Source organism: Lonchura striata, chromosome Z, assembly GCF_050655825.1.
Source record: "Lonchura striata isolate lonStrDom1 chromosome Z, ASM5065582v1, whole genome shotgun sequence".
Lineage (NCBI taxonomy): Eukaryota > Metazoa > Chordata > Aves > Passeriformes > Estrildidae > Lonchura > Lonchura striata.
Window position 1 is genome coordinate 6,911,673 of NC_140740.1, and position 51,483 is coordinate 6,963,155.

Consider the following 51,483-nt stretch of genomic DNA (forward strand, 5'->3'; position numbering starts at 1 on the left):
AGAAGCAAAGGAAGTTTCTGCAGAAATCAAAACTTGCAGAAAGTCAGACCTTGTTGAAACTTGGATCTGTGAATTATAATTTGGGGTGGAAATACAGACCACCAGATTTACAGAGTGGAGAAAGCCAGAAGTTCTCTCCAGGCAAGAGGTTAACTGCTGTGGTAAACAGTGTCTGAAGCCTTCAGTTATTTTCAAAACCAAATAAATGGCAAAACAGATTGGAGTTCAAATATCCAGGGCTGCAGAAGTGCACCAAGGTGACCATTTCTGGATAAGACACTCACTTGGCTCATAAATACTGTAAATACATAGTATATATAAAATGTGTATAAAATAAATGCATAAGTACTGAGAGCCACCATGGTTACCTTCACATTCAAGGTATAATTACTCTTCCAGTAAAATCCTTCAAACCACTCTGAGATAAGAATAATGAGACATTCATTAGCTGGACACAGAGATACCACTCCACTTTTCAGGTAGCAGGACTTCCATTGTACATAGTGTGAATAGTGTGAATTTTATCGTAGCAAATGTGTGAGCAGTGTGAATTTGCAGCGGAGCACCTGCCATTCTCAGGCAGCTGGAGGGGCAGGCACCTCGAGTTATTTTTTTGCTGGAGGCCTTTTTGCTAAAGGCTTCATTAGAAGCCTCAGCTTTTAATTCAGCTAATGCTGAATCAAGTTGCATCATGGGTGTCACTATAATGAAAAGTAGTGTAGGTTGAAAAACCCAGTACTTTTCTCACTGCCATATATTTAAATCCAGATTAAATGAGGAATGTGAGGGATGCATCTGTGATAAATCAGTCTGTATTTGGTCAGTATGAGCTTTTATCTGTTTTGGTAAAAATATGCTCTTATGATGTGTTATCTTACATGGCTACAACCTGTAAGGAGAAAAATTAGATGGAAAAGCTGAGTTAATTTGTTTCAAAATAAAAATATTAAGATATTCTTTACTTTTTCTTTTTTCAGATGTGAAATTCCACAAATAAAAATGGACATTTGGGAGTTTGTTTATTTAGTGTTTTTAAGTACAATTTTACACCTTTTAGAAATATTACCCAGAACTTCTGATAAATCCTAAAAAGAGCACATCTCTTATAAAAATGTAATTATACTGTTAATACTTTCAAGCTGAACTTAGAAAATGCACAGATTGCATCTCACTTTTAACTTGGGATCTAAAGTAAATAACCTGTAATTTTTGTATTGGATTAGGTTTGAAGTTTTAGTGTTCCTTATAAATATGTGACTTAGCATGCTATTTCTCTTGGTCACCCTGAAGATGTTTAACATGGTTGCTAAACACACAAAATGAGATTTTAATTCATACAATCTATCTTTAAATCGATGTTGTGTGGGAGTACATATTCTCAACTTCACCATTAGCAATTTACAGGGCAACAGACTATGATATGCAAATCCAGAGTTATGACTTTACTAAAGGATCAAGCAGCAGAATCTGAACAGCTATGGAAGGCATTTATTTAAAAGGAAAATATTAGCCTCAAAGTGAGAACATACAGCAGTATGTATTCTCTGTTTAATTTAAAGTTTGAAACCAATTCCCTTATTGTGATAATACAATATTTCATGATATATAGTGGAGTAACAGAAAAGGACAGCAGGACAGTCAGGATACATGTTGAAAGATGATGCAAAAGCAAAAGGGTGACATGTCCCTACATACAGCTGACAATGTCACAGCACTGACCTGAAGGGACTTTCTCAATTTATCAGCAATGACTTTTAGTCCACCACCTTGTTACTATGTCGAGAAATGAGACTGCCTGTTATCCCTGAGTACAAGCATTGGGTGAAATAATACCAATTATGAACTAAACTGATCAACCAAGTCTTTCACACACAGTGGTTAACCTTGTGTCAGATGATAGTCTGGGTGGATTCAAGAAGAGCAATCTACTGAAGACCCCCATAACCTATAATTAAATATTACACTTTGCTGCTTGGTTGATTTTTTTCTTTCCTTCCTTCCTTGTCTCTTTCTTTAACTTCCTTGTCTTTCACATGCCCTTTTTTTTTTTTTTTTTTTTTTTTTTTTTTTTTCTTTTTTTTCTTTTTTTTCCCAGGAGCAAGGAATTTCCTTTAAAATATGTCTTTTTTTGCCTTAGCTAAAGTATAACCAAATGCAGATTAGCAGTGAATTTCTTCTGGCCAAGCAAGAAAAAGGACACATGTATGCTCTTATGCATCTGTACTGAATTGCTCAGGAGTAACCTCCTGTGTTTCCTTCTGTCTGTGCCCATTCTCTATGGGATGGACAGACAGAAACTGGGCACCACTGGAAAGATCCTTTTTCTGCCTCCTGCACCCTCCCTTGCAGGTGTTTGTATACATTGGTGAGATGCCAAACTGAGGTCCCTTCCACAGGAAACTGTTCTCTGTGAATTTCTCCAGCAGGAGTCCATGCCACGGACAGCAGCTCTCTGTCTGCAGCGTGGGTCACCCTTCTGAAAGGCTCAGTCCTTTAGGCACAGCCTGCTCCTGATCAGATCCCTCATGGGATTGCAACTCTTACCAGGAAACCTGCTCCAGCCTGGAATCCCCTCCCCACAGGTCTGCAGCTCCACACCAGGAGTTTTCCCACAGGTTGACAGCCTGATGTCCTGATGTCCTCCCCTTGCTCTGGCATCCCTGGGCTGCTCCAGGGGCTGCAGGAGCTTCACCATGGGCTGAGGGGAAATCCTGGCCCTGCTCCTCCTGCTCCACTGCCCTGGCTGTCTGCAGAGCAGCTCCTCTCACATGCTCTCACCCCTCTCTCCTCTGGCTGCAACTACCTCTGCACAATAACTTCTGTTTTTCTTACCCTTAAATATGTTATCACAGAAGTATAACCACCACGTCTAATGGGTTTGGCCTTCTGAACCAGAGTCAGATCCATCCTGGAGCCAGCTGGCACTGGCTCTGCCAGACATGGAGGGAACTTCCACCATCTTCTCACAGAACCCACCCCTGTAGTACGCCCACTAGCAAAACCAGGCCGTGCAAACCGGTCGGAATCTGAGGTATTGATGATTCTGAGATTGTAGAAAGTCTCTTTTTTCTACCCCTCAGCCAAAGCAGAAGCCATAATTGGTCTGTGCTGGTTCCAAGGTTGTTTATTCTGTTTATCTCTAACATGTTCTGCTGCCCTGCCCAGCTCTGTCCTGCAGGGCAGCGTGTGGGGCTCTGCCCTCAGTGGGATGTTACAAACATTCAATACCAGAAACTCCCTGGGCTGGATTTACAATAACGTGCCAATATCTGTCACCTACATTGGACAGTGTGTTCCCAGCCTGAACCAACAGAAAAATGCCAACACCACAGTGAAACATGGAGGGCATGAAGAAGGAGAAAAAGGACAAGGCACACCCAATTTCCTCCATCTTGTCCCCTTTGGACCCCTTATCTAGAATCCTAAAATTTTACTTTTGCACCCGTGCCACACTAAATTATTACTCATATCAAACACTCAGAGCTTGTAATTCATCCTGTAAGATTGAAAACTTTTCCATGGACAGAGATCACAGCCAGTGTCTCTGGGGGCTCTGTCCAGGGGGGTTCCTGACCCCTGCCAGGGTCCCAGACCTGCCAGTCAGAGGGAAGCCCTGGATTCCCACACAAACCCTCTTAGCAGAAGAGCTTGTCCTGCTCTGCACAATCCTTGAAGGAGAGCCTGGTGACAGCCATGCCCATTGCCTCTGGCAGCTCTGTGTTGCTACAGGTCCCTGAGTGCTGCCTCTGTACTTCAGTGGCAGCACAGGAATCAGGAAAAAGCCTTTAGACAACCCAGGAAAATCCTCAACAAAGAACTTCCATTCTTAATTGCCAGCTTGCATCTCTATGATTCTGCCTTTATTTTTAAAATATCAATTATTATTAAAGCCAGACATTTACAAAACCAGAAGGAAAGCACAGCTCCATGGAGTCCAAAGCTGCAATGAAAATTCTACAGTCAACATCTTGGAGATTAGTAATTATTTTTCATGACAAGCCTGATCTTGACTACACTCCCCTTGTTCTTGAGTCTCATGTGCAGTCTCTTACCCAAGATGCATTTCCACAAGAAAGGTTGGAAATAAACTTCAAAATATGTTTTTGAGAATTAGTAGTTTGAAGGGAAATATGTTTTCCATTTGGGAGAAAGTTTTTGCAACTGGGTTGCATTGATTTGCAACCGGGTTCCTTTTGTCCAGGGAGGGTGCAGCTGCTGGCACTGGGCATGGGAACAAACGAGACAGATTTTCATTTCAGAAAGCTCGAGAATCAGTTTATTGCCCCTGGGGAGGAGGGATGGGATGGAGAGGAAAGACTGGGCAAAGGCAGGATTGTGGGGTTTTTATAGGGTATCATAGGGGTGGGGTCAGGGCTTGGGTCAAGGGACATGTTATTAGCCACATAAGAGAGGTAAGATCTGTCTCTTAGGAACAGGGGCATTCTACAAAAATTGAATATTTTTAAAGGTTTTTTTAAAATGGCTTCATTTTCAAATCTGTTTCACATTAGTTGTCCATAAAAATAACACTCAGAATAACTTTAAGTTTCTGGAACTCTTCACTATTTCTGCTGGAGAGAGTTCTCTGAGTACACATTTTTGCAAATGATGCAAACTCTGTAATGTGATCATAGAGTGTTCACAAGGACAGAACATTAGTCAGACATGCTTTGTAGGAATGAGTGAGTGGGGCCAAAGGAGGAAATTTAACATCACTAACATAGATCATTCCACTTGAATCGTTCCTACTGCTTGTCAAACTTTATTCTACAGTTCTGCATCTGTTCCTTTGCATTTCTGCCCCAAACTTTCTTATAAACGTGTTTTGGGGTTTTCTTAAGGTGGAATTTCCCCTCAAAGGTATTTTGGGGTTTTGTTAAGGTGGAATATCCCCTCAGCTGTGTAAGTTTTTTAAGGTAGTAATCAATAAAATGTGAGCACTCATCAGAGCTCTAGATCTGCTTCTAGAACAGCCCTACAAAATGGTGAAGCACACTTGTGGGTTAAAAAGGCAACACCAAGAGGACTATCGTGAACAAAGTCCTTTTTTAATAGTGGCAGATACAAACCAAGAAAGCTTCCACTAAAAGCCACTTAAAATGCATTACTGACTTCCTAACAGCAAGCAACCATTGTCATCTGCAGAGGTGAGTACTCTCTGGATTGTAACACACAGCTGCCCACTCCTCCATCTGCCCATGGTCTGAATACTCCAGTTGCAGCTGTTTAAGAGAGGGAAGTTCTAGCTTTAAGAGCTAACCACTATTTCCCTGGATTAAAAAAAAAAAAAAAAAAAAGTAAAAGAAAAAGGAGAAAAACCAAGTGTCATTAAAAACAAAGCAGTAGACTGAAGGAAGCAGACACTGTGTGTTTATGGCTGTGTTATAATGTAGGAATGAAAGACTGATTGTGACCTTTTGGTCCCAGAACAAAACTCCATTGAACCCAAACGAGGTTGGGATGAAAATGACCATGCAAGAAAAGCATGTCTGACATTTTACATGGAATATCTGGCAGGTATGAGCTAGGATAACTCCCTCTCCAGCCAAGAACTGGATTTTCATTAATCGGTGTAAAATACAGCATAAGTGAACTACTCTGCTAAATCTAAGAAGGAGTCTGTAATCTGGAATTCTTTTCAATTTTTTTTTTTTTTTTTTTTTTTTTATAATGCACAATTTCTTTTTCATGACATGCTGACATGCTGGAATTGCTGGATCACAGGCTTCAGCAGAAGTGGTAAAATACAAAGTATTCTGTGAACACACACAGACACAGACACACAGACACACAGACACACATGTATCTATAAGAAGCCCTGTTCACCAACTTAAAAGGGATCTTTTCACTTTTCTTCTAACTTTAATCTTTTACTGCCTGTTCTTTGGCCACTGTTATGTTAAATACCAGGAAAAAGTGAGCGTTATTGGATGAAGGATAATGGACTGAAGTTTAGTTGTCGTAACTACACTTAGTCTCTTTCAAATGAATGGGAGATGTGTTGGTGAACAGTCATGACCTTTATCAGATATACCCTGCAGGCAGAAAGAGGAAAAGTAAATGATGTACAATTTGTAAGAGACACCATAGTGCAGTGCTTTGAAAACAACTGAAAAAAGGAGAATTTTGAAGGAAGAAGATTCTGACCATGTCTTTCTGTAGTGAGGCACTTACAAGTAATTTTGGTCAAAGGGAAAGTTTGGTGGGGTATTTTTTTGTAATGAAGCTAGCAAAAAAATTGCAATTAATTTCATTCCCATCACTTCCACAACTTCACATTTCTTGGCACTTGTCCTGAAACACTCTAAAGGAAATGCTATAACGTATTATACAGGATTAAGGGGTCCCTGAGCTGTGATAATTTAACTTTTTCCCTAGATATAGTTGAGTAAATTAACTGATTCTTTTCCCCTTTATATGTGCCCCAAACACAAATATTTATGTCCCTGTCTGACCCAAACTCTGTCCCTTTTATGATTACTTTCAAAAATCCTGCAGGGTCCAGGTCTGGATGCAGAAATTTAAGGGATATTTATTTTCTAATACACAGTTTTTGTAATGTATTGTGCCCAGATCATCAACACTTTCAGTATCATTGGCAGTGTGAACCTGAGTGGCTTTGTACCCAATCTAGAATGAATTTTCCTTGATTTAATTTATATACTTACATTGAAAAAAATTTTGGTGAAAAAAAAAAATCATCAAAATCTAGGCATTTGAAAATTAGCTGACTAAATTGATTTAAATTAAACTGATATCTTCTATTCCTGCTTTTCTAGATGTGGTGAGCTAGCAGCAATTCATCCTCCCGTCTTGCATCCTAGAGAAATTAAATTTAACCTTAAACTCTGCTTTATAGCCAAACTCAAGTTTGACTTAAATTCATGAAGTGTTACTAAGGTAATGTTGCAGCTTCTCACTTAATTGCAGAGAATAATTGAATGCATGGCCCATAATAGCCAAACTGTAGTATGCAGTTTTAATTAAACAAATTCTCATGAATTTAAATTAAGCATACTGCATTTAATTAATTGACTTGAATTGAAAAACTCATCTCTTGAACTATTGCTTGGAACAGCAATTAACACATTTGTGCAGCCACTAGTGTGTAAGTGCTACTTTAGAAGTGAAGGTTTAAGAGTTGCCCTTACACTCATGTCTCTTAAACTCTCAAGCATGGCAGAATTTCAAGTATATATAAATATATATGTGTGTGTGTGTGTGTGCGTGCTTGTACATACACATGCTTATATATATATATATATATATATATATATATATATATATATATATATATATATAAATCAGTATGACATTCACATAATCTGTCAGTGTAATGAGGAGAGGTCTCATGTTGCTTTGAGCAAAGTGTACACATGGGCTACCTGCTTTGGGTGTAATTTTGATTGGTAATTATCAACAACAAATATTTTGATCTCTATTTTAACTTTTCTTCTGAAATATTATAATGCCTAAGGCTTTCTCCCCTGTCTGTTCTTCATCTCTCTCTCTCTCCAGGGAACACCTGCCAATTCTTTATCCCACTTGGCAGAACTAGACTCTCTTAATCAGAATGAAATGTTTTCCCACTGTTTTCCACACCAAGGACCTGGGTTTTCAAGAAGTCTAGCCCATACTGTACTTCCTCCCCAAGTTTCTGAATTTTTCTGTCTTCAAGTAATTTATCATAATTTCCTTACAAGAAAATTAGGCATTGCTCCATTCTCCAACAAACTTCAGTTAATGGAGCCTTTGTAATTCTCAGGCACCAGAGTGGCAATGTCATACAACAAAGCAAGCCCTGTTCTTGAGACACACCACCTTTTAGAGTCTTCAGGGAACTCAGGAGATTCCCTGTTCTCTGTATGCAGATACTGCTTTAAATATTCTGGTAATCAGGCAGCACAACTTGAAGGGCTTAATTAGTTTATAGAATAATACAATGTCAACCCAAGTCCTAAACATTTAGTAATGCAATTGTGGGTTAATACGCAAGGTTTCTTCAAAATATAAAGCCATAATGGACCTTTTGATCTACTAGTGCTTAGTATTTTGGTATAAATATTTGTATTATTGGAACTGATACCAACTGCATCAGTGTTCTGGAAGTAACATGCACATGCTCTGAAAGGCTACATTAAAGAGACCAACAGATTCTAGGTTTAGTTACATGATTCACTAATTCAGATAATTATCCATTCTGCTTTCTGGGTATGACTCTACAAAAGAAGCCCTAACCTCCTGTAAAACCCATGGGAACCCATTGGAGAAACATTGTTCTGTTTTACTCCAACATAAGAATTAGGAGTTAATCAACTAATCTGCCAGGGAGGTGATATAAAATGAGACAAAGCATTTTTTTCCATATAGTAAAGACTGACAAAATTTTTAAGAGCCAATGATCAGTGGACCACAATTGAATTAAGATCCAGGAAGAGCACGTGGAAGGTAGGAGTATCCAGCAAGCAAAAACAATATTGTCACTCCTGCATTTTGTTTTGCAAGTGCAAAGAAGTACTTCACCTCAACTCTTAGGCACTTAGTGTTACTGTGGCTGCTGTTTTCCAGTGCACAACTGCAAAGGTGGGCATCATGAATGAGTATGGACTGGAAAAAATAAAGATATTCAGCACCAGTGTCTTTTCCTTCCCTTCAATAGCAGCTCTTTGAGCCATTTACTGTCACTTATGGAGTTCTACTGACTTCACTTTGTCTCAGGACAGAAATTTGCTCAATTTTTTTCCCTCCAAAGACTCTGAATCATACAACTTTTTCTCCTATAATACTCTTAAATTATTTTTCTGTCTGGTCTAAGGGAAGAACTCACTTCATTTCAGTCCATAACAAAGTTTCCTTGAATTTTAGTAGATATAGAATTTCACTTTAATTTGTATATGCTTAACCTTTTCAGAGTACTTAACTCTATACATGTAGGTAGCTTCAATGCACTCAGGGAGGCAAATCTAACTGTCCAGGCCTTGCCATGATTTCCCTCCCTCTGCTATATTTAAATATTTTTCATATTTCAGATCACATCTTGCTGTCAAGTGTCCAGTGTCAGCCATCATTGCAGAGGAGCTACAAGAGGTTAAACTAAGAATTCACACTGGAAATGTGAAGAACTTCAGGTTGTTAAACATGAGCCTGTTTGTATGGCAGCTGGTGTGTGGTCCTTTCATTCCAAGCTGTCCTTATTTGGAAATTTTCAAGAAAACCTGGTTTCTTCTATTATTTATGCATAGCTGATTTTGTTTAGTAATAAAAATAAATGAAAACAACTCTCATAAATTTGGAGGTTATGCATTAAAAACTAACTCATTGAATCCAGCTCCCAGAAAACTAAGCTGAAAATGCAACCCACAGTTTGTGTCTTCTTAAAGCATCAGCTAATGGACAATCTTCCACTCTAACTTCCATTTTGTTGCCACAAAAACATCACACATCATTTGTCATACCTAGTTTATAATCCACATTGCCCCCTTTATGGTTTTTTAAATATTTCCAAGTTTTTTATGCACTTTCCTTCTCAGATTTATATGTTGATAAATAGAACTTAAGAATAGGAATAGCACAAGTGATTGAAGAATTTGAAAAAAAGGAAAACTGTCAATATATGTTTTATCTTTTCATCCATGTGGTGAGTTTCTTTGTGATGCTTTTAGGACTTATCCATTAAAGTAATGGAGCGAACCATTAATGTTAACTGCATATTCACAAAAGCCACAAGCAAATATAGCTGAATTCTGGGATTTTGCTGGGTTTACAATGAGCTGTGTGCATGATCTAGTTCTAGTTGCCAAGATATCACCTGCACCTAGAATCTTGTGCACCTTCTAAGCACCTTCCTTCTTCAGGTGCTCCCAGGAATTCCAAATCAATACATCACAGCACCAGGCAACTCTCAGCCACCTCTAGCAGGCTTGAGTCTGATGGATTTCCAGACCAGAGTCTTGCCAGTATTCTGTGTTGTGCACAGTGTTGGAATTGGATGGCTGAAGGACAGAGGTGAGAAAACTGGGAATTGCAGCACAGTTTCTCTGGTTCCTGTCAGAATTGGAAAGGACAACTTCAGAGTGATTTTCTGCTGACTTTTTTAGGTCTATTCATTACAAGCTTGAAGCTTCTCAGCTGCTTTGTAACAGTGAATTTTTGTTCTGCTGCTTTTACCTTTTCCTCAGGCACAACGGCCTGTTCTGCTCTGTCCACTTTGCAGGCCCATTTTAGGTTATTTGTATAACAGTAATACTTTGTAGGTCAGGACTCAATTTTAGGGATTATAAATCAGAACAAAGGGAGAAATAAAGAGAAAAGGAATCAAACAGAATTGTCAGAGATGAGAAGCAGTAAAAGGAGCAAACTTTTTCTCCATATCTATAACTGACTGCAGAACAAAGTCAGACTGGTTTTGGTAACCATAGGGTGCAACAATCAGGCTTGAGGTTAAACCTATTTTCTTGAGGACAAAGGGACAATCTAACTGAGTGTCACATTTGAAATAATGAAGTTTTAGAGGAGTGATTAAAGACTAAAAGAGCATTGGAATGTTGTCAGTATATTCCCAGCCCAGCTGAAGGCCAGAGCTGCAGTTGCAAAAAGATTTCCACTACAAGAGAGCATTTTAGAAAGGGCAGCACTTTCCCCTATCAGGCTGTTCACCCATTGGGTGTTTCTCAGCATCCTCATGCTCTTTTCACTTTGACAAGGATCTAATATAAAAAATTTACTTCTTGACTAATAATTTCAGTAAAGTTTTTTTTTTTTCCAAAGATATTTTAGTTCAATATTAGCAGTTTGCTTGAATTGGTTCCTAACCTCTCTCGGTTTCTACCTCATTGTCCAGGGGTCCATGTTAGGCTTCTGTGTTCCTAAATTTAGATGTGTAATCACATTTCCAAAACTCTTCCTTCTTCACAATGAGGCCAAACAGCCTCCTTCTGTTCTTCCGTGCAGGCTCTTGCCCTCTGACTCCTCTTAATAGCTAAACCTTTGCTTCCAGTTTCCATCAGAGCTGCTGAAAGAAGCTGGCTAAGAAAACTACAGACACTACAGCCAAACTAGAGAGTGCTGACTTGGAGCAGATCCTAGCAGCATAGCTGGTGACAGGCAGCAAACAGGTATAACTTTTCACATTTGTGCAGTCACATACACACAACACAGCCAAGCAGGTTGCTTATCCATGCTACAAAAACAGGTCATTAGAAAGAAGATTAAGGCTAAAAGGGCTCAGAAGGATGTTTACACCTACCTACAGCCATTCTTGCTGGTTCCAGATTCCAAAAGGAATTTTAGGATGTGAATTTTAGGTTCTCAAATGGGTTGCAGAGGATGGACTACAGATAGATCGTGGAAACTGGGCACATGTTGTTTTGAGGTAGTAGGGAATGGAGAAAGACACGACAGCTCCAGCTGGGAGTTTACATCTCTCTTCTCCACAGCTTTTCAGGAAATTCTCTGCAGAGAGTCCAAGTGAATATAAATTACAAGTTAAATTAGGATCTAGGTGATGAAAAATTTTAAGTTAAGCTGTATTAGAAATTTTATATCACACGATTTATTGATTGTAATAAATTTTCAGCTATGAGAGTCATAATATAGAACGTTACCTTTAATCTTCTGAGAATAAAACCCTTCAGTTGCAACTATGACTTAGTGCAACCATTATTCTGCATTGGATGCCTAAAAGTATCTGTTCATCCCTTTCTCTGTGTTGGAGAACAGCATTGTCCACTTCAGCCTCTTGGGGGCTTCACTGGCACAAGCTTCCCACCTTCTGTAGTCAGGTTTTTGGTGTCTAGCTTCATTCCATGGTGCCAAATCTCTACAAGTGGTGAATCCCTGACATTTCACGAGCTAGGACATATATTCTACAGGTTAGAAGATGCACCAAAAGCAAAGGGAACCCCTTGCTCATACCTGGGCATGCACCATGAGGGCCTGCTACCTGCACTGGACCCATATTTGTTATTCAGGAAAAAAACCAAAATCCTAAAAAATTAAATTATTCTCTCCAGATAAGGTTTAAACATTCAAGCTCTGATGTGTTTCAGTCTTAACATCTGATGGCTGAAATCTGTGGAGGAGGTAGGCAGCTGAACAGACATGAGCAGTAGTATTTTTAAGGCAAATGGTCTGATCCTATTGCACTAAACTTAGAATTATTATTGCAGCTTACCAGGGGTTTAAATATGGGTTGTTTATGTTCCATATTTCACCCTTCCAGCTGCTGAATTTTCCTGAGGCTGGCAGGCCTGCAAAGCATTCCCACTAGCTGTTCAGGTAGGTGCAGAGACATGCTAGCCAATTGCTTGCACTCAGCAAATGGAAATCCTATGTGGATCACAGAATAACACAGTTATATGGGGAGTCAAATACTAGTGGGTTTGAAAAACAAGGTTGGTTGCTTAACCTAGGCCTGAAAGAGAAGGTTTAATCTTCTATTAGCCTGCATCATGAATGATTTCACATCTTCTTAATCTCTCTTGCCATGGACATATTACTCTGATGAAGATACCTTCACATGCTGTGGTGTAACAGGAAATCTGCTTCTTACCACCTGTTTCTCTGATTTTTTTTGGCTGTATATCCCTGTACAGCATTTGAGGGAGAGACACCGAGGAGCAGCGCACTGCTCCGTGCGTGTCCCTGCATCGATCCGCCGTCCCTTCCCCGCGCCCTTTCCTGGAGCCTGCCCAGCGGGAGCCCAGCAGAGCCTTTGTGTCTGTCTGTCCCTGTCGCCTGTCCCCCGTCCTTGCGCGCAGCGCTGGGGAGCGCTGAGCTCGCTTTGCACGAGTGCGACCCCGCTGCTGCAAACCCGGTGCGACCTCTCAGTGACAGCCCGGTGATAGCCCCGGTGATAGCCCCGGTGATAGCCCCGGTGATAACCCCGGTGGCAGCCCCGGTGGCAGCCCCGTTGATAGCCCCGGTGGCAGCCCCGGTGATAGCCCCGGTGATAGCCCCGGTGGCAGCCCCGGTGGCAGCCCCGGTGATAACCCCGGTGATAGCCCCGGTGATAGCCCGGGTGGCAGCCCCGGTGATAACCCCGGTGATAACCCCGGTGATAGCCCCGGTGATAGCCCCGGTGATAGCCCCGGTGGCAGCCCCGGTGGCAGCCCCGGTGGCAGCCCCGGTGATAGCCCCGGTGATAGCCCCGGTGGCAGCCCCGGTGATAACCCCGGTGATAGCCCCGGTGGCAGCCCCGGTGGCAGCCCCGGTGGCAGCCCCGGTGATAACCCCGGTGATAGCCCCGGTGGCAGCCCCGGTGGCAGCCCCGGTGGCAGCCCCGCCGTCCCGTGCCCCCGCCCGCACCTGCGGACGCCGCCCGCCCCGCGGGGCCGCGCCGCCCGCCCGTGCCGCGGCGCTCCCCGGCCTCCCCGCCCACCGTCTTCTCCCCTCCCAGACAGGCACGGCCGAGGCAAAGCGGCGGGCGGGCGGCTGCCTCCGCCTCCCTCCCTTCTCCTCAGATGCCCTTTGCAGGGTTATTATTACAGTTCGTGGCTGCGCTCTGCCTTCCCCCCTCCGCGCCCGCCCCTCCGCGCTGCGCAGCGCGCTGGCCGCGCTCCCCGCCCGGGCTGGCCGCCGCCCAGCGGTGCGGGATCCCCGCGGCCCGGAGCCAGCGTGCCCCGCCGCCCGCACCATCGCCCCGCACCATCGCCCCGCTGCCCGCACCATCGCCCCGCACCATCGCCCCGCACCATCGCCCCGCTGCCCGCACCATCGCCCCGCACCATCGCCCCGCACCATCGCCCCGCTGCCCGCACCATCGCCCCGCAGCACCGCCCCGCTGCCCGCACCATCTCCCCGCACCATCTCCCCGCACCATCGCCCCGCACCATCGCCCCGCAGCACCGCCCCGCAGCACCGCCCCGCTGCCCGCAGCCGGCGCTGCCCCCGCGGGCCCGGCCGGCGGGGCGGGCGCTGCCCTGGGGCTCCCAGGCAGCGGGGGGAACGCGGGGCTGCGGATTATTGCAGACTAAGCAGTCTGGCGCTGCAGCAGCGTGCGGGGGGAGGCGGGCGGGCAGGGGGAGTGTGTGTGTGTGCGTGTGCGTGTGTGTGCGCGTGTGTGTGTAAAGGGGGCATGGAGCTGGCAGCTGGCCAGCTACCATCAGAATTAGCTCATTGTTCAATATAACCAGCGCTGGCAAGCAAAACCCAGCCCGAGAGAGGGAACGGGCGGAGGGGAGGCGGGGGGGGGGGGGGGCGGGGGTGAGAGAGAGACTTTCCCCCAGCCACCCCCACCCCTTTTTTTCTTTTTTTTTTTCTCCGAGGCTGCACTTTGGAAGAGGTGCAGTCATTCTTACCCACACCCCCTACCCTCTCTCCACTCCCCCAACTATAAATTCCCTTCTGTAGCATGCTGCCCTTTTGTAATCCACATTTGTGTTTCAGATCATGTAGAAAGGACAGAAAGTGAGCAGGGAGCGGGGGCTTTTGTCTGTAAGTATATGCAATTCCAATCCACAGAATTTTATTTTTTTTAGTTAATCCCCTTTCTCTCCCTCCCTCTCCCCCCTTTTCTGCTTTCTTCGCTCTGTGTTTCTCTGTTTCTTTTCATTTCTTTGTGATTTCTTTCTGTCCTTAGCCGGACTTTGCTGCAGCTTGGCTTTCCCCTCTCGGTGCACATTTCCAAACAGGCTTTTTTAAGGAAAACGAGAAAACGTGCAGTATATATGTCTAACTCTTTGTCTTTGTGCTTTAAGGCTGGATTTCTAGGCTGAGGATTTTTCTGTACGCATGCAAGGGGAGATGAAAAGTGATTTTCTAAAATATTTTCCTTTTTCTGGGTTTTTGAACCTAATGCACTTGGCTTTGTTAGCATGCGTGCAAGGCTCTAGGACAGGTTTATCATCTCCTTTCTTCTCCCTTGTAAAACGAATCTCCCTCTTCTCCGCCCTGACACTGGATTCCTCTCAGGCTGCTGGGGTTTATTTTTAGAAAGCAGTCATTCTTGCAACAGCCTTCTGCATTTTTGCATGTGCAGCAGTTAAATTTTGGGTGGTTCTTTTGAGAAGAAAATAACAAAAACAACAGAACAACAAAGCCAAAACAAACCATGTTTTGCTGAACATGTAGTGACATGCTACTTTTTTCAAACATTTCTGTTTATATTTATGGATATATGCATTTGCAGTTTTAAATCCTTTATGTGCGTGTGTATTTGTGTAAACATATGACTCATGCCTAATTATATTTCATACATACCTGCTATGGGTAAGAAATATGTAATCAATAGAAGAGAACTTTTAATTTTTGTTTCTATAAGAAAGCTGATAAAGGAGATATGCTACAAATTCAGCCCATTAAGAGCATGATAATTTAAGGTAAATGAGGTAGGACCTACTCTTCTTTTTTTTTTTTTCTCTCCCTGTTTAAAATAGGGGGTGTGTGTGGAATAGAGAGAGGGAGAGAACTGGAGGTTATGTAATGCAGTGCCATTTCCAAAAATACCTACTCTCTGGGCTGTTACATTGTGTTATACTGGTTCCTTGATTGCAAAAACCCACACTTAGTAGTATGCCTGGGAACAATGGACCACAAATTACAGTAAACATAGACTGACAGGTTTTTGTCCTCCTGACTGATTTCTACCTTTATTTAACCATTATGTGTGGGGCTCTTCAGAAATATACCTAGGGCTAAGAATAGCATGAGGTTCTGCAAATCCAGGTACCGGGGATTCCTTTGTCCTATATTTAAGCCTACAGACCACTGAAGTGCAGAGATACGTGATATATAAGCATATGTGTGGTTAGAATAATTTGCATGACTTTAATCTTAACCACTGAAGCTTATATTTGGTTCACACACTGTTAGACTGGCAAATAAATATAATTTAACTATTGTGACAGTTGGAATTACTTTTTTTTTTCCATTTTTAATTTTTTAAAAATTGTTTTCAGATTGTTCTCCTTGTGCTACTTGAGAGAAACTGCAATCCCAAGACTTAACAGAACCTAAAAATGGTAAGAATTAGTTGCTTTAGCAGAGTATCAATCATTTTTTGTGTCAATACAAACCTCATTTCCCTCTTCCCAATATTAATTTATAAATAGGACCTTTATATGACATAGTTTTTGAGGCTATGAGGACTTGCCATACAATAACTGATGTATTCTGAAAAGCTCCTTATGCTGGATCTTTTATTTTCTTGCATTTTTTGAATAAAAATCTGAAATCCGTCTCTGTGCAGTAAGGCTTATTTAATTGAAACAAGAAATATTTAAGTTATTGTGAAAAATACACATCATAACACATGTAGCAATACATGCAGACAAAACAATATCCAGTAAGGCCAACACTGACATCTTTCTCCCAAAAAGAAGAAATAGGTCATTGCACTTCGTAAGTGAAAAAGATTTAATGTCAGTCTGTCAGGGAAGTACATAAGGTGCAACCTAAATTTTCTTACTAGGTTAACCTCTGAAAACACTACCATTCTTTGTGACACAGATCTGTTCTAGAAAAAAATGTTTAGGCCTCAAACCTGACTGAACTTACAGGCACTTGTTTGGAATGTGTTTAATGAACAGCAACCTCTTTCCTTCAGTGCTAATTGTGTTTCTATTTTTATTTATTAAAGCCAATTTTTTTATATTCTGAGATACCACTACTGACAAACTCCTGATTTTAAGGATATGCATGTAAAAATGGTATTCTCTGAGAAGGACTGTCTCAGATTCAGGAGAACAAAGGTAACAGTATTTTTTTTTAGAAAACGTGCTCAAAGTAGACAGATTTTGTTCACACAGTTTTTAATTCTTAGCTGAAGATGCAGCTGTCTCAGAATCATATCTAAATACATGTACTGGAAAAAAATGTGGTATATTTTGGATGCTACAGGATAAAATCATTATCAAACCTCTGTTAATTAGTATTGAGCAATGCTTTAAGTATCATTGCATAGGGTGTACATTAGCACAGAATATTTTCCCCAGTGTGAGGTTCTGAGGGACATACTCTTATGAAGATTGGGCTAATTGCATTAATGTTATCCTTGTCTGGTTCTTTGGGGTTGTTTAGATACTGGGGAGGAGAGATGATCAAAGAATGATTAAAATAAGCAAATACGTAATGTACTCTGTTATAAAGGCTTTGTTTTTGTTTTTGGCTCCTTGTTTTATATCATTCCTATCTGCAAAAATAAACTTGCAAATTCTGGAGTTTTAGTCTATTCTGGAACCTACTTTCATCAAAGTGCTTTGCTCATCTGTGTATAAATGAATAGATGGGGGTGGGGAATTAAAAGGGAAATGATTCACTTAAACTGTGAATAGAAATCATGCTAAAATACATGTTGTTCACACAACTGTGGAATATTGGATAAGGCAACTGTTTTCCTACCAACACCAAGGTGACAATCAGCCCACATTTTAGATCTTATGCAGGCTGCTATGTGCAATATATGCCTATCTATGGAACAAAAGATTATTTTAAGTTTAGTTAGGCATAAAATAGCCACTAATTTCTACCAGCAGATGGTTCTATAAATCTAGCAAGGTTCCTGTAGTAGTCAATGAAATCAGTTTTATAAAGCCAGTCTCTGGGCCAGGACATAAAATACAACTTAAAGCTATCCAAACACAAAAAATAAAATGTTGTTGCCCACCTGTCTAGTCCCATTGTTTGCTTTGTAGTGTAACATAATTACAAACCTCGTTTAACTGTTTTTAAAAGTTCCCCTTCTTTTTCTATGATAAAAAATAAAATGTGCAATTAGGTTGCAAGGATGTTTAAGATGTGATACTTGGCAGAATCCCTTCTTCTACCACCAGCCTTTTTTCTCCCTTTTTCACTTCTGGTATTCTAACACTGAATGTAATTCTAAGTCAGACCAGTGACACACTTTCCTTGCAGTAGTGGACACACTTGTCTTTGGCATATTTCTTCTTGTATTAACTGCAAGTATCTCTCTAACCATTCTGATTTACAGAAAATACTCTTTGCATATCAACACTTTCTGCACACTGAGAAAATGCTTACTTTGTTTTAATATCACAGTATATGCAAAGGCTCTACCCTGCTCTCACTGGTCAGTTGAAATTTAGCTATTGTGTTTCAGTAGACTGAGATGAAGTTAAAAAATAGGGGGAAATGTACTTCTTATTCCTTTGCCAGTCTGAAATTTCATTAATTATTTAGCTAAGCTTACAGTAAAATCTGAAATTACTAAAATAAACTTGTTCAGTGAGAACAAATGAGTTCTTGGTTTAACTTCACTGTCTCACCCTCTTAGTTTCTTAATTTTCTTTTCTCATAAAACGTTTCTTAAAATTTTTGAACAGTAAAAGCAAGTTATTTAACACATTAATTTTCAATGCTTCTTCTCCTTTTCCTGGACTTGGAATTAGAATTACCTGATTAATTAATCAGTCTTTCTTCCACCTGTTTAATAATAATATCCTCAATTTTAAATGCAACAGAAAAGCAGAGTGCACTATTATTCTTATAATTTTGACTCATGGATATTTTAAGCCATTTTACACAAAAACATTTGCCATTTGAAGGTCTGTCCTTACTTCTGCATAATGCGTTTCCTTTAAGTGTCTGTCTGAAGATGGAAACAGCCTTTTATATTTATGTGCAATGTATAAAATGCTGAGGTGACTTAAGTGGTCTTTATTTTGAAATTCTAGAACTTCTATATACTACCTTCATGGCAAGTGCTGAGTGTTATGAAATGTAAACTAAAATTTTACTTAATATTAACTAAAATTTTAGCTAACAAGGGGGGAAAAAATGTTCTAACTAAAAAAGAATTTTAAAAAAGGAGTGTGTTTTAAAGTTTTTTCCTGCCCCTTCCAATCATTGAAAGGGATCCAATCATTGAAATGAAGGAGCATGCTGAAAAATTGGGAGTTAGAAAGTCTTAATTCCAGTTTACTGTGATCTCAAAGAAGTCTCTTACCAAAATCAGGAAAGGGTTGGGTTTTGTGTAGTTTGTTTTTTTTTTGTCATGGTAAATATTAGTTTTTAAATAAAGAAATCAGATCATCATTTTAGACAGTTAGAGAAGTGATCTGTTTATTTGCTTTCAAAACACTCAGGTGTGTCCTTTTCTCCTTGTGTATTTTAAGTTAAGTTCTGGGAGCTCACAGTGATGGTGCTTAAAGAATTTAAAGTAAAAATGCTAATAAATGTGTATATCAGTAAACAGATCCTTAAAAATTTAATTTTGACTTTTCTGAAAGTAAATGGAAGATAATGTAGAGCAAATGATTAATTTTCTCCTGACTTACCACAAGGAGATGGCTTTCTTGTCAGCCTTTCTTATTGGTGTGGAGTCTCTGGGCTGGCTGTTGTACAGGGTAGCTGTGTCATCGCAGAGCAAAAAGGCTCTGGAAGTAGGTCATTTGGGCTGAATGCTTCCTGTCCTGCATCCCTGCCTGAACTGCATCACTTCTGGGGTTATCCTGTCATATTTTGTCATTTACAGTCCTTCTATTTTATAGTCTTACTTGGAGGAAAAGAGAAATAGGGGATGATGACCTTTAGGGGTGAGAGCAGTTGGGAGAGAAGCCCTTCTTTTTTAAGTCAGACGGAAAGAAAAGACAGCCTGCATTTTGTTGAGGAGAAAAAAGAATCACCATTCTATTTAGTTTTTTGTTTGCATGGGGTTTTTTTTCTTCTAGTTTGTAGAGGAATTTATAATATTTATTTGCTTTAGGTGAAGATATTTATGAAGAAAATTTTGTGTTTAAACTTTCATCCCAGTTTATCCTTTACTAACCTTTTTCCAGGGAGTTACATGCAGGTGTCTTTACACGTTCTGTAATTTTCTGTGCCCCTGGGCTAGAACAGCTTTTCATAATTTTAGGATTATTTGTGGAGAATGGAGTCTAGAATTGGTCTGGCAGAGGCACACATTATTTAGAATATTTTATATGCTTTCAGGGAAAACAAAACAAAACAAAACCAAACCAAAAACAAACCCCCAAAAAACAAGGTAATGAAATGAGACATTTTGTCCAGCCTATTACTAGATGCACACTGGACAAAAGCAGCTCTTGGTCTGGCATGTAAAAACTCAAACCTGGTTGATTATTACCAAGCCTGGTACTTGAACTGGAATTGGAGTCTCCTTTATGGTAAGTCCACACAGAACCTGCAGGACTGTCAGATTTGGTCAAGAAAAGTAATTGTGTGGGATGATAGCTAAATAGTTTTGGCCATCTGAACCTGTATACTGTGCTTTTTTATTATGCTTATGTAATGTGCATGTTATACATTGAGTGTAATTTGCACTGTGCTACTTGGTTGCTGAAACTCAGGAAGAATTAACGCTTTTCCAACTTACAAAGTTTATAAGCAGAAATACAAACTAGTTTTTGCAATACTTCTGTCAAGCCACCTGTTCAGTGGAGCAGAAAACAAACCTTTACTTGATTATAGGTAGAAAAGCAGAATTTTAAAATTAAGTAATTTTTGCCCAAATCTATAGATTCTGTGGATATTTTAGTGGCAGAGCTCATATGCACATGAAAAGACAAAAGTTTTTAATATACTTGTTTCTACTTAGTCATAAACATATTCTGGGTGCTAAAATTTTGCTACTCTGTCCCAGCATACTCTATGTGAATCGAGGTGTGTTGACACATGGAATGTGAGGTTTATGTAATACTAAGTCCAGGAAAAATCTTTACTAATTTTTTTCTCAGAGGCTGAAATTTTGGAAAATCAGAAATAAGAATACACATCTAGTAATGCTACAGCTATAACATAGGGGTTTTTTTAAGGCTTGGGGTCTAATGCCATCACTAACAATATTTTTTTATTTTTTTTCTGACTTTGCTATACTGCTGCTTCATAACTGATTTCTGATCACTGTATATGCTGAAGAGATGGGGAAAGGAGGACACTTAATAGTTCTAGAACAACTTTATAAACAGAATTCAACTGGCATCATTGACTGGACAGGATATTTTAATAAAAATAGTTTTATCGGTCTGTATTTTGGTTTTATTTCAAATATTTATTCACCTCATCTAACCATATTAATTGAGAGCATAATCTTCAAAGGTGCAAAAAATATTCTTTCCAAATGCTTAATGTAGATTTATAGTCTGAATCACTGTTTGAGTGTTACATGCAATTCTATTTGGACTTCTGGTCTGGCAAATTCACAATAGCAATACTGAATGAATCCTTGTGTACATGTTGCTGGGAGGATTCCTGATGTTTTCTTCTGTAAACACTGTATTAAAATAAACAAACAAACAAGTAAAAACAACCCACCCACAGAATAAATAGGATTTTCTCATCCTGCAGAAAGAAGTGTCTCTGGAAGAATTTCGTAAACGCAAAATTAACCTGTTTATCTCTACCAGCTTGGCATACTTAGGTGGAAGCAAGTTAAAAAAAGTTCTAAGAAATTTGTATGTCCTCGCTGGAGGTGGTAAAAACTTGCCTTTAATACACACATTATCAGAAAGAACTCCTGGCCTCCTCCAGCACTGACGTTTAGAAGGCACACATTGACACCTCAGAGCTACCTTAGAAAGGTCAAGTTAGAGAGGAAAAATCTTCTTATTTGCTTTAAAATGACTGCATATCTGTGACAAATCTCCATCACAAAAGAGTATGAGTTTACACAGCTCCTTAGATGAGTCCCAGAACCCAGAGATATTTTATTACTTTTAGCCCCCAGAACATCATGATGTATTTTGTGCTTTTGTGTCTGGAGTAGCACTTAGCTGCATTTACTATCTGCCTAGTAGAGGCTGGTAATAGGGAGGCTTCAGGTGAATGTACCACAGTGCTTTCAAGCACTTGTTAACAATCAGCTGCCCTCATTACATCTCTTTTATTGAGGTAAGTAAGGAATGGCTCTACAAGGTGGTCCTCTCCCATTTCCAAGAGTATGGCTGGGGCTTTTTAATACTTGCCTACAAAATGCTGCTTGGGGAAGGGCTGGCACCTTCTGAGGGGAAAGAAGGGCTCTGCATTTGGGGAACAGCATCCCTGGCTGGATTTCTGCTCATCCTTTTGGTATGTGGGAGAAAAACCCTTGTAGTCCAAAGCAGTCTCTTGAGCCTTCTCTAAGTTACAGCATTGAGGCCATTATTTAGAATAGGAAATTTTAAGACATAAACACTTATTTTGGGAGACTGTTGTATACGTTCTGTGTACCCCAAGAGTGGAGGGCCAGGTCTGAGGGTGCACACAGGAAAAGTGTTATTCCGGTCTACCTCTGTTCCTATTCTTAACAATTCACTACTGGCCACTGTTCTTGCTGGATTTTCCATTAAGATCAAAACTCAATAAAATGAGGACACTGGACTAAATAGACATTTTGGTCACCCTCTGACAATGCTCCTTTTCTTCCTCCTCTGTAGCTCAAATATTTTGTCCATGCTATGTATGAAACTACTGAAAAACTACCATGCATCCTTTGCATATTTTCAGAATTTTTGTTGCCAATTTTTGTTGTGTATCCACCTGAGTTTATAACAAGAGAATTGCTTATGCACCTTGTACAGCAGTTACCATTAGGTGTAGGTGCAAATACTAATTAAGCTTTACCTTATTGTACTTGAAGAGCAAATTATAAACTCCTATATAATTAACTGAGAACTAGAGTATTAATTCAATTCTCAGCCTTGTTGTTGCTGTTTTTCTTCTGTGTGTTGCATGCTAAGTAAAATAAAACAAAAAATACTGTGGTACAGAGGCAAACAAAATAAATATGTGGGGTTGTACTGTGTTCTGAGTTAGGTTTTCTGGATGGTTGATTTGCTTATTTTGATTTCTAGGATGTTTTGCAGTTTTGGAGAGCATAGACAGAAATTTACTGGAGGAGCAAAGTCATTCACAGCCATTTTATTGCTTGATGTAACTTTCCTCATAATGTACACTTGATTTTTATTTTCTCTGAAATAAATGTACTCTTTCTCTTTCAAGGAGTGCAATACTCTGGTAATAGTTTACTCTTAGTAAAATTCATTAATTCAGTAATAAATTGGAGGACCGCTTATGACCGTGTTCACAATGTACTGCTTAGGTTTTTTCTCTTAGTCTTTGTATGCATGGTAAATATTAACAATATTTTGCAATAATTTTTGTGTATTAATGAAGTAAAAAAGCAGTAGAATACTTGTAGCACACAAGTGGGATTGATCCTAAATGCTGCAGAAAAGTGAAAATTGGCCTCTCTTCCTAAAGATTGCATCACATTCTGTTGGTGTGGAGTGGATTCCTCCCCAGGAAAAGTTAGGAAGTGTTTTCTAGAACTAAGCTCATTCAATCACATATGTTAGAATACAGCTGAAGTTTCTGTAGAGGGGTTCTTACTGGATAAAGAATTGGACAGAAGTCTTATTTGTAAATACACATATAAATCATGCAACCTGTATATGGATGAGAACAGGAATGAGTCCCTTGAAGAAGCTGATACAGATAAGCCAGGGTAGGAGACTGCATAGGAGCAGATGCTTCAGTGTAACCTCAAGAATAGATGCTTTTAAGAACAACAAAGGAAACAACAGATGATGTGTTTATAGGAGAAGCTTTTCAAGGTCACTTACTTATGCTGTATAGGGAAGGAGCAAATGACATCCTATTCTGTGAAATTGACAGAAATTGCAGAAGAGATGCAAAAGGACTGCTAAAATCCCCAAATACCTGATAAATAAACTTTGTAATTCATTTGCAGTGTGGAGAGGAAGATGCAAGGAAAAGCATACTTGTCTCATTTAGGCCTTTTCATCTCTATGTGGTTGTGAGTTTGAGTCATCAGATGAGGAGGAATAAAAAGTAGCAGTAATATCTTCCCCATGAAAAGGCAAAGACATCAAAAGATGCTGATGCAGAGAAGTCAAAGGCAAATTCAGGTGTACAGCTGTCTTGCCATGTTCTGCTGATATGCTGCCAAGTATTAATTATCATTGCAATGGCAGATAAAGTCTCACAAAGGTGTGCCACTTGGAGCAATCCCAGATGCAGAATCATGATGCAACTCTTCATCCATTCTCTCAAACCATTTATCTAACCTTTACTTTGTGGGACTAACCAAGTGAAAGAAATGTAAATTATTGGTTTTCCCCACTGTTTTTTAGATGTTCATGGCACTGATGTGAAAACCAGGGATGACAAAAAAAATCTGCTGCCCTGACAGGATACTGAAATCATGAAGTCAAGTTGTTTGGGATGACTGTCACTGCACCTCAAGTAGAGGCTCGGACTCGTGATGCAGAGACACTCAAAAATGCAAACAATTTCACAAAATTGTTAAGCCTCACATCTGCTAAATCACATATTCACAGCATTTTTTAATTATTAAGCGAAGGTGATGAAGTTGCACTTTAACTTGGTCAAGTTTGGTTTCTGCTGTTTCCATAGGGATATCTTCCTCAGTAAGCCTGTTCCAGAGTTAGGCTATCACAACAGCAGCCTCCTGTTTCATCATGAGTACAACTTCTTAACTATAACAAAGGCTCCTCAAAACTTCAAGGACTCACTGAAATAAGGAGTAATGATGAGTACTCTTGATGTAGCTTTGTCCCTCTCCAGAAGATCTGGAAAACAAAAGCTGTGACTGATAGAATACTTCTGTCCAACTAAAACCTTAAAAAGCAGCATCTGTTCAGCTCACAGTTGTTGTATGTATTAAATCTTGTGTGCTAGGTTAGAAACACAGTGGATATTTGTATTTTGCACTTTCATAAATTTCCCCTCACAGTTTCAAAAATAAATTACTGAGGATGGGAGCATTAGTTTAGCCCTTGCACTGAAGCAAAGGCTTTGATCCTTGCACAAGCTTTCCCTCCAGTTTGGTTTAAAAAGAATTAGTGAGGTTTTCATTCACAAAATTATTTATTTAGTGTTAAAGCAGTGGCACAGTAAAATTGTTTATGCATTTGGATTGTGATTGTAGGATGTTGGTTAGAAAGAAGCTGTTTTACTGCAGTGGGAGGCATTTGGGGGAATTGAGAAGTACATGGTAGGATGTGCTGTGAAATGTACATCTACAGCTCAAACTAGCTGGCAACTAAGAAATTTTAAAGAAGTGTAGGTACAGAAGTGAGAAGCAGTGTTCCTTTTTGGCTATACAGCCCACTCTTGGGAGTAGGGTGGCCTCTCTCCCTTTCTCTGTTCTTGATTAGGCACTCAGTCCTCACAGCTGCACAATGTCATTTTAGTGCTGCAGAGAGAACAAGAATACCTCTTTCTTTCCTTCTTTTCCCCACACACCTCTTATCATTCTACTCCCATGTTCCTTAGCATGTGGCCATCTGTGTCTGTTATTACATTGCTAATCCATATAGTAAATCTTTTCCTTACAATTTTTTTTTCCTTCTCTAGGTAGGTTACTGCAGAATTACTGGACATGGTCACTTTTTATTTGGAATTAGGATCTACAGTACTTGTCATAATTTCCTTTTTGTTTTCATTCCTCCTGCCTCAAAATTGGTTTATAAGAAAAAGAAGTTATCTGAAGGTGGTTGCTGATTTCCCCAGAGCAATTGCACTTCAATAAACTTTTAATTAAGAAATCAAGAGTGCAGTTGAATGCCACTCTACATCCTGAATAAGACTTGATTACAAGAATTCAGTTGTGGTTCACATGGAAAAAAAAAAAGGGAAAAAATAGAAAAAATAATTGCAAGGGTATTCTCAATTGTTTCTTAATGATAAAAACCTTGGGAATGCTTAACAGGAATATGCTCATTTTGGTAAGTTTAGCATGCCATAAATCTGTTTTGTTTTTTTTTTTTTTTTTGCCTCTTGATGGATTTATGTGAATGTCTGAGAGATGCTCTTAGTGAATTGGAATGAAGAGTGGGCACCAAATGAAATTTAGCATGTTGATGTGACTAATAGAGTATATTAAGTTCAGCTCTGTTAAAATTATTTTGTGTACCTGTTTTAAGGCTGGGCAAAGATTGTGCTCCCCTACTACTGTTCTTTGAAAAAGCATGTTTTAAATGAAAAAATCCCCAGAAATTAGAATTTTGAAATGTCAGTAAAACAGAGCTAGAGCAAAAGAGTTTCTCAAACTGTTGGCCAAAGGAGTAAAGTAGACTCTACTGGTTTTTAATCCTCCTGGTTTGAAAGAAACCCAAGCTGAAACAACCCAAAAAATTACCAGTAGTTCTGGAATCTGAGAGATCTGGTGAGCAGACTATGCATTTATTTGCCTCCACTTTTGCTCTTCTTTAACATTAAATGGCATTATTTGTATCTTTTCAGGAGACTGGAGGCTACATAATGGAAAGCATACTCATAGAGATCCCATAATTCCCAGTTTTGAAGTTGACCTCAATGTTTAAGGCAGAATTGCATGTTGTTGCATAGCAGTGTCTCAGGTAGCTCTTTTCACATCTGATGGTTCATGTATGAAGCTTCCTGGCTTAACTGTCTAGCTAATGATGATCCAGCAGTGAGGCTATCAATGTGAGTCAGCATTATGCAGACTTACAGAAACTGTACTTTTCAATCCACCCTAAAGCTCAGTAATTCCATTCTGAATCCTGATAACTTTGGTTATTTAAACCAAGCCTGCACTTGCATAAAACAGTCACACAGGAAGTACCAAGAAATGAAAATTATGTGTGTATCAATGGAAGCATTTATTTAGAAGTATTTGCTTCATGCTAACAGCTGGAATGTTGTAACCTTTACATCCTAGTCTGTAATGAAGCATTGCTTTCCTCTCTTATAGCTCATTTTGCATTTCTATCAGTACTTTTGAGCTGCTATAACTGAAATAATGTTATATGTGTTTTTCTAATACCCTAGTTATCAGTATATTTGAACTTCTAAGTAGCTTCTGCATTTATAAAGCACAGCAAGATTCATGGTTTGTGTTATATCCTTTTTTTTTTACCTCCTTCTGATGAATTACAATAAATCTAAAGTGGACTTCTCTACACCAGCATCTTTTTTTTCCATTCAAGAATCTTTTTCCACTTGGCCAGATTCCAAGCTATGATTCTCCAGCCTTTCAGCATTGCTCCCAAGGCATATACCTAAAGTCCCTTGTCCATTCAGGACTCTGGTACAGTCATAGCAGAACAGTCACTTCATTAGGTCATCAAACAGGTCCAGGTGATTATTATCTACCAATATGGGCCACAGTATTTATTTTTGAAGAAGAAAAAAGGATATTAATGATTTTTTATTTTTTAACAGAGAATTACTGTGAAAGATAGTTTGGGAATTATGTGGGGTATTTTGCAGATGGTGGTAGGTTTTGGGGTTTGTTTTTTTTTAACCCTGGAGCATAGCTGTGCGCTCATCTTACACTTTACATCTTTTCCCTCCTGCCTCTTTCCCAAAATCCACCCACAAACTGCAATTCCTTCAAGTTTTTATGTATTTAATTTGAGGATTCCTTTATTTTTCATCTAGCTTCAGGTGCTTATTTTATTCCTATTAGGTTATTAATAGGGATAACATGGCCTATAATCTAACCTAAATACATCTCAGACTCCGTGGAAAATGCAGAAGTTTGTATTCATGATAATGACTAATTCTCTACTCTGATGCTTATGTGATCCTCCCATATACACTTTGTATACTTTGCTGATCTGAACAGCATGTCCTGTGGTAGAGCTGAGCTCCTACTATTTCCCACCATGAGTTTTCACACAGAAAATGTGACTGCACAATAAAATGAAGACATAGTTGCAAAATGAATAACAAGTGATTATAAATAGCAACAGAAAAAAATCCCAGAGGTTATTTGGTATCTTTCATTCAAGTGTTCAAATATTCAGAGTGAGCATTAACTGAATTCACAGAATGCCCTATTGGTTATTTTATTTCAAGCACACCCAGAGAGCTGAACTGGCTTGTAGGAGACCTCAGATATGAAAAACAATCTTTGCTTTAATCCATAGAAACTACTGTTTGTACTGCAGAAAAGCATGGGAGAATGTACAAAGCAGGCACTGCCTTAAGCTCTGTGTTGTAAATGTCTCTCCTCTGTGTCTTTCTCCTCTGCATTATAGAAGAGTTCAGTATTTTCTTTTGAGAGGAGGATTTAAATACTCTTCCAATAGTTTCTCCAGGATAGAACTAGTCCAGTTGTGACAGCTAATAGTCAACACACACCTCCCCAGAAATGAAAACTCTTCTTATGTTTCAATATATGCACAGGAGCAAGAGAGTGAGTAAAACTGGCCCAGTTACTTAACTGACTACAAAAGTTTTGATTTCCAAAGTGCCTCAAAACACTGACAGTTTGACACCCCGGCATCATGCAGAAAGAGTTCAATTCACAAAACACAAAGAGCCCAGGGGAAAGACCCATCAAGAATATAAATTTAATAATTTTAGCATTGCACATAACTTGTACCTGACCACTTCAGTGTTTCTGAGACTGAGATGGGGAGATATTCTGATCTTCATCTTGAAGCTGAGGGGCATTATCTTGGTATTTATTCACTTTAACCTCTACTGTAGCCAGTGCCCAGCTTTGGATCTTACCCATTTTACATGGAAATATTTTCCTGTGGACGTCATAGAACAACACCTTAACTGTTAAATCCTGCTGCCAGCTATTTTACTGTATGTGTTTATTAATGTGTTTGAATTTCTTTAGTGTGGAAAATACAGGTAGCTATCATGGAATTATAATTGTTTCAATGATCTTACAAAGTTATACATTCTATTTCACCAGTCTTTGTGAAAGGATATCAAAGGTGTGGTGCTCTTGTCACCTACAGTCATCAGCAAAGATAATGAACTTCATTAAGCAGCCCTTTTCCAGTGACCTCTGGCAGAAGTGAATGGACAGATTTTCGCACAATATCCTCAGCAAGTTCATTAGTACAGACATCCTCTATAGGGAATTTATTAGACATAGTAAAAAAAGATACATATTATACTCTTAATATATGTATATATTTTTTAAGCACCCGTTGAACGCAGATAAACATAAAACAATGTAGTTGGAATGCTCTAGGGACAGATGTTGTCATGGGTACAAAATATATGTACCCATTAAAAACATTAAACATTAAGCAGTCTGGGCCAAGCTCTACTGACATTAGACTTGTTTGAGTGATGTGGTCTGTCACATGAACACCGCTGGATTTAGTGAATCTCTCTTTGCTAATAAGATCTTGTATATATTTATGTCACTGCAGGTTTATCAGCCAGGTTCAATGATTTGGATAAGCCAGAAGATCTTTCCAACCAGCCGTGGGGATGGGGGATTTCCAAAGGTAAAGTTATTTATGTGATTTCTTTCATACTATAGTTTGCTAAGATGAAAGATTTTGGGAAAAAAAAATTTAAAATTGAAAACTCAATGGATTTTATTTTACAACCACTTCAAGAAAGTAGCCAGCTCTCCTGATTTCATCACGAGTCTCATGTTGCTCTGTTTTTCTTAAAGCCTTGGCTCCTTGCACCGTGCAGTTAACTGAAGAGCTCAGTTTTCATTTTATAATTATGTTTTTAGCCTTCAGGCTTGCAGAAAACATGGACTCTTGCTGGCTGCACACCAGAAGGAAAACATACTAATTTTCAAAGGCTCATATTTCTTAAGCTTGTCCCTCAATTTTACAAGCTTGACATCTAAGTTTTGCAGGCTTAATTTTGGCAATGCTTTCCTAGCAATGCAGATGAAAAAGTCCATGATAATGCAGGAGGAGGAGCTGGGTGGTATTGCTTATCTTTTATTAAGTATCTTGCTTGTGGGTTACCTGGCTTGAGTGACAAGCATACAAAGCATGGCACTTTTCATGTGAGTTTGACAAGAAGTACCACATACAAAGGCAGAAGATGTGGCTCACCAGTCTTAATAAGATTTTATTCTATTACCATTACTGGTTTAAAAATGTGAAATTTCAGTAGTGAAAGATAACAGATCACTCGGAACCACAGGATGTACATGTTTTATTTTCATATTCCCCTTCAATTACTTGCTCAAGCAGGTAAGTAAAGAAGAGAACACATGGAAAATTGCTTTGATTAATTTTCAGTTTCAGGTGTTTTTGTTTTTTTTTCTTAAAGTTTCAGTTTTTTTCCTCTACAATGGAACTTCTAAAGTTTATAGATGGAGTATCTGCAGCCTCATGTGCCAGCCTGCCAGTTTTTAAACTAGCATATATGGCAGCACTTTGATTCTTAGCATTCACAGTATTCCAAAAGTTCAGCTGAGAAGGCTGGTAGCAGTGCCAGAGCATGATTAATGTGCTCTGTAGGGTCATACTTACACCAAATGAATTTGCTAATTTTATGAATCAGCTATGTGTTAACTAGATGATTTTTATTCAAAATGTTAAGTTAGAAGTTTTCAGTAAGTTGCCATTCATCACTAAACAAAGTTTCTCCCAAAGCACAGAAATGAAGTTGTGCACTATGTGCAGCATAGCAACAATGCTACCTTATATTGGATTTAGGAATAGCTGTGGGTTTATGCTGTACATAGCTTAAAAGAAAAGTTTCTCAGAAGGAATAACAGTTTCTCAACTAGCCAAAATATATTATAAATATTTTTTCCCTTTAAAGTTACTGGATTCTTACTTTTAAAATACAAATTTTTTTCCTAACCTTTATGTAATTCTTCAGAAGATATTTGGCATGTGCTGGTACAAAAACCAGTTTTTAGAACTAGCTCCAAATTTTATTTCACAATTGACATTCAGAAGCAACTTCAATACTAATTTCACATAGTCCAGCTTCCAGTAGAGAATCATCTTTACCAGAAGCTCTACATATTTGGAAATTTTTTCATTTGTACAATAAAATTAATTGGGATAAATTGGTGAAAAAAACGGCAGAAAGTTTTCAGTCCTCCAGATGAGCACTTTTATCTACTCAATGCTAAACAGCTTGAACTTCTGAAAGAATAAAGTAAAAAACATGGATTTTTAAAAACTATTATTTGGGATAACAGTGTTGGGTTTTTTTTTTTTAATTTTTTTTTAATTTATTTTATTTTCATGTAACCAGCAAATAGAAAAGGCTTCAGTTTATTTCCAGACCTAGAAGGGTCACATGGGACTTTATATCTCATGATTGTATGGCAGGATTTCAGGACTGAGATTGTTTTCACAGCTGAAAAGGAACTGCCCGACACAATGCTTTTGGAAATCTGCCCAGACCTTTGGTCTGTGTGGTGTGCCTGTTTGCATGTGTAAGTTTCTAGTTTTCCCTTTGTATCCTCTAATGATGCACAAGTAGCAAATATAGTAAAACAAAAATAAGTAAAAATATTATCATGAGGATGGAATTTTCTAGAGTACTGTGAGGAAACAGTTCCATTGGGAAACTACCATGTGTTTTAATTCCTAATTCAGAAATTCACAACCCTCACATCAGAAAAAAAATGAACTTGGAGAAGATAACTTTAATTTCTTAAACAAAAAGAGGTATTGAGCTTATGTGACAAACTCATTCTAAACAATATGAGCAATAAAACACCTTTACAATTGTTAACCACTTAAACATAAAACCCACAGATTTTCTTTTTCCTTAGTTTAAGATATATTACTAGCTAAACAAATCATAGGGATCTCATAGTGACATATCATCAGCAAAGTACTTTAGGCAGGTTCTTAGCCTTTAGGCTTCATTATGAGTCTTAAAATAAAACATTTATTTAAATGCTGTTTAAAAACTTTGCTGAATAGACACAATTAAAATGTATGGTTAATGGCAGCTGGATCATATGGCACACCACTTACCTACCTACTCAGAACAAGAAAACATTGCAGTGTTTTTAGTGTGCTCTTTTTGATGAGTGAATATAGAGAAGTGACTTACTAGTATGTGTTGTTTGATTAACTAGTAAGCTTTTTAAAAAATGAGAAGTCTAACCTGGAAAAAGTTATTGTAGCATTAAGATGATCTTTCATAAATAAGATGCACTTTTATGTTGGATATTTTGCATTTTTTGCTGCTAGGACAGATTTGTTCATGCCCCATGTGAAATGTTTTTCTCAGATGCTGCAAGAACTTCCTGGTTTTCAAACAACCCTTTGTTCTCGGTGGCATCATGTGCTTCAGTCATGGTAGATGAGCTAAAGCTAGGGAACTATGGAAACTTTAGGATGAAAGAAGGGAGCATCCCACCAAACAAAGCACAGCTAATACCAGTTTTTCCTCTCCACAGGGAAATCTCCCCGTCTCGAAGGAAGTGAATCGCAAGAAAAGTGAGGCAGAGGGGGCGTGCCTGGCTCCAACAAGCGGCTATGGACAACATTTCAGCAAAATCAATTACCTCTACTCTTTTTAAACATAATTTCTCCATTCGTATTACATATGATGTATGGGTTTGATGAGGTCATGGTGTCATATATTGGAAATTGTTTCTGTGTAAATCATCAAATGTAAGAAGAAACTATGGGACTCTGAGCCTTGCTTTAGAGAATAACAGTGGACAAACGTGTACCATAAAAACTAGTTTTTGACATTCTAACTCAAGCGAAAGCTCTCAGAATTTCACACTGTGAATCCATGTTTACAAACATTACAGGTGGGCCCTCAGGCCTGGTTCTACCACAGCAATGTCTTTCACTACTCAAACTCCACAGCTCACACACAACCGGTAAACCACTCTCTCCATTTCCACCAACCCAAACTGCTTCTTGCAGAGGCTGAGAGTCCCCCTTTTTTTTTCATTTAGATGTAACAAGCCTAGTAGTTTATTTTCATCGATTGTCTGTATATCTCTATATTTTATCCATGTACTCTTTTGATGTATAGAAGTAGTATGAAACTCATGGTTTCCTTGTGGTAAGTGATCGTGATGCTGCCACGGGATTTGAGACACTGATGAATGGTGCTATTTTGGACTTTAAATATGCTCCTTGGCAAGGTAGCTCTGATGGAGTTATTTTTTATTTCCATGTTCTGAGAGGGTGTTGGTACTTTGTTTTTCTGAATGTTGTTCTTTAGATTGGACTGACTTGTTTACTTGTGTCTTCAGTGTGGCTTTCTTATTCAGTGCTGTAGGTGAGTAACTACTTATAGTGTACAAGTGAGGAACTGATTCCCTATCAGTGTCCACTCACAAACATGCAGTTATAGTGGGAGCAATCACAAAACTGTAATTTTCGTAAAATCTCCTTTCTGACTCCTATCCACCTTATGGAGAAAGATGAGCAATAATTTTCCACCAACTTCTCAAAATCTCTTGATTTTTGTCTTTTTTTCTTACAAGCCTTTTTTAAAGAAGGGACAAGTTTTAATGTCTTCTTCAAATCCATAAACTAGGGGATATAGTAAGAAAAATACAGCAAATTTCTGGGAAGAGAAGTCCTAAAGGGGAAAAAGTACATTTCCACAGTACTGTCAACATGTGGAATTTACATTTTTGTTCTTGCTCCCAAACTACTATAAATACAAAATAACACAAACCACAAAACTAAGCAGTATCATCTACTCATGGAGTGTTGTTGTGTTAGACACAGTCTGAAAGCCCACCTTAATTTTTTATATAATTCTGTCTTTTAGCTATTCCTTTTACAGGGCAGGCCTTGTTCTGAACTGTCTTAGCTTCTGACTGTTAAATACCAATGCATGCACTGCACTTCTAGATTTCTTTCCTTTCCATACCTTCTGTATCCCTTTCCTGGTACACTTTAATTTCCAATAGAATAGATATGTCTGCTGTGCTGTATATAGAGCAAGAAGTAATATTCAGCAGTTGTGGCATTTATGTATAGTTGCAGTTGTGTACTGCTGAAAATGCAAGCTTTTGTAACAATGTGATCTTTAATAATGCAAGTACCCAATGTATTTTAGCTACTTTAGTAGGATTTGTTCAATAAATATGCAAGCTCTAAGGGTAGCTGTGATGTGTCTCTTTCCTTATTACAACAAGGGCAGGGTTCCCGTTACTGATTGTTTTCACCCCTTCTTTTCCTAAATCCTGAGGTTTGTTTCAGGAATATCTGGTGAAGTAAAAGGTTATTCCTTTTTCTGCTTGCTAAACAATAGCTATCAAGATAACTTAAATGCCAGACCTGGATCTGGGAAATGACAGCATGCTGGACAATGGCAGTCACATACTTGACTTCCAACACTGCTGAGTGGCTGGGTCAGATGTGACACTCAATGCCATTTTAGTAACCCCAGGAGGACGCTCTGGGGCTGTGCATGGCAAATACAATATGTTTTATTTTCTACCTCTGGTAAACTGAATTAAAAGGTAATTTCACTTGTGTGGTAATATGGTGTAAAACAGTGTTGACACAGTCCTCTCTTAAACACACTTCTATTGGTGGAAAAGTAACACACACATTTTAGAGCATGTATTGGTTTCATAATTGTATAGATATGGTAGAGACAAAGATTATTTAATATATGTTGTGATTAATAGAAACTTCCAGAAAAAGCAAAGATGGCATACACTCCTTCTGCACCTGCAATAGTGGCTGTGGCACACATATACTATCAGCTTCATAAGGTTTAAAAAAGAAGGAAAAAAAGTCATAGTAAGTATGCACTAAAGAAAATAAAAAATGCATATGGCCATTTTAAAGGATGCCCCTTGGATTTAATACACATGTTTTCACCTTTGGGAGGAAGTATAAAATTATATAAATAGAATTATTGGGGAAAAAAAGCACAGTGTATATATCTCACAGTCAGTTGTTCCAGAACAGCATGACCAGCTACTTGTTAACCTACCTCATTAAATAATCATTTGTGAAATGGACTTGTATGAGTATTTTGAAAGCATTGTGGTCAAATAAATTGATTCAGGAAACTCTGGTTCCAACTTCAGACCTTTTTATAACATCATAGAGAATCTGGCAAAATCAATATTTGTCCCTCAGCAAATAAGAAAAAAACAAAACCCTGAAGATGAATTCTGAAAAATAGAAATAGTAGTGAATTCTTGCTTTTGTAAAGCATTTTAAACTACACAGATAAAATCACTCATTAGGAATTAAATGTTTTTACCATTGAACATCATATTTTAAATGAAGAGTAGGGCATAACGGTATGTGTTATCAATTAAATTCCAATACTAAAAAAGCTGCATCATTAATTACCAAATGCAGAAAACATTAATCCTTACACATTAGAGTTTCTGCCCCCAACAGCATTCTGAGGATATGTATTAAAAATTCTGATTCATATTAATAATTTTATTCATTTGAAGTTAGCTAAATTCTGTCTGCAAGCATATAAAACATACAGAAACAATCATAAAAAAATTAAAATCAATAGTACTTTAGTGCGACTCTGATTAAATTTCTACTGTTAAAGCTGTACTACCATATTACAAAAGATAAAAAATAAAATCAATATTCTACGTAAGAAGTTCAAACAGAAGAAAGAAATTTAAATAGAAAGGAATGAGCCCAGATCTATCTTATCAGCATTATGTTCTTGTGAGTGTAAAATAGAACATGAGTATAACCAGCAAGCCAAGTGGTTTAAGACCACTCAGCAATGGCCCATGATCTATGTGCTAAAACACAAGACCCCTTTTTGTGACCCTTCACATCTCTTTTTACTAAGGCTCATTTTGAGTTCTGGTGAAGTAAGGGGCAGAAATGCAGGAGGTTTGGGCTTTGCTGCTGCAGCTATGAAAACATTGGTAACTTAATTCTACTGCAGAGAAAAGAAAGACCAGGAGGAGGAAAAACAGGAGGAGGAAAAAAGGAAAAAGTGGGGGGCGGGAAGGAAAGAAACATGGAGAGAAATAAAAAATGCAATTAAGAAGAAATAAGAAATTCATAACTTGAGCCTGTCTGGAGCTTGTCTGAACTAGAGGTCCAGAGGCACAAGGTTTGCAGAGAGAAAACACAAGTGTTACATTCCAGTTTGGAACAACTATTTTCCTTCACAGATACGTACCTGTGAAATGCCCTGTTGAAAACCTGTAGGAATAAACCCTGGCTTTGTGAGACAGTCATTAATGTTTTTTTTCCCCCACCAGATTTTGTGAGTGAGGAGCTGCAGAACAGGGGGAAAGGCTGGCATGCCCCCCAGAAAAAGACATAGCAGGACAAGAGAGTTTTGGCCAGTGGTGTCAGGAGTAGGGTGCAGGCTTATCCCAGCTTGGATCTTGAGACTCTTGCACTTTTTCTGCCCAGGGCAAAGTTGAGACACTTAGAGCCTGTGTCCTAATCCTTGACTAAGTAGGGGAACATGGTATAACAGAGCAGACATGCTGTAGTTTGTATCACCCTGAAGAGAGAGCCCAGTATTCGGATACTCAAATGCTGCCTGCTCATGCTTCAGGGCAGAAAAGAAGAAAATATATCCTTCATTTTTACTTTAACTGGTTTGTAAACATAACCTAAAATCTCCAGGTATTCTACTGGCACACTAACAATCCTGCTGATCTACACCTATCCATCTGAACTATTCTGTAAGTGCATCCAGAGCTGCCATCTGTCTGTCAGGGTATGGCCAAAGCACAAAGTGCTGTGTAGGCTGGTGTAAATCATCTCAGGAAGCAGGGTAACTGCAAAATCAGCACTGCCTGGGGGAAATAAAATCAGAAAAGCATGCTCATGCTCTTTGTGTATTCATTTCTATCTTGCCATTCCTGATGCTGCCTGAGCGCCTTAGCTTGGACTCACCAATCAATTTGTAACATTTCAGAGCAGCGTAAGTCTATTCCTGCTCTGAGGGCTCTGATTTGGTGTTTTAAGTTGTGGGTTTAAAGCTTTCACCTTGTATATCACTTGGTGTGTGCTGCTTTTCAGAGTTCTCAGATTCTTGTGACTCATCTAATATTTTCCAGCTGGTGATTCCAGAGGAAGAGATGTGACCCAACAGCTGATGTTTTATACAAAGAAAGAGTATCCTGTTTGCACAGCACTGTTTCAAATTCATATTGCACGTGTCCAAAGTTAAACCCATGAATCTGTCCAGGCAGATAATCATTCTGCTGGGAATTTTATTTTATGTAACTTAAAACAGATCCTGAAGGTTCCAAAAAGTCACAGCACCTGGGACTTCTACTTTCCAGAACACAGCCTCAAGATGAAAAGGCTGAACAGGCTTCTTGTGCATTTTTTTCTTGTATTCTCAGGTGGTTTTTGCAGTTTCAAATCTAGTTGATCTCAACAGAATTCTACTGATAAATATAAGAGTGCAGAAAGATCTTTCTGATATAATTTTTCCATTCAACACTAGATCCTCCCCAAAGCTGCTTTTCTCAGGCTCAAATTTTACTGTGTGTTCCTAATAAAACTCTCATAAATGCCCAACCATTCAAGACTTACCACAGACCATATAGCTTTCTTCAACAAAATTACTGGGCAGCAAACCCTAAAGGCTGCTGCGTTCTCAACTAGGCTGCCACAGGTTTTACAGCTACGTCTAGATTTGCTTTCCCAGCAGTTGTGCAACCATTCTGCTCGCTGGCTGTAGGGGCAGCTGCTGGTTAAGTGTGTCAGCAGGCTGCCAGGGCAGCCCTGCTGCTCTGGAGCCTCTGCTCCGCTCTGACCATTTCGGCTGGGTCACTTTTTCCCCACCAGCATCACTCGCTGAGCTGAGTTCCAGCCCACGGGGTTGTAGAGCCTGGATGCTGAGGTCCCCCGGGAGCATCAGGAGCCGTCATGTTTCCGGCACAGACTTGGCTCAGCCCACCAAAACCACCTGCAGCCTCTAACAAATTCACAGCCCGTTTGCTTTCTTTTCAAGTCCGACAAATTCCCGGTGTTTCCTTGGTAGCCCACCCCGGCTGGCAGCGCTGCTCATAGGAAGGTTGCATGAGGACAGGACTGCATGTGGCAAAAACACCCTTCCAAAAAAAAAAAAAAAAAAAAAAAAAAAAAAAAAGAAAAAGAAAAAGAGAGAAAAGAAAGGGGAGGGAGAGAGGGAGAGTACAAAAAAAAAAAAAAAAGTCTGAACACTGGGTTTGTAAATAAACAGCAGTAAGTTATCAGTAACATAACTGTACAGCAGGAAACATTTCTGTCAGATTCTGGAAAGCCAGCCACGGCAGGAAGTTGTTACGTAAACTCCAAAACTGCTACTATTTGAAAGTATACTTTGATCAACAAAGGGAGAAAAGATGCATTTCATGCTTTTCACTCTGAAATACATCAATATGTGCAATTTGAGGTAGCTCTTTTCAGGGGGGAACCTCAAGTTTGCAGACTTGCAATTTGCTGTGACTGTTAAACCTCACAGCATTGGCAGAACACACATGAGAGCAAAGAAACTGGGCATTGTTCCCCAAATTTCATCTGCTGCTTAACTTGTTACTGAAGGATCTGAACCTCTGAAGCCAGAAGAGAGGAGCTGGACACTGGCAAGGGGTGCAAAGTTGGGCACCCCACCTCCCACCTTGCCTGAGCCCTGGTGCTCTCTGCTGGTCTTTGCTCCATTTTCCTTTTCCCAAACGGTCACAAACTAGCAAGGTTCAGCCAGGAAAGCTGAGTCTATCTGTTTTCCCAAACGGTCACAAACTAGCAAGGTTCAGCCAGGAAAGCTGAGTCTATCTGCTGTGAGTCAAGAAACCTATCTATAGCCCCAGGTGTGTTTGATAATCCATGATAATACAGCACACATGTCCAGAGGCAGGGGAGAAGCTTGCTGAAGAGAAATAAGAGGAGGTGGATGGATTATTCCAGTCCTGGAAAGCATGATGGCCAAAGACCTGGAAAGTAAGGAATGACTCTTTGTGATAGAAAAGAGGTATCTTGATCAAAGCCTTTTCTATGATTAGTGGTACCTATCCTAACTTCCAATAAATTCAGTAGAAACAGAATCCAAGGACACTGTGTGCCTAAATCTTATGCCAAATCCAGATTTTGAAACAGTAAACCATCCTTCTGATCTCACACAGTGCTAAATGCTGAGCTATTCCACTGGAATTACCAGGCTGAGTAAACAAAATCAAAACCAGGTTCATGGGGATGACCCAAAACTTTTGATGCATGTGTGAGGCAGACATTCCAGCTGGGTAAAGAAAACTGCAGACCTCAGCTCTTACAGCCCAGACAGTGTCACTGACATTGTCCTACAGAAAGGCAGAGTTGGAGCAAAAGGGCATTACTCTCTTGGGGTAGGCAAATCTCCCTCAGGTGCACCACCCCTGCCTTTCTATACACCCTGGGATGCTGAAAGGCAAAACTCAGGTTTTCTCTCCTTTCAGGCATGCTTGGCTACTAATGATCACAAACTGAAGCTCTCCATGCATTTTAAGTCCACCACACTAATTGTGGAGGGGTTTCCTTTATTATCAAGGTGATTATTTTGTGATGTTCACTCCTGATGGACTAAAATACTCTGATGACATAAGCCAGAGCTCACTTTCTACTGGGAAGGTTTAGGACCTGCCTAAACAACACTTAATCAGCTATTAGGCATTTTTTGGGTAGTGAATAATTTTGTACTGATTTAGGGATTACAGGCTGCAGAAAGGAGTCAGAACACAGGTTCCCTGAAAACTCCAATTTTTCCAGATGCTCTAACGGGTTCTGCATTGCTCTAATGTGCTTGAAAGGCAAAGACAACCTGGGACTGGCATCAAGAACAGGGCTTGTCCTGCTGGGCCACAAGGAAGACACAATTTGCACAAAACTCTCTTCTCCTGTATTAATTCCTGTACTGAAAAGCCAATACACTTTTATTTCATGTTCCCACCTATTGTATGTGTAAACACTCATATCAGTAATGTGAACAGCAGTTCAAATTACAGCTTGTGGTGGAACAAACATCTTGTTTGTGGATAGTGCAGTAGTGTTCTGTCCAGCGGCAGGTAAGGCAAGGTTTGTTCCTACTTCTGAAAACCACATGACTTTGTGTTTATTTCAAACTGATACACATGGAGCCACTTCAGAAAGCTGGGCTTCTTGTGCTTCTTGGAATCACACATGAAGTGCTGAACCTGATCCCACACAGCCCAGCAGCAAACCATCCCCATAAGCATAAGTCTCTTTTGAGAGGACAGAGTGTTATTAAGAAAATGGATTTTTGAAGGCTGAGAGAATAATTACCCCCGTCCTTTATTTTTTTCCCCTTGGAGAAGAACATCATGTGTTCTGATTAACCTTAAAGTTTTGAACCCTAGAAAACATTATGTAATGTGTTATATTAGGAATGTCATGCAAAACCAAGATAAATAGTTCTCCAGAGGTTTCACAACAATAACAAACTATAACAGATAGGCAGAGATAATTTCAGAACATCTCATTTCAACACTGTTAACCTACATAAGAGTTTTTGACTCTATAATGAACAAAACTATCTATACTCAGGTATATCTGAGAACGAAATAAATATTTAAATTAGGTCATATTGCTACATTTTATGTAGATAATTTCTAGCACCAATATTTTTAAAGCAAACTGCCAGAACTAGGCTGGTGAACATCACACTCTCCAGCATTTCAGGAATCCCCCTCTGGAGCAATGGAGACAACAGGCACAAGTTTTCCTGGATTATAAATAACCAGATTTGACCTGGCTGTCTTGCAGTTATGCGAGTTCAGTGTGGAAGAGGAAGCAGATTAGGGGCCTCATGCTGCCTATTTCTGAGCCAGGAGGTTGCTTTTACAGTACTGGCAGGAAGCAAAGGAGTAGGACAGGAATAATTGCTGTCCCCTGGGAGTGAGCAGATAATTGAGTGGCACATCTCCCCACCTCCTGTGCACCATAAAGCAACTCCTGTACCATAGAACAGATGTATCTGGCTAGTTTGGCATCTTAAAGGGCACAAACTAGCATGCTGGGCTCTCAGTATGTCAGTGTGTCAAAGTAACTCAAGGCCAGAGTAGGTTGTCTTTTCTTTGAGCCTGAGAACTGGTTCTGGGCAGCAATCAGCTTCTTACAGTATTTTGGAGGTGTGTGTTCATGGCTATTTGGGACTGCACCACTTACTGTTGAGCTGGCAGGTCTTAATTAGTATTTCCACAGAATACACTGCTTCCATGCCAAACCTGTGCCACTGACTGATTTTCTGTTTCATTGGTTTTCCAGAATGATGCGTAGGTGCTACTGAAGAGAAAGTAAATAAAAAGAAAGCAGTAGGTCAGGGAAAATACTTTATCCAATGCTCATGACTTACTTGTCTTCTACTAGTTGCTAAAAATATTTTTTTCCCCACTGGAAAACAAAAATACATATATCAATGTCTTGGACCATGGTATTTGCAGGAGTATGCACCTCACATTGCCAATCTGAACAGTCATGGATGTCCTGTGCTGTGCTATTTTCTTGATTTACTGCTGATTCCCTGGCACTCATAAGAAAAAGTAGAGAGAAAATCTAACAGTGAATGTGCTGTGTGTCCCAACTCGATACCAACCCACACAGAACTCTCTGAACACTCACAAAACTTATTGACTCTAATAAAAGCAGTGCATTGTGGAAGAAGAGCTGAAACCCCTGAGGGAGAGAGGTTAATGTCAGCACCAGAAAAGCCTGCTCCCCAGGGCCAGCACGCCCGTGCTGCTGGATGCAGGAGAGCCAGGAGGATGCATGGCAGGAAGGCCTGGAGCAGCAGGAGGCTCCCCTAGGAACAGCTGCAGTCCTTAAAAGAGGTGTTGTCTCTAAGCCCTTCTAAACCTAAGCTCTTGATACACCAGCTGCTTTTGAAAAAGTAACTTTAAGTTATCCCAGGCTTCTTTTTTAGTGTAAGAGGAAATAATACTGATGATTAGGTTTTTGAATGGTGCAGAAATCCCTGAGAGCAAGGTAAAAGTGTGCATTAAAAATAGCTCAAAGACCAGAGTGTGACATTAAAAAAATATGATAAACTAGTCATGTTCATTGATTTCTTAAGCCAACTACTGCAAGTCACTCTGTGTCAGATCTGAAAAAAATTCAACCATAACAACAACAATAAAAACAACAACAACAAGAGAAAAACAAAAGAAACCAACTATGGGTTCCATGTTGGAGTGTACTTTTGGCACTCCAGTTGTGTAACTTAGCCCCACTTCCTTGCCTATTTTCATCAGAACTCCTCTGTAAAGCATAAGCTTCCTTCCATCAGTGCTGCAGGGACAACACAGTCACTCTGAAATACTAAAGGCATGGTGGTCTGATACATGGAAGTATGAAAGCTACATGCAATGGTTGTCATTATTTCTTTCTAAACACTGGCTCAAATGACAGATTGCTGACACTTCAGGACTCTACAAATATAAAATATGTGCTATACCTTCCCTGTCTCAACACACAGGCTTTCCCTCAGCTATATTCCTGTACTCTAGCAGCAACATTATCTGGGCTTAACAGCAATTCTCCCTGTGTGTTCAGCCCTGATTTACTTGTAAGGAACATATACATGTTTGCTGTATCCATTTGGGGTTTTGTTGTTTAGTTGAGTCTACTCTTGATGTAAGTTTTTGAGTTTAAGTTACTCATGGCTTTCCAAAAATCCTGTCAAACCTTTTAATAACAATAGTCACTGTTGACATTCACAACTCAAATTACACTGACTAATGTAGCCAAGTTTTTCTAAGCCTTTGTAATTCACCTTGCAGGAGTTGCTTGCTAAGGCCATAAGGGTCTACTCATTGATGATCATAAGGTATGGGATTTGGCCATTATTTTATCCTATGCCTAGGAATATATTCCTTAAAATAATTTGAAGAGTCTCATTATCCTCTAGAGTTACCAATGCCTTGCAAAAGAAATTTCCAAATCCTTCTCTACACTGTGGGGTATTGTGCATAGGCCTGTACTTTCATCTGTTCAAGATCAGAGAAGTTAGTCTTAGCCAATTAAATTAATTTATCACAAAGGTTTTAAGACAAAAAACCAAAGGTTTGAAAGTTTGAAACAAAACTAATATTTACAAACTGGTTTTTTAGCAGTCAGCAAGGATCTGATGAGAACAAAATTGCAACTAACCAATCCCACTTCCTTTATGGAAGGTTCTAATGAGGCTAAAGGCTTGTGAATAAGCAATAGAAGCCATAAACCTTGTCTTTCATTATGTTTTTGATATTGGCTGATGTGATATATTTATAAATAAATGAGGCAAACCAAGACTGGATTAAATACATTTGTGTGGGAGCAAATCATGAGAATCATACCAGAAAAGTGCCCAACCATACTACAAAAACACAGTTGTGACTTAAGTCCTTATCTTCTTTCCAAATCAATATTTCCAGCAACTAGGATATTGAACTAGGAAGAAACCCAACTGAAATTCAGGGACTGAGGTAAAAGTATGGTCAGTGCCAGTACTGAAAACCAGGAACACCTGAAATTTTCATGACCAACTGATACTTTTCTCTTTTTAAGACAGTGTTACTCAAGAGGATGGAAATGTCACCCAGTGCTTAGACAGCCAAAGTTTTGGGTAATACTTCTGTGGAAAACTGTCTGGAGGTTACTACAATGCATCTGTAGCTAGGAGGAGTTAATCTGCTGCTGTGGCTAGAAAAGCTAACACACTACCAGATTGTACAAACAGAAGCATTAACCTACAGTGCTCATGCAGAACTCTTTCCATTCCTGTCAGCATTTGCTAAACCTCATAAGAACAGCTGTATGTCTGGTTTTGGGCAAGGCACTTCCTGCAAGATGGGGAGAAGCTAAAGGATGCCCAGGAGAGAGCAGTGAGAGAAGCCTGTGAGCACATAGAAAATGTGCTCAGCAAGGAAAGACTGCATGGAACAGGACTGTTTAACCTAACATGAGGGAAGCACAACAAAAAGGCAGCTGCAAAGGGTCAGAGGAAAAATTTTGTTTCTTGGTCCATGAGATTCAGGAGAGGATGCAAAGAGCCTAAATCCTGGTAGGAAGCATTAGGTTTAATGTTTGAAACAGCTTGGTCTCTGCTGCGGGACATCTTAGAAAGAAAATTGCACAAATTTTTCCAAGCTGTAAAAAAACTTCACAACCATCCAGGTAGTTCATGATGCTGAAGCAGGCTGAAGATCTTAGAGACCTTTCCAGGCAAGAAGAGACCTTGGCCAGGGGGGGAGACATGTAAAGCTGTTCTGAGAATGGTGGTGTTGTTTCTCTGGATCTGGTGGAAATGTCCTGCCCCACAAAAGTGCTGCTTTTGATGCCTACTCCCCCTTGCTTTCCCCACTCTTTGTTGTCTCAAAGCAGGTGTTGCAGGCTGGTTGAAATAGCAATCTCCCAATATCTAAATGAGGAATACAACATCATGTTAATAAACCAAATTCTTCAGTGCTTTATACTTCCAATATTTTTATACTTTCTTTCTTTTTTTTGTACCCCACTTAAAACATTTAATGTATGTTTAAGTGTGCTGGTTTCCATGGGTGTAAGCAGACTAATACATAAAACTCTGAACCTTGACTGCCTTCTTGTCATACTATGATGTGGCTGTGCTAAAACTACTGGTTTCATGGCTGCATGTAATCTAATAACCAGTAGAAGCAGCAGTTGCAGACTGCTCCTGGCCTAATGACCCTATGGCTTTAATTGAATATATGATGCATCTTCACAGCAAATGTGAGGAGGAAGACAAACAGTGAGTGAAGCACAAGTTTCAGTTCATCCAATTTCGATTGTTTCTGCCATCTATTTATGTTGTTTCAAGAATTATTTTAGATTTTCACTTTATCTCACTGTCTTAAGAAAGCAACATAAAAAAGGAGATTGGTTTAAGACACCTACTTAGATAACATGCCAGTTTCCCCCCTCAAATTATCCAAGAAGAGCAGGCAGTTCCCTGCCTTCACCCTCCAGCCAGGATCACCAGGTATGCTTCCAAGAGAGATGAGCATGGACCCAACTGCAGCTCATGGTGCTGGATTGATTAGAGCAAATTCAACTGCTCCAGGTACCCTCTAGTCCACTCTGCTCTCACCAGCTTAAATAGGTGCCTAGAGAAAGCCAGGTTTTAATGTATTTCTAATTATTCCTGCCTCATGAGGCAATGCAGTAGCTTGGGCATGGGCTGGGTGTTTATGACCCCTCTGGATGGATCACTGTGTGGAATTTTCTGCTGTAAGCCTGCTGAGAGGTCCCATGGACAACTTAGGTTGTCCCCACCAGCTGCCAAAAACTGTACTAGACCAGCCTTTAGATGCAGAAAATACAGAAATATGCAATTTATGCATAAAAACTATTGCTTCTGCTGAAGCTAGAGGTCTAATCTGCTTGACTCTTGGAAATAACCTTCACCTTTCTGATATCTACCAGGTAGCATAGGCTGGACATAAACTGCTGAACAAGCTGCTTATTGCAGCATTCCCCTTGAGAAAGACATACAGGAGCAGATTCGTATCTGCAAACCTGCTCCTAACACACAACATGACATTTCACAGGCTAAGGGCTGCTTCTCTGGGCTCATCTAGTAACATCCAAGTTTGCCTCAAGCTTTGTCTCGGCACACATAACCACCAGGATAATCATCTGCCCAAAAGCAAGTTTTGATTTCATGTTACCATTAGGTCTGCCCTCAGAAGTGTGTCTGTAACACCTGCTCATTCAGTCTGGCACATCATCTGCTTAACATCATTATCCTTAGGAGGATTATAGTACTTCATGTAGTTTTAAAAGGCAAAAACTAGACAGTCAATAGATGTGAAATTGTACACTCAAATATACAATTGTACAATGAAATTAAATAAAATATATTCTTTGTACTTGTTAAGAGATATAGAGAATTTTTTTTGCAAACTACCTCTAAGGAAAATTGACATGAATAATCAATTGTTTTCCATATTACATGACAAAAATTTATGTCAATTACTTAACTTTTCCCTATTTTGTGAATTTTGAAGTGCTTAGATTACTTTGTGTATTTTTCCTAATTTTTGAATTAACAAAGCCATTACTAAATTTCACTAAAGAAAGTTTTGTATGCACTCTTTTTCAGAGGTGAAGCCAAGACTTTAGGGAGGTTTACAGTGATGATATTTATGCAGATAAGAGGACCACCATCAAACAACGTCTCTTTGAATTTTAACTTCATGAGTTCAGCTACTTTGCTATTGGAGATAAAAGGAACGACCTAATGCAGCACAAAAAATTTCTTCCTACCAGCTGACTTTTTATCTATCAAATGCTTCTGCATCTGGGCACTCTGAGAGATGGGGAACTCAATTGATTAGGCCTCAGATCTGATTTAGTATCTACACATTACATTAACATCAAACTAAATTTACTGGCTTTTGCAGCAATGTGAATGAATTGCAAAAAAAAAAAAAAAAAAAAAGCAATGTAAAATTATGAAGGAAATTCTCTAAATTCTCATATGGTTCATCTTCATTAATGCTCCAATAGCCTGAAGGTATTTTATCCCAACAGTCTGGAATACAAAATAAGATTATAAGAGAAACATTCCTTGTAATAGATAGTAATAATATATTGGGGTTTAGTACAATTCTTTGAATTAAATCTGAACTGACAAAATCTGAAAGAATGTCTGACTGGTTTTCTTCGCCTGCAGCTTAGATCACTTCACACATTGTTGTAGCCAACATCTGTTCAGAACATCTCAACTTAATGTTTTCCCAGCAATTACAGCCAGGTCACAGCAAAGGACAAAATTAATATTATTTTCATTTGCGCAACTAATATCTGCCTATCTACCTCTATACTAAAATCCCAAAACATAAATTTCTCACCCTGTGACAAACTATACTATTTTCTATTTCACACTCTGGTAGACTCCAACCCATCCCAGAGTCTTGGAAGCCTTCTCTGCGGGTGAAGGTTAAAAGCAGTATTTTCCTGGGGTCAGGACCCCTTGGTGCAGGCAGAGAAATATTCCTCACACCCTGGGTTCCAACAGTTCAATGCCAGTGTGTTGGCAGAAAATAGTGTAAAGATTGAAAGAATCTCCAAGAGAGACATTTGAGAGAGAAAGTGAGCAAGGTATGGAGGAAGTAGATTTGTCTTGAATTTCTAACAGACTTTAACTTCTCCATGCTGCTTGTCATAGGAATATAATTAGCCTGGTGTTTAAAGCAATTGTTCAACAGGATGGCAAAGGCAAAGGTCAATTATAACTTGTGTAATTTATTGCATAATAAGTTCTTGCTCCCTAATTATGTTTGTGGGAGTGCTTTTATTCTAAGGCCGCTGCCAAATTTGACCCTCTTCTGCAAATAATTTTGAGTCTGCTGAGAACTCATGAAGAACTGGAAATAGGGAGAGTCATCCAGTCCTGAAATTATCTGTCTCACAAAATTTGCCTCTGGGGAGCTTCTGAAGCAAGGCCATAACATATGGCATGTGTGACAATTTATCAGATTGTGTTATTCACAGGCCTGGTCTGCATACTTCAAAAAGCAATCATTTTCCCAGGGGGTGATTCACACAAATTAATTATTTTTTGTTTTAAGTGAATGTCTGTGCTACACATTGCCTCCATATTTATGCTCACTCACATCTCCCCTACACCACTGTTAGCAAGGACAATTTTAAGAGGATGAGGGAAAACCACCTTCATCTGAGAAGCACATATCTGATGATACTGTCCCACTAGATTGGAGATCATGTTTATAGTCTGCCAGGGAGATAATGTGGAGTTAATGTGGCAACTTGGGCGTTTGCCCACAAACTTTAGGCAGTTTTGCAGACTGCCCTTCCAGACTGAGCTCAGAGAAAGGCAAAGCCTGCTTTAAACTTCTACCATAGGTAAACATAAAGTGGAATTATTAGGACAGCCTCAGAACTGCAGCATCGTAATTCTGCAGCACTGTGGTGATGTAGGAGAGCAGTTTGTGTGCAAGCACAGAGTACCTTCTCAAAGCCATAAAGTGAACTAAAGAGGGTTTTTTAGTTTTGAGTTTTTTTGTTGTTGTTTTTTTTTTTTTTTTTTTTGACAGAATACTGAAAAATTCAAGTCGGTACTTTTCTAATTATTATCTCTCTGTTGTCAATCAAAATCTCAGCATCTCTTAAACAAACATTTCAAATAATTTGGAGACATTTTGCCAAAACCTTAGAACACGACAGTATCCAGACATTGTTGTATAAATAGTTTCTTCTTTACCCAGATACCTAAGTCTATGCTGAACAAAACCAGAACAACCCTAACCTTAAAAGAGGAAACACAAAAGAAATACCAATTCCTACCCTAGAAATTCTTATTCCTTATTTTATTTTGTTCTTTTTCTGTACAGCAGGACCACTGCTCTTTGAATCACACACTTCTCTTGCAATTCAATTAATTATAATTAACTGGGTTGTTACTGCACTCTTCTATGCAATGCACAAATGTGTGGGACAGAAAGCAACCAGCAAAGAACAAATCCAGTGGTCAGGTAAGGCAAGAATAGAAGTGCAGAGGAAAGGAGAGGTTTGTCTTCATTCAAATGTGCTAATGGGAGAGTAGGCAGAACCCTGTGCCTTTGCCTTTGCTGGGACTATTCATGTGCATAAAATTTTAAAGAAGATCAAAGAGCTGTGGGAGGGAGTGGAGAGGAGGTTTGAAATTCTCAAATTCATTCAAGTGAGTTTTTGCCTCTGAGCTTAAATTTGGCTCAGTGTTGTGGATCAATCACTTTGTTGTGTGGGCAGGCTGGGGTGGGACACACACACACAGGCACACAGGGTTCTGTTGGGGCCAAATGTACATTACACAGTGAGATAGTAGAAATACTTCACACAGGCAAAATATGCTGAATAGCAAGACAAAAAACAGCCCTTCTTATCTTTTTAGGTTGAGGGGAACTTGATGTGATTGAAGAGCAGTGGTGTCTTCCTTAGTGGAGGAAGACAAAAAAGGAGTAAGTCTTCTCTTTTTTTTTGGTTCCCATCCTTTTTTCCCTTTCTCTGTGTTTTCTGTTCTTCTAGGGATTGTGATTATTCTTGACACTTCCCTGTTTTCTCCTGTGTTTTTACCACATACGGGATTTTTACATCTGGTATACTTATTTCTTATTGTTTGTTGTGTCTGCTGAACAGTTATGATTTGTGCTTTCACCCTCAGCCTCCTGTTACTCCCCCATGCCTATATCTTCACAGCCTCTACCATAATTTTCTGCCACCTTTTGAGGACCTCTGGGGTGTCTCAAAAGGAGAGACCTCTTGAGGATCTCTGCCACAGAGTAGGACAATTCCAAAGCTGTGTTATCAGAGACCTCATTTTGGGCCCCAAATTTTGTGCAGTGTATTTGGGAGACTTAAAAGACAATTCTAGAGTCCCTATTTCCTAAATGTAAATATGGATGTGTAGCAGGCAGGAGGACATGTAGCTATTACTGCCTTTCCCTGTCTTCAACAGGGTTTCTATTGTGTCAGGAAGCATGCCTCCATCATATCAGTAGTCCTTAGCTAGGTCTCTGTGATAAGTAGGACACAACCTTCTTATGTAATAATAAATACTGTAAAACACATTAAAAAACCCCTCTGCCTGACCTTCAAACACTTTTCAAGAAATTGTTTAAGCATTTTCCAGATAAGGCAGCAGATATGTAGGAGGCTGTCCAGCCTGGCAAGCATGTGAGGAAGAGATACCAAAAGTCCAATCTTATTTGCTACCCTCAAGAGTATAGCATCTATCTGCAAGTTTCTACTTGGTAAATCAGAGCAAGTATTAGCTCCTCCTCTACCAGTATTCGTTAACATGTCCTGAAATGAAAGCTAAGCAAAAGTCAGAGGTTTTGGATAATAGAGTTGGAAGAATTTCTCCAGTGTTTTGTCTTACATCTATAATGTTTTCCTAGCCAAAGAGATGTTTTTTCCTAGATTTTTAAAAAATCTTCTTGATTTATGATGGTAAAATAAAAATAGATGACTGCAAAAATACATAGTCTGAGGACTTAAAACCCATGCCCTCTTGATGTTCCAAAACAAGAATGCATGGCTCATTTCAAGTTTCATTTGTTTTCAGGTTTTCCTAGCTACAGAGTCATGCAATGTTATTTAGAGGTGGCTGCGTTCTACTGTGCTAGCAAAGCACCTCAATACTTCAGGGACATTCTAGTTGATAGCATTTTTCCAAATCAAAAATACCACAGACAGTTATGTTAGCACATATATTTAACAATAGGAGAGTAAGTTTTGCTATCAGAAAGAAAGACTTTTTTTCTCCACTTCTAAAAACAAACTAATCATAATACGATTAAGATGACAACAAGTGGTCAAAAGAATGTGGATTTTTTTTTGTTTAACACCTCATTTGTAATTTAGGCATGTTTCCACATGAAGATCTCAAATCAGTTCTCAAAAAGCTCTCATGAAGATACAAGACTGTTGGTTGCTTCTACAAGCAACTTGATTGTACTACAAACCTGCTGCTGCACAGCTGACATGTTTTTGAATTTGACAAAATATCAAACCAAAGAGAACAGGAGCTGAGTTCTGTAATGCTTCAAGTGTACTGGTCACAGTTCAGTGAAGCACTGGCTTCCATTTAAAATAACCAGTTCCACTGCAGACTGTTCATCTGCAGAAAGTCAGGTAGTTCAGCTCTGCCGCTGCAGTGTTTAACAGATAAAGGTCCATTTTATGGCAAAATTTGCTACAAAAATTTTTCCCTGTTTGCTACAAGGAAAGCTACAAAAAAGGTAGCTTAGGTCAAGGGCAAAATAAAAGGGGGAAAAGTAATGTTGCAACCTGAAGCTTTATAGTCTGCATAAATAACTAGAAATCCAAAAAGTACATCTAGGTCTGCCACATTTTCAACATGCCTTTGCATATGTAATTTTTCATGCTTGGAAGGTATGCCTAGGGACAAGAGTGGATTTTGTTTTTCTGGGTGGGAGATCAGACTGTCTGGTTGGAGCACAAGCTACAGATTGTCAGAACACTTGGGCAAATATCTTGTATGCACATTGTGCAGATCCTAGGAGACAAACTGTAATGATGTTGTAAGTGAGGGAGGACACTAAAACTACAATAAACCATTTTCTGTAGAGTGTTCACTGCTGCAAGACTGCTGTTTTATCTAGTCTTGCTCTAACACCTCAAGGCTAAAAAAACCAAATTCCACAAAATCATATTAAACACACAAAATGTAAAAACAATCTTAAGTACCACATTAGAAACAGTAACTTTATTTAATATGTACAATATAAGAAGCAACGTTTCACTGTGCCACACAGCCCATGCTTGGTGTTGAGGTGGAAGGGCAGAAAATAAAGTTAATGGTCACTGAATTTTCCAGTCAGTACAGGCAGCCTAATAAACAACATACAAAATAGGAACAGACTCACTATACTGCTGACATCACTTTTACTGAATGTTTTACTAGTTCAAAGGGCTACTGTATAAATTTTTTGTGTTCTGGTTTAAGCCAGATATAAATCAGAAGTGTTAAGCTAGAGCAATTATGACAACTACTGGCCATATGTTAAGATAACCTGTTACTTAACCTGAAATTTTAACCAGGTAAAAAGCATTCTCTACTAATATTAAAATATATTTTTCACCATTGCAGAAAGTCAGTTGCCTATACACCAATGTAGATGAGAAGGTGCTGAGATCTCTGGGTAGCATTAGTCACTCACTCTGGTTTTTAAAGGGTTTATTTAAACAGACCATTTCTGTTGGTATTGTAACAATTGTATGGAGTTTATAAAGGCAAATACACAATATTATGGCTGCAAGGGACTCCTCCAGTAGACAATTTTAAATGTTTCAGGTTGTGTCCATAGCTGAGGGCCACATTCTTACTTGTGACACACAGTGTGAATAAGGCTGAAATAACCCCTCTTTGCAGGAAAATAAG

General features: G+C 39.2%; 1 protein-coding gene and 2 long non-coding RNA genes across 3 annotated transcripts; 2 read left to right on the forward strand and 1 right to left on the reverse strand.

The window, feature by feature from the left end:
• Nucleotides 1-1,466: 1,466 nt before the first annotated feature.
• On the reverse strand, nt 1,467-13,889 carry LOC146763606 (uncharacterized). Its single transcript, XR_014951067.1, has 2 exons — nt 13,830-13,889; nt 1,467-11,451 (listed from the first exon to the last, which is right to left on the reverse strand). It is a non-coding gene; the product is annotated as an uncharacterized LOC146763606 (long non-coding RNA).
• Nucleotides 13,890-14,363: 474 nt separating this feature from the next.
• NREP (neuronal regeneration related protein) lies at nt 14,364-33,734 on the forward strand. The gene is made up of 4 exons (XM_077790019.2): nt 14,364-14,433; nt 15,897-15,959; nt 29,085-29,162; nt 32,060-33,734. The coding sequence occupies exons 2-4, from the start codon at nt 15,957-15,959 to the stop codon at nt 32,180-32,182; spliced, it is 204 nt and encodes a 67-aa protein (XP_077646145.1). The 5' UTR covers nt 14,364-14,433; nt 15,897-15,956; the 3' UTR covers nt 32,183-33,734.
• Nucleotides 15,966-20,942, forward strand: LOC116184621 (uncharacterized). Its single transcript, XR_004149377.3, has 2 exons — nt 15,966-16,688; nt 20,833-20,942. It is a non-coding gene; the product is annotated as an uncharacterized LOC116184621 (long non-coding RNA).
• Nucleotides 33,735-51,483: the final 17,749 nt, after the last annotated feature.

Bases quoted from the DNA above. Each gene is read 5' to 3' on its own strand.
- NREP (XM_077790019.2), top strand. The intron at 29,163-32,059 runs GTAAAGTTATTT...TCCTCTCCACAG, and splicing joins GGGATGGGGGATTTCCAAAG to GGAAATCTCCCCGTCTCGAA.